The sequence below is a fragment of the Zalophus californianus genome, chromosome 1 (assembly GCF_009762305.2).
Source record: "Zalophus californianus isolate mZalCal1 chromosome 1, mZalCal1.pri.v2, whole genome shotgun sequence".
In the NCBI taxonomy this organism is placed as follows: Eukaryota; Metazoa; Chordata; class Mammalia; order Carnivora; family Otariidae; genus Zalophus; species Zalophus californianus.
This window is the reverse complement of record NC_045595.1, coordinates 148,264,522-148,326,486: the sequence shown is the minus strand read 5'-3', so window position 1 is coordinate 148,326,486 and position 61,965 is coordinate 148,264,522. Positions and strand designations below refer to the sequence as shown.

At 42.3% G+C, this 61,965-nt stretch overlaps 1 protein-coding gene across 2 annotated transcripts; it reads right to left on the bottom strand.

The window, feature by feature from the left end:
- Positions 1-7,955: 7,955 nt before the first annotated feature.
- On the bottom strand, positions 7,956-35,906 carry ROPN1 (rhophilin associated tail protein 1). 2 transcript variants are annotated; one of them, XM_027585854.2, is made up of 6 exons: positions 35,700-35,906; positions 19,826-19,953; positions 15,857-15,974; positions 14,393-14,554; positions 8,658-8,833; positions 7,956-8,176 (listed from the first exon to the last, which is right to left on the bottom strand). In XM_027585854.2, exons 2-6 carry the CDS (start codon positions 19,939-19,941, stop codon positions 8,110-8,112), a joined length of 639 nt encoding a protein of 212 aa, XP_027441655.1. In that variant the 5' UTR covers positions 19,942-19,953; positions 35,700-35,906; the 3' UTR covers positions 7,956-8,109. The 2 variants fall into 2 exon arrangements, with proteins under 2 accessions (XP_027441655.1, XP_027441656.1); XM_027585855.2 differs by lacking the exon at positions 15,857-15,974 and having other exon boundaries at positions 7,957-8,176; positions 35,700-35,904.
- Between the last annotated feature and the right edge of the window lie 26,059 nt (positions 35,907-61,965).

Sequence of the window (61,965 nt, the reverse complement as noted above, 5' to 3'; positions counted from 1 at the left end):
GTTGTTGTTGTTGTTGTTTGTTTTTTATAGTAGCCATCCTAGTGGGTGTGAGGTGGTATCTTATTGTAATTTTTATTTTCATTTCCCTAATGATTAGTAATGTTGAATATCTTTTCATGTGCTTATTGGTCATTTATGTATCTTTGGAGAAATGTCTATTCAAGACCTTTGCCCATTTTTAAATTTAAATTTTAGTTAACATACAGTCCAATATTGGTTTCTAGAGAATTCAGTGATTCATCATTTACATACAACACCCAGTGCTCATCACAACAAGTGCCTCTTTAATACCCATCACCCATCTAGCCCATCCCCCACACACTGCTCTCCATCAGTCTCAGTTTGTTGTCTATTGTTAAGAGGCTCTTATAGTTTGTTTCCCTCTCTCCTTTTCCCCCCTTCCCATATGTTCATCTGTTTTATTTCTTAAATTCCACATATGAATGAGGTCATATGGTGTTTGTCTTTCTCTGACTGACTTATTTCACTTAGCATAATACACTCGAGCTCCATCCACATCATTATAAATGGCAAGATTTCATTCTTTTTATGGCTGAGTCATATTCCATTGTGTATATATACCACATCTTCTTTATCCATTCATCAGTCGGTGGATATTGGGCTCTTTCCACAGTTTGGCTATTGCTGATAATACTGCTATAAACAACAGGGTGCAGTGGCAACTGGGTGGCTCAGTCAGTTAAGCGTCTGCTTTCTGCTCAGGTCATGATCCCAGGGTCCTGGGATCAAGCCCCACATCAGGCTCCCTGCTCAGTGGGGAGTCTGCTTCTCTCTCTCCCTCTGCCCCTCCCCATGCTTGTGCTATCTCTCTCTCTCAAATACATAAATAATCTTTAAAAAAAAGAAACAAAAAAAAAACCCACATTGGGGTGCAGGTGCCCCTTCGGACCACTATGTTTGTATCCTTTGGGTAAATACCTAGTAGTACAATTGCTGGGTTAAGGTAGTTCTATTTTCAACTTTTTGAGGAACCTCCAGAGTGGCTGCACCAGTTTGCATTCCCATCAACAGTCCTTTGCCCATTTTTTAACTGGGTTGTTTGTATTTATGTTGATGAGTTTTGGAGTTCTCTACATATTCTGGATATGAATATCTTATCAGATATGTGATTTGTAAATATTTTCTCCTATTCTGTGGGTTGCCTTTTTACTTCTTGATATTGTATTTTGATGTACAAAACCTTATTTTCATGAAGTTTTCAGTTTGTCCATTTTCTCTTATTGCCTGTGTCTTTAGTGCCATATCTAAGAAATCAATGACAAAGCCAATGTCATGAAACTTTTGCCTTAGGTTTTCTTCCAAGATTTCTATAGTTTGAAGTCTTATATTTAGATCTTTGATCTATTTTTTAGTTAATTTTTGTGTATGGTGTCAGGTAAGTATCCAACTTCTTTCTTTTGCATGTAGCTATCCAATTTTCCCAGCATTATTTGTTTGGAAAACTGTCCTTTCTCCATTGAATGGTCCCTTGTCAAAAACCATTTGACAATATACGTGAGGGTTTATTTCTGGATTATCAATTCCATTGCTCCGTATATTTGCCATTATCCCAATATGACACTATTTTTATTACAGTAGCTTTGTAATAAGTTTGAAATCAGGAAGTGTGAACCATCCAGTTTTTTGTTCTCTTTCAAGATTATATTGGTTATTCAGGGTCCCTTGAGATTCCATTTGAATTTTAGGAAGAGTTTTTCTATTTCTGCAAAAACTGTCACTGGGATTATGATAGGAATTAAGCTGTAAATCTCTTTGGGTAATACTGACATCTTAACAATATTAAGTTATTTCAATCCATGAACATGGGATGTGTTTGCATTTATTTGTCTTTAATTTCTTTTATCATTGTTTTGAAGTTTTCATTATACATCTTTCACCTCCTTGATTAAGTTAATCCTGAGTGTTTTATTCTTTTTGAAGCCTATTGTAAATGTAATTGTTTTCTTAATTTCATTTTCAGGTTGTTCCTTATTAGTTGTATAGAAATGCAACTAATTTTTGTGTGTTGACTTTGTATCCTGCTACTTTGTTGAATTCATTTATTCGTTCTAACAGTTTTTTTGGTACAGTCTTTAGGGTTTTCTACATATAAGGTCACACACTCTGTGAACAAAGATTATTTTACTTCTTCCTTTCCAATTTGAATGTGTTTTATTTCTTTTTCTTGTTTAATTGCTCTGGCTTGAACTTCTGGTACTATGTTGAAGTGGCGAACATGGGCATTGTTGCATGTTCCTGATCTTAAAGGAAAAGCTTTCAGTCTTTCACCATTGAGTATGATGTTCTCTATGGGTTTTTATATATGGCTTTTATTATGTTGAAGTAGTTTCCTTCTTTTAAGATTTTATTTATTTATTTGAGAGAGAGTGTGTGAGTGGGATGGAGAGGAAGAGAGAATCTGAAGTGGACTCCACACCAATCGCAGAGCCCAACACAGGACTTGATGCCACAACTGTGAGATCATGACCTGAGCTGAAACCAAGAGTTGGACGCTCAACCAACTGAGCCACTCAAATGCCTCAAAGTAGTCTCCTTCTATTTCTGTTTTGTTGAGTGTATTTATCATAAAAGGATGTTGAATTTTGTCAAACGCTTTTTCAGCATCAGTTGAGATGATCATGTGGGTTTTTTCCCTTCATTCTGTTAATGTGGTATATTATATTGACCATTTTTCATGTGTTGAGCCATCCTTGCATCCAGGAATAAATCCCACTTGGTCATGGTGTATAATCCTTTTAATGTAATACTGAAATCATTTTGCTTGTATTTTGTTGAGGATTTTTGCATCAATATTCACAAGGGATATTGATCTATAGTTTTCTTGTACTGTCTTTCTTTGATATCAGAATAATGCTGGTCTTATAAAATGTATTGTGAAGGGTCCTCTTCTCTTCAATTTTTTGGAAAAGTTTAAGAAGAATTAATATTAGTTCTTCTTTAAATGTTTGTAGTATTCACTAGTGAAGCCCTCAGGTCCAGTACTTAGATTTGTTAGGAGATTTTTGATTGCTCACTCAATCTCTTTATTAGATATAGGTCTATTCAGATTTACAATTTCTTCATGATTTAATCTTGGTCTTGATTTCTGGGAATTTGTCCCATTTCATGTAGGTTATCCAATATGTTCATAATACTATCTTATAAATATTTTTTTTATTTCTGTAGAATCAGTAGTAGTGTTTCCACTTTCATTACTGATTTTGGTAATTTCAGTCTTTTCTCTTTTTTTCTTAGTCCATATAGCTAAACGTTTATCAATTTTGATCTTTTGAAGAATCATTGATTTCCCTACTGTTTTTCTATTCTCTATTTCATTTATATCTGCTTTAATTATTATTCTTTCCTTCTGCTAGCTTCAGCTTCAGTTTTTTCTTCTTTCTTACTTAGTTCCTTAAATTATAAAGTTAGGTGGTTAATTTGTGATCTTTTTTTAATTTTATTTTAGAGAAAGAGAAAGAAGGCACACTTGAGCAGGGGGAGGGGTAGAGGGAGAAGGAGAGAGAGAATCTCAAGCAGACTCTGCGCTGAGCACAGAGCCCATTGCGGGGCTCGATCTCACGACACTGAGATCATGACCTGAGCCAAAATCAAGAGTCACATGCTTAACTGACTGAGTCATCCAAGTGCCCCAGATCTTTCTTGTTTTTTAATGTAAGCATTTGTAGCTATAAATTTTTCCCTGAGCACTACTTTCACTGTATCCCTTAAGTTTTGGTATGTTCTGTTTGTGTTTTCTAATTTCTCTTGTGATTTCTTTTTTGATCAATTGGTTAAGAGTATGTTGTTTAATTTCCACAAATTTGTGACCTTTCCAGTTTTATTTTTGATTCTGTATATGTGTTAGATTTACTTGGTTTATTGTGTTACTTAAGTCCTATATTTATCTTCTAATTGTTGTATCCATTATTGAAAGTGGGGTATTCATGTCTCCAACTATTATTATATGGCTGTTTATTTCTCCCTTCAGTTCTGTCAGTTTTGCTTTATATATTTTGATGGTCTGTTATTAGGATTATTCAGGACTCAGCCCTCTGAGCCTAATATGGAACTTTAGGTCTTTTGTAGTGTCATGGTTAGTGACTCTGCCTGGTCTAGGCAATGTTTTATAATTTAGAGCATTGGGCCTATGGCTTTTCCCATTGGCTCACTTCTGAAGTATGAAAGTCTTTGTTCATGTTAACCAAGCTCCAGTTTATAGAACCACCAAAGTTGCAAAGTATATGAAAATCTAAAAACCCAGTTAAGATTTATAGACAGGATAAAAGATTCAAAAAGAAAGAAGCTGTAGACTGGATTATAAAATAAATGTTGGAAGAATGAGCTCAGTTCTGCTTAGGAAGATCCAAGGCTGCCCTGTTGCTTTTCCTCAAGCCATTCAGCACCTTCTGGAATTATTAATAACCCAAGGGTTCCTAACCTTTTTTGATCATATATAATTTGGGAATTTGCTAAAAGCTTTCTATTTTTTCCCCAGAAAAATGCTAATGTGCATATTTCATATATATACATACATATATATGTATATATATATGTATATATAATTATCAGAAACATTCAGGAACCTCTCCAAGGATTTCAGGTTAAGAATCCTATTCATATACCTAATTCAAAACCAACTTTTCACATGTGATTGTCCAGCTCCTTCTGTTGCAGGGCCCTGTCGATCTTGGATGTTGGTTAACTAAGGATAGTTAGAGAAACTACCTGATTGAACAGTATCATGGAGAGAAAGGGCATGAAGCACAGAGAACATGGAATTGAGCCATAATCTTTGCATTTCCCACTGAAGCTTTAAATGTATATGCAGTCTTCACTTTAATCAAAATAGCCTAATTTAGGAAAGAAAGAGCCCACTTCTTTTTCTTTATAAAATCTTGATTTTATTGCTTCCTGAATGTTTTTCTTTTTAAAGGAGAAATATAAACCATATCTTACAGGGGTCTCAGGTTGACAGCTTAACTGAGATCATCCTAAGATTCAAATATTTCTGGTCATGAGAGGAAGGCCAATGGGATGGATCTGACAAGGGTCTATTTAGCAGCAAGGACCAAGAAAGCCCCTTTGGAATGATCTCATCATAAGGAAGAAACTGTTGGTTTGGGACAATGTGCCAGGTTTGAGGGTCAAGTGTGATTTGAACACACATGGTGTTGGTCACTTATTGCCCTGCAGCCCCTACTGACTTGTGCCTGACCCAAGGAAAGAAACAACTGTGATGAAAATGCTAAACTTTTGTTTTATTAAACTCTCTGTAAGGCATTGTAGCAGATGTTGGTGGTACCCCATGCAAATGCCTTCAAAGGCTGCTTCTTGTAAACATCCATGACTTTCTACCTGAGAGCATTTTTTCTGCAGCAAAAGGAGAAATCTCAGGCCTTAAGCCAGTCAAGCTGGAAATGCCAGTAAGTCAATGCCTCTGGAAACAATCCTTAGTCAATGACAGACAGGAAATTGGTGAGGAAGCAGCCGTAGCCGATGATGAAGAGCTTCCTCATCCCTCAGGTTGGGACAATTCTTAGGTGTGTTCTACCCTGTCTCCTGGAGTCCTCCAGCATAACTGCACTTTAGGGATTAGTGGCTTGATAACACATGGTCTATTGGCTTTCTTTCCATCATTATATTACTTTTTCCTACTCCCTTTCCACTCTTCCTGGGATTGCCTCCTAAATAAACTACTTGCACTTAAATCCTTATCTCAGAGGCTGTTTCTGGGAAGAAACTACTAAAAAGGGCATTGAGCAACCAAGGCAGCCCAAGCTTGGAGTCAGACAGACCTAGAGTCAAACTCCTTCTCACCAGCGGCAGTGAACAACTTAATTTCTCTAAGGCTGTTTCTTCATCTACAAAATGGGTAGAATAAGATTGAGTTTACAAGGTCAGGTTGTAAAGAAAATTTAGACAATGTATGTAAAACTGTGTGCATAGGGACTGCACATAGTAGGTGCTTAATACATGTTGGTGATGATCATTTATACCGTCTTTATAATACTGTGAATATAGCATGGCGCAGGTTGAGGCCAAAGCTGATCTTCACCTTTGGGATGACCTCTGAGGTAGGCTAATTTGGCAGATGTGCTATAGGGGCTGTCTCTAAAGAGCATCTGGGGCTCATTAGTCTCAGTGGCTTAGAGGAAGCGTTGCCACAGTGAGCCAGGGCAGGAGAGGAAAATGGTGGACATCACGTGGTACGTTAGAAGATGAACAGGTGGCACTCCCAGTTATGCTGAGTTTCAACTGGTGGCCACAGCGCCATCAGTGACTTCGTATCTGGGTCCACTATTCACTTTGATGACTGTGGTTGCATTAGCCTCACTCTTGAGAGATTATGCTCAGGGCTACTGAGGTTTGGTTTCTAGTTTCAATCTGTTTTCTCAAACATACAAAGGCCCCTTCTGCTTCTATTACGTTTATGACCTTAACTTGTTGTTTTAGGACCTTTCAAATGGGGGCTGTTCCCTCTGTGCCACGGCCCTTCACTCCCCACTCCCAGGCAAGATCATATTGGAATTCTTGATCACAGTGAGAGAGAAACCAAGAGACCGGGGCAGGTTGAAGGATTTCTCTCATTCTCTAGCCCCAATTAATTCCAGTGCCAGGATTTGCCTGGAGGGCTGCAGCCTTTTCCAACAGCTGAAGGTGCCCGAGTGAGGATATAAATGATAGGCTGCATTGGCTAAGATGGTAGACAGCAGGGGGAATTGGTTGTTGCCCAACCCCTGCGGGTGTAACCGGATGACTGGGGCGGGTAGAATGTGTTTCAGCTCTTTTTAGTACTTCACTCTAGGCCAAATTAAAGGACCTGTGGTGGCGTCCCTTCACAATATTCTTTTACTGAGTTAGACACTAACAGATTAATTTCTCCCCAATTCAGAAGGAAGATATGTATAAAGGAAAAAGCACCATAACATGATTCTTATACAAAAACAGCTTTCAAGAAAAAAGAGCATTATAGAGAGAAGGAATCCAGCAACCTTGGCACGCTTGGCCTTAAGAACAATAACCCCACAGCCTGTTCATCTCATCTGCTTCCTGGAAGAAAGAAAAATCTTTCAGTGACCTTGTCAGGGGTCTTCAGCTCATGCACGGCAATTCCCAAGAGGGTCCCATTACATCTGTATATGGTGTCAGAAAAATCTGCTGACATTGCCACTTTAATACTGATCTCTGTAACACGTTATGGGTACCTCTCAGAGAGATTTGCATTAAAATGATTTGAGTTCAGGGGCGCCTCGGTGGCTACATTAGTTAGGGGCAAGCTCAGGTCATGATCTCAGGGTCGTGAAGTTGAGCCCTGGGTCAGGCTCTATGCTAGGCATGGAGCCTGCTTAAGATTCTGTCTCTCCCTCTCCCTCTGCCCCCAACCCCCTGTGTGTGCTCTCTCAAAAAAAAAAAAAAAGTGATTTGAGCTCATGTCTTGTCTTCATGTTAGACAGTGAGCTCGTTGAGGGCAGAATTCAGATATGATTTATTTGTATATGCCCAGAAGCCAGCATAGTTCCTAGCTGGGGTTGCCAGGTTTAGCATGAAAACAAAAACAATACCAAAAAGCTATTTGCTTATCCAAAATTCAAACTTAACTGGGTGTCCTGTGTTTTATCTGGCATCCTATTCCTCGTATATAGCTAAACTCAACAAATATTAGTGAGCGAGTGCGTGAGTGAGTGAGTGACTAGCATCATACCAACAAATGGAGAACTAAACTGGTAAAAATGTGGATTGACTATGTAGAAGATACTTCTCTGTGCTTCATAATCACAAAACATCAAAACTGTGTCTGGTTAACATGCTACCTGTGAAAATCTGACAGCCTGGCTTTGACTTGAGACACATTTTCTATCCATGCTTGGTTAGCCACTTTTGCTCAGTGTCCATGTGGGAAGGATATGCATCTTCTGTTAATGTACTTGTTTTGTTCCAACAATTTTACACCTTAATTCCACACATTTCTGAGTTCATATGTTTGCCTAATTGTTTATTAGTGTGGACCTGTTGTACAAGAAAATTGACATTAGATGGTGCGTGGGGTTCAGTCATTCTGAAGCACAATCATCTCTGTTATCGTCCTTTAAAATGGCCAAAACTGTGTTTTTACTCCAGCCGAACCCTGGGGTTTTGGGTAAAGTCATTGACTTTGATTAAACCATCAGGACCAATTCTGTTTGGGAAAAATACATATCTGGGGTTAGTTCGTTGAACAATCAATCTTTAAAAAGACAGTATATTAACTCTCTTACTTCAGATGAATTCTGTGTGGCTCCTGCCCTCATGGCTTTCTTTTTCTCTGGCCTCTTGGCAGCCTGCTTCTCCTCCTCCACTCCTCCCCTACTAGGTGAACCTGAGCGTGAGTCAGTCACCTGAAGAGCTTGCTAAGACGCAGATAGATGCGTGGGTCCGGCCCCTGAGTTTGTGACTGGGTATTTTCAGGTGGCAGCCTGAGAAGTAGCGTTTCCAACTCATCACTGTCCTACACCGTTCTTCCCTGCCCTTTCCCCTTCTCTCTCGGGTCCTTAGTTCTTGTTCTTCACAACACTTTTCTGTCCCCAGAGCAGTATAATGTAGTAATCTCACTGTATCATGGCCTGCTAGGTTTGTTTTCCCCGTATTCTTTCCCCTCTGATGGGTAACATTTTACTTACACTTCCTGTTCAATGTAGTTCAGCATTCGACTGACATGTGAGGCAGAGATTTCCCCATCCACCTCAGCAATATATGTGTAGAGAAACTGAAAGGTGCTAAATGGGATCCGGGGAGGTCCACTGTCATGGTCAGATGATAACACTTCACACACTATCTTCAGAGTTTTGGCAATGGTCTATAAAGTTATAAGATAAAATGAGAAGGTCACTATTCCAAACTAAATTCCTAAGATCCTTTTAAAGATTTTATTTATTTATCTGAGAGAAAGAGAGAGAGCGTGCGTGCCCACACGCAGGAGTGGGGGTGGGGGCAGAGGGAGAGGGAGAAGCAGACTCCCTTCTGAGCAGGGGGCACAGGTGGGGCTCGATCCCAGGACCCCGAGATCATGACCTGAGCGGAAGGCAGAGGCTTAACAGACTGAGCCACCCAGGCGCCCCCACTAAGATCAGTTTAGGTACAAGAAAGAAAACAAAAAAATATTGCTCTCATAAAATGAAGTGGGAATGATGTAATATTCTGGAAAGCTTGAATTTTTGACACACAAACATCATTTAATTCCATCTAAAAAATATTGATGTACTGGGTGTCTCTCTTTTTTTCCTTTCCTCTCTTTGTTGGAGGGATACTCTCAAGGAATTAAGTTTATGAATTGCTGAATACTTTAAGATATTTATTACTTTCATCAGAATGACCTCGCTAAAGGAGAATTTGATTTTACATTCTAAAAAATTAAAATTATTTCTTCTTTTTATTTTTTATTGCTCTCCAATCTTACCTCTGAAGAGTTGAGGTAACTAGTATAGCTCATATGCTCCGTGGTGCTTGGAGCAATGCCACAGTAGGGGAAGGAGGGAGGAGAAGGGTCAGTCCCTGGGAAGCAGGAATCCCAGCTACAGGAAAAGTGATGCTGAACATTAAAACCAGTTCTTCTGAAACATGTAGCTCCATATAATCAGAACACCTAGTATTTTATATAACGTAACATTCACCTGGTTGTTGCTGGGGAAGAACTAGAAGACGATGGATGCCAGAAGGTTTATAGGAGCAAGTCCTCCTTACAACGAAACTTCAACATTAAAAGATCATGTTCAGAATTAGGTGTTACTCGCTTGTGTCTTTCATGCAAACCTATTCTTTATATACATTTCACAAGTGAACGAGTTGTGAAATGACGGGGGTAAAGGAAAGAAGTGATTTGAAGACAGGATTGTTTAGTTCTGAATTAGCAAACATAGGTCAGCATGTCTACCAGGGTAGCTGACCAAAACAGATGATGTGCAGATTATCCTTAAACACCTTCCAGGGATCAGTGAAAAACGAGTCCTGAGGGGTGAGCTGGGTGTGCCTGGGGGAGGGAAAAGGCAGCTGGCGGAAGGCTGACCAGCATTGTTCTTCCTCTGCAGTTGCAGTGGGCTCTTCTGTTCCCTTCCTCCCCCTGAACAGAGTGGGTGTCTACAGGATGCTTCTTTAACTGGTGTGTGTTACCCAGGGCTGTAAGTGGGGATGTATCAGCAGGTATATGAAGACGCTGAATCAACTTGGCCATCTTCCTAGAGAGATGGTTTTACCCGATGGCAAGTGATTTAAACATTGTTTGCATTAATTATTAACTTTACTTGATTTAATATTCAAATTTTGTTTCTTTACACTGATAAACATTGCTACTTTATGAGATGGAATCCTCAGTGTACGTGAATTTTAAAATGGTGAACTGCAGTATGTCAAAGCGATTTGGGGCTTGCAGCGGGCCCCTTTCATTGACCCTCGCCTGCCCTTGGGAGTCCTCACGTGTAAACTGCTGTGTAGCACTGTGCCCGTGTGCTGGGCGCTTCCAGGAGGAGGGTGAGCGGCAGGCGCCCCAGAGGCTGCCGGTGAGATGGAGGGGCACGAGTGTGACGTGGAGTCAGCATGACAGGAGGTTTGGGGAGATCTGCACTCATGTGTGCAATGAACTCTGTCATCTCCACTCATAGCTCATCCTCTCCGCTCCCTTTCTTAACAAAATCCCCTACTGCCTTTGCTCTGCTGTTCTCTTCCTGCAGGCTCATCCAGATTGGGGTGCTGTTCAGGGCTGAACTGTGTTCACCCAAAATTCATATGCCGAAGCCCTAGCCCCAGTACCTCAGAATGTGATTATATTTGGAGATAGGGCCATTGAAGAGGTAATTAAGTTTAAGTCATTAGAGTGGGCCCTAAGCCAATAAGACTGCTGTCCTTGTAAGAAGAGGAAATTAGGACATAGAGATACCAGATACATATGTCCCCAGAGGGACAGCCATGTGAAGAAACGGGGAGGGGCCCCTGGGTGGCTCAGTTGGTTAAGTGTCTGACTCCTGGTTTCTGCTCAGGTCATGATCTCAGGGTCTTCTGCTCAAGCCCCCTGTTGAGCTCAGAGCTCAGCAAGAAGTCTGCTCAAGTTTTTCTCTCTCTCTCCCTCTACCCCTCCCTGCACTCACTCACACTCTTTCTCAAATAAATAAATAATTCTTAAAAAAAAAAAAAAAGACAGAAACAAGGAGACAATGGCCATTTACAAGCCAAGGGCAATGGCCTCAGACACCTTAATCTCAGACTTCCAGCCTCCAGGACTGTGAGAAAATAAATTTCTTGTGTTTAAGCCATCCAGTTTGGGTTACTTTGTTCCGACAGCCCTACAAAGATGCTTTCTACTCTAAACAGTACCTTTTGTTAATCATTCAAACACAAACCTTTAAGTTCTATTGTCCTCATAAAATTGTAAAATATTTTAAAATATTTTATACATGGGTGAATGGATAAAGGATTCTCTGGACTAGAGCTTTTTGGAAAACTTAAATAACTCTAAAGTAAACAAAAATCTGCATTTTGTTGCACAAGACTTTTTGGTCAGATGGGGATCCACTTGATAAAGAGAGCCTGTAAGCATCTTCTGAGACTCACAAACCCAGAGGCGAAAGGCTCAGAAAGTGAATTGTTTGCTAACAAAACATGTCCTTCCTTCCAGTGAACACAATCTCCCTTTTCTATAATCAGTCCCAGAGGAACTAGGAAGGGATACAGGCTAGTCTAGAGGAAGGAGTGCTGAGAGGGAAGAGGAATCCAGGTCTGCATGCCACAGTCTTTTGAATCCTGGGTGTAAACTGGGAGAGCTCAAGAAAGTCCCTGCCATTTGACGAAAGGAGGGAACTGGTTTTTCTAAATGGCACGGAGATCATGGCTGGCTGGTGAATTGGCAAAGGAAGGAAAAATTCCTGAGCTTGCCTCTAAGGATATATGGGGTTTTTAAAAGATTTTTTTTCTTTTTTTTTTTTTAAGATTTTATTTATTTGACAGAGCTAGAGAAGGAACACAAGCAGGGGCAGTGGGAGAGGGAGAAGCAGGTTTCCCGCGGAGCAGGGAGCCCAATGCAGGGCTAGATCCCAGGACCCTGGGACCACGACCCGAGCCGAAGACAGATGCTTAACCGACTGAGGCACCCAGGCGCTCTAAGGATATGTGGTTTAACTAGACTGCAAAGCCTCCACCAGATGTTGACAGCCTCATACCTACACATTGAAGTTCCCAGCAATAGTCTAACATGAAACAGATGGGTATAATGGGCCTGGTTCCTGGATTCACAGGGCATCCTCTATTTACAGACTAGCCCTTCAGGCTGACTTCACCTCTAGGTGTTCTATGATGTCGAGATGATGAGGGGCACAGTCAGACACCTCAGGACCTCACTGTTATCTAAAGCAGACAGTGGAAGTAGAGAAGACAGAATAGAATCACAGAATGTTAGAGATGAAAGAACTTTATGAAACATCTAATCCAACCTCCTCGTTTTGGAAGGGAGGTAGAAAGATGCAATTCACCTCATGGTTTCCCCTCCCCAGTGGGGGAGGCAGACATACCAAAGTAAACCTAGCAGCTGCCCTGTGAGCTCAGCAGAGGGAGGAGTGGAATTTAGTATTCCGCAGTCACTTTTTGTTACTGTGAGGTATGTGGACAAGGAGAGGACTCACACATCTCACAAGGTGGTGAGGGTCTGTGCAGGAGACCACTGGAGCAAGGGAGCAGATGAGGGCAACCGGAAAGGGTTCAGAGAGGCCCTCAGAACCTGCCAGAATGGCGATGAGCCGGCAGCCGGGGCGGGGGTGGGGCGTGGACACCACGCTGTGAGACAGAAGAGACCCAGGACTTAGGCTGCAAGCAGCTGGAACCACACAGACAATATTTATTCCCATGGATTTCCAAGGACCAAGAGATGTGGGAAACCCTTTGCTTGGTGGCTCTGCAGTCCTGGAGTCACCATTTCCCTCTTACACACTCCACTGCCATCTTGAAGAGTGGAGTCGTGTGGAAAACTCTGAGAGACTGGGCATTTACCTCAAAGCTGTTTCCGGTACTGCATCAGACTAAAATTCCTAGATTGAACTGAATCTACTTATTTTCCTACTCAGCCCTCTGTGGGTAGGGTAGATCAATCAGGAAGGTCAGAGTTAACTACAGATAAAGTACGTTCCCGCCTCCCCACCCCAGCCATCTCTGCGTGTAGTGTGAGTAAACTTGTGACCCTATGAGAATTCAATAAAATGTGTCCAATTTTAATTTCTCCTCCTGGACTTCCCCCAATCTTTGGGGCTATTTCCACAGAAGTGTGATAGTGCTGACAGACAAAACATCTGCCCAGGCTGCATTTTCCTCTCCTCTTTGGAGGAGAGCAATTTATTCATTACATCATATTACTCTACAGGACAATGGAGACAAAAAACCATGAATGGCCTCTCCTCTCCTTGTCTCTAAAGAAATGATTATAATGAAAGTTGCAGGGGAAGCCCATAGGAAAAGTTGCACTAGGTAATATTTCTCAAAACTTTTGTCAGAAACAAAAATGTCAGATATGCATCCCACGTGTATTCAAGAAGAAAGAATAAGATGGTGTTTAGATTTGTTGACGGATTCAAACTATCTTTGTGTACCATTTGCTTTTGGCAGAGGCAATAATTTTCTCATTAACTTTCAAACTTGCACATATTCCAGGATTTTTAAAAAGCCATGTTTCTGATTCATTTTCATTTAATCTATTATAATGGTGCTTAGTAAGAGTGAGTCCATATGTAAGATGATACCTAAAGCTTTTAAATATATATATGAACTGGGTGCAGTATCTTTTCCTTTAAAACAGAAACATTCCTTTTCCAATTGTAAATCAAGTCAAATTTAGAAAAGGCATGAATTTATGTGAGCATCCTACAGCCGTGATGGTGTCGTAACTGTAAGTCTGGAAATAGCCTCATTTCTCCTCTCCTGCTCTCTCATCTCTGATTTTTGTATCCAATTATGCTTCTCAAATAGTAGTTTTCTGTAAGGCTGCCCCTCTTTTTTAAAGGCTCTGTTGGTATACCTTCTAGGTGTCTGGAACCCAAGTATAAGCAAATCTCCTGCCTCTGGCTCTTGGTTGTCTTTAGGAATATGAGTGGAGTGGTGATGGAAATAAATCTGAGGGCAATGATTGAAATTCATAAATAATCCAGAAGCCACATTCTAGTAAATTCTCCCCAGGGTCTGATGACAGTTTTCCCCTCGCTCCTCCTCCCCGCCGCTTCTGGCTGAGGAGCAGAGGAATGACCTAATTCAGAGAGGAAGGGAAGTAGACAAGACAGGCATGCTCGTCCTCAGCCCAGGAGATGGACTGTGTGTACAGAGGTACTACTCTTACAGGCCCAGACAGAGCTTTTCCCATAAGGAACAAAAAGCAGTAAAGTTCACTTACAACTCCAAGAGAACTGCAAGCAAGAGCTAAAAACTTCAGCCACTCAATCTCCTCCGTGAAGCGGCCCACATTCATCACACTATTAAACAGATCTGTTGGGAGACTCAGCACCTTCCACATCTGGGCCAGCTCATCTGCATGGATAATCAGTCTGCCAGCAACCTGCAGGCCAGGGGACAGACGACAGACAGAGAGGGAGGGACAGAATGAGAGAATGCCCCAAGAGACACTGCCCAGCAAGGCCTGCATTGACCCAGCACACAGCAAGGGGTCTGAGGGTGGAGGTGGGATTGGGGGAGGACTCTGGTGGTTCTCTCTGCAAGGGTAGAGAAATATTCAGTGTAGTGTTAAGCACGCTGAGGTATAATTCAATCATTTTAATTCTAGATGTCAAAATTATAGGGAAATGATATCTTTATATTAAATTTTAATTTTTTTTCTGCTGCTTTTATCGTCACTGTTTTATCCCTAGGTTGCTCTATAAAGTAGATAGGACAACCTGAAAATGTAACCAAGGGGCAGAGGACTTGTCTGACACCCCTAATCAGTGGTGAAATTAGAACTAGATGTTAAGTCTCTTGCTTCTAGGTTCTATGGAGTTCTTTGCACTAAATTTCACATGCACCCCTCATGCTTTGCCAAGAATAATATAGGATCTGTGGTCTGGATGCTAATATTGCTTGGTCCCAGGTATGTCAGGTCTCTGCCATATCTGTTGCATAAGGTGCTTGGTGGTTAAGAGGAGAAAGGGAACAGATGGCCAGTTGTTGGCCAACAATGTGGTAAGGCTACAGGTACCCCAATGAAGCATACACCATCCCTGGCCCTCTGATTCTAGTGAAATGCCAAGCCTCTGGGAGCAAGGTAGTTGGCTATCAGTCCTCAAACACCCCAAAGCTCTCTGTCCTGGTTTTTAAAGCAGAGTATGGTGGTCAGCTAAACCATACTTCCTGGGAACTGGCCAAACTACAGCTTTCTCAAGTCAGACCTTCCTCATCCATTCCCTGGAAAGCTCCCAGAGTGATGTGGCAGGGAAGAGAGCCAGGAGTTTCCCTAAAAGCTAGGCTATATCTGTACCTGCTTTAACTGGGGAACTAAATTACGCCCCTCTCCAAACTGTGATTGGCATCATATTATGGTCTTGATCAACAAGGGAGACATGGTCAAGGGAGTGTAGATCTGTGCTTTTCTGGGGAGAATGGATTAGTATTGAATTGATCCCCTGGACATTCTGCCAGCTTCAGGGAAATCTGGGATGACCCCACTAATGACTCAGCTTATAGCCTATTTCAGTATCATTCCTATTTCTCCAAGAGAAGATTTGCTTTCAATGCATGGTTTAGTGGATTTTATGATACCGAGTGGCCAGCTAGCTGGCCAGGGGATGTGGTGGGCTTTTGTCTGTAGCCACCTGGCCTCGGCATTGCCCCAACCTCCCCCTTGATGCTGTGGTATAGCCCTTACCCGAGAATGCAGGATCTTCAATAGCTCAGGTGTAAGCTCTGCCCAGTTAGACAAAGCCACTCGCTCAGACCACTCTCTCACTGGAGGAATCTCTCCACGGGACAAAGCCCCAAAATAACTACAAGAAAAAAAGTTAGGGAGTGGGGAGAACATCCTACACTCCAGTGGCCTCTGGCTGCTTTGAGAACCCCCTCCCCTTTTTCTTGAGGGACGGGGATGGAGGAAAGAACATTTGTTAGGAGCTTCTATATACCAGACACTTTGTTTAGTTCATTTATGTACAGGAAAAGTTTGAATGTGTTACCTGCCACTCAAGGTATAAAGAACACTTAGGGAGTAAAAAGATTTGTTTGTCTCTAAGGATGAGGAATAATCAATACAAATTTTGGTATGGAATTCCCTGAAGCATATTGAGTCTGGGATTTTTTTCCCAGCCACCGCCACCCCTAAGTGTTTTATATACACGCGTGTGTGTGTACACACACACATATACATATATACAATAGGAGATATAGAATATATATGTATTATACATTATATAGAAGATAATACATATGACATAATATATATGCACATAACACATATATAATACATAAATATAGCAGTAATTTGTGTTTCTCCTTTCAAATCTATCATATAAAATACATATCATTATATAATATATAATATGTACATACATATATGTACATATACATATACCTAGATTATATATTATATGATTATATATATATAAAATAGGAGCTAGAAAACTATCATTGTTATTTTAAATCCCCCACTCTCCTTTATGGAAGAAGAATCCTGGTACCTAGAGGAACTATTTTTCAAACATAAAATCTTTATTTTCAGTAACTTGGCTATTGACATGCTTAAAGTTGGTTATTAGGTAGTGAGTAATATGTAATATGTAATCTTGGTAGTGGGTAATCTAGATAGTGGGTAATATGTAATCTTGGTAATATGTAATATGCAATCTTGGAAAAAATTTGGAAGAGCACTAAAGTGACTTGTACAAGAAAGGGGAGGAGGGGGAGGTGCTCTTGGGGTGAGCCAGGAAAGGTTTCTAGCTGGAGGTCATGAGGCTTGGGCTTCAAGGGGGAAGAGAGAGAAGGTTGGCCGGATACTGAGGGAGGCTCAGGTGAGAAGACAAGCCACGGAAGGGTTGAAACGATCTTATGCGGGGTGTGTGAAGTAAAATTCTATCTTTCCTGAAAAATTTTAATAAAATCTGTCTGCTCACTGACACTTCGTGGAGTGGACTCTGGGTGCAACGTGGAAAAAATACCGAGTCTTGTTTCAGAATTGGTAATAGTTGAAAAGGGCTGGGGCGCCTGGGGCTCCACTGGTTAAGCATCAGACTCTTGGATTCTGCTCAAGTCCTGATCTCATGGCTCTTGGGATTGAGCCCTGTGTTGGGCTCCTCGGTCGGCAGGAGTCTGCTTGGATATCCTCTCCCTCTGCCCTTTCCCCCACCCCCCTCTCAAATAAATAAATCTTTTTTAAAAAAGATAAAAAGGGCTGCCTGTAGCAGGGAATGGACATAGGAGTTGACACATGGGTCACCAATGCTATCTGGAAGGGTTTGTCTCCGTCAAAAGCCTTGTTATTAACAGTCCCAGGATCACATGCTCTGCCCCTCTCTGCTTTAATTTTCATGAATGCATTTTTTTTTCATCATTTTTCTCCAGATCCAGGTAGTATAAAAAGAATAACAGAGGGAATTTTGTAGAAGCCCATATTGGGGTCAAACCATACGATAATGGGGATAAACCACTGCCTGTCTCTGTGCCACAGAGCAATGCAGAACTAAAGCTACAAGGACCAAAACAACGCTTTCCAGGCACCCCTTGGAGGCCAGCGGCAGGGAGGGCAGAAGAAACACAGTCTGGATACGTTTTATCATGCGCGTGCGCAATTTCCACAGACAGATCTGGGTTGGGGTAGGTGTGGGTTCAGGGTGACAACAGGGGTGGGCTATAGAAACTTGAGTGGCATAAACAGGAGGGACAGAAATACAGCACATCATTTGACAGAAGTGACTGCCCCAATAGAGAGTGATACTCAGCAGCAATGTCTTTGGACTTTTCAGCCAAGTTGGTGAGAGAATGCGGAAATGAGGTCGAAGTCATGGATTTAGCCCTCTGTGCGTTATTTAGCTTCATTTGCAATGAACAATTCCATGGTTATTCACAGATGTTACAAAACCTTGTGGTCACACATACCGCAAGACAAGTTTATGTCCTGCTGATGTCTGGGAGGTGATCTCTTCATGGACAGCACATATGCAGGGAAATTCTTGCTTGTGATGAATTAAGCACGTATTTTGTCTTGGAAATACTTTGTGGCGTTTCTAAAGTGCTAAAAGGCTTGTGAGTCTCATAAAACCATCTGATAAATGCTTTTCATGTCTGAAAAGATGGAGAGTGCTCTCAGGTCATGCTCTCCTTTTTCATTGTAGTTAAACTACAAACTGATTCTTCGCGAATACCTAAAAAATTTATAGCACATGATACAAAATGGGAGCAAGCAGGCTACAACAGTGGAATGTTTTCTCCCATAAATGTCAGGGACAATTGCAAGAAATGTCATTTTCCTTGTTATAAAACAGCAGCATAATAAAATGGGGGGTTAAACTATTGTGTAGTGTAAAACAAAGTCTGTGTGAGTATGCCAAAAGAAATTAGTCTTCTGATGCCGAAGTGCAGTCTTGGAGATAATATATAAAATTTAGAATGGAAAACTAAACAGTGTTCATTACTAGCAAAGCAACCCCATTATGTCCCTTTTTACGAGCACCACTGGCTTATTTTCCTTCCATCTGTAAAAGCTTCATCCTCAATACACCTCATGCTGAGGACATTCTCCCTTCCTCCAGCCCACCAGCTAGGCTCAACTGCATCTCTGACTCCCCTTCTCCTGCTGAAAGCTACTAAGGAGGTCATCATTAAGCAGTAAAACTGGCCTGAAATGATCCGAGAGGTATGGCTAGTTCCCAACTGCTGCCTCAAGCCCCAGATCCCCGGTTTCAATCGGGCACGTGTGCCTAAGAAGCAATTTCAGAGCTGCGAGGCTTTCCGTGCAAAAAGCTGTTTCATGCCGGGCCAGCAGCGAGCTCTCGCTGGGTAAGCTCGTTCACCGAACAGCCTCTGGAGGTCGCTCCTGAAAAGGGGCACCTGAGTTTGAGGCACAGTGTTTGCAGCCCGGCCCGCGCTCCTCCTGCCCTCAGCACTCAGTGTTGCCTCATCTCTTTCTCCAGGGTGCAGTGTGCACCGCGTGAACATCTACATGTTGAGGGAGCAAATGAGTTCAAACAAACACTAAATAACAATCTGCCCAAAGACAAGCTACAGAACGTCTCTGGTTGGGGTAAGAATGAGCTTGATCGGCAGTGGAGGAAGATGTCCCAAAAAGGCGCAACCGCAGAGGTGAGCCCGCTGGGACTGAGAGCGCACCGGCCAGCCTGCGGCCTCGGCGCCCCCTCCCCGAGGCGCGCTGCTGCCCTCTAGTGGTGAGACCGGAGACCAGGCCCCGGTTCGGACCAGGGAAGGCAGGCGGGGCTGCCGAGGGGCTCCCAGCGCTTCTCTCCGCCGGGACCGGGGAGGGGGTGCAGGGACCGCACCAGGCGCGTGTGCCGCCGGGTTGTGGGACTCTAACTCCTGCTGAGCGCCCCAGGACACTCGGCCGATTGCTCTGGCGTCCTATCACTCAGTCTGGGTCGCTTCGGGGCGGGCGACCCACCCTCACCCACCCTCACCCACCCTTACCCACCCTCACCCAGTGTGATGTATTTATGCATGGATTTTAAAGCACCAAAGCAATTCGAGAGCTGAATACAACAAAGCCGATGCTCATCAGTCCCGACTCCCAGGCTGCAGCCATGACAACCTCCTCGGTTTTCGCGAGGACCTCCCCTCCTCCACGCTCCGCCGCCACCTCCAACGGGAACCTGGGGCTGAAGTGAGGGGTACGTACTCCGCAGCCCACTGGATGAGATCCTGCGGCTGGGTCCGAATGGCGGCCTTGGTGAATTGCTTCAGCAATTCCGGCAGCTCCGGGGGGATGCATATTCGCTTATCTGTCTGAGGCATTGATTGGTCCACCTAATGGCAGGGGAAAGATAAATAAATAAATAAATTGGGAATCTCTGAATCATAAAACGACAGGAATCCTGGACCGGAGGCCACCCAGCCTCTGACACTCTCCATACCGGGCAGTTCACTACCTCACAAGGTGTACGCATTCTATTGTTAACACAATTCCAAAGTTAGAAAATGGGTTACTAATCGTTGCTTTCTGTTCTTGTAAATAATTATGCCCTTTATATAAAAACCACACAGTACTTCTTCATTTAAAAAGTAGAGATCAGCAAGAAGTAAGTAAAAATATTCCCTAATGATGTCACCCCCAAATATTGGATGTCTCCTTCCAGAATTTTTTCAGTGTAAATATATATGTGTTTGTATAAATAGAAACGGGGTCATGAATATCTTCCATGTTACACACACACACGCACACACTTCTTATGGCAGAGTAAGTTGTAGCAAAATTTACTCTGAATCCTCTATTATTTGATATTAGGTTATTTCCAAATAAAAATGATCATTAAACAGCCGTTTGGTGAATATCTCTCCTTACAACTGCATGTTTTTATCTTTTTTAATTGTAAAAGAGAAAACTTGTACATTTCACTCGAAAAGTTCCAGGACAAATTGAAAGAAAACATAAAAATCCATAGATGGTATACAAACAGCAGATTAAAAGGTTTTGTCTGCTGTTAGTAGAAAAAAAGAGACTAGATAATCCAAAAAGCCCCCCATCTTCAAAACACACCTACATGTTAGACAAATCCCTGCAAACACATCTTTTAGATTAGAATGCCTTGCCGAACTTGGAAGAAAGTGAGGGAAATCCTTAAAAATGCCAAATAAATTGAGTAAAGCAGAAACCAGACTGGTAAGCAAATGAAGAAATTAAGGGGCAAATGTAGATGCCAGGAACTTGACCCTTTCAGACAAATGATCAGGCAAGTTGCAAACAGACCAGGTCAAAGGCCCACAAAAGGTGAACAACTAAACTGCAGGACTCTCTTACTCCCACCCCCAAATCTGAGACCCTCCAAGGTTCACACACCCTCAATATAAACAGTAAAAATATCTGCCTGTGGGCAAGGGGAAATGTGTCTACATTGTTGCTTCTTCTTGGGGGCTAGATGGTCTCCCATAAGTCTTGCCGGCGAACTAGGTCTAAGTTTTAGATTTATACCACTGACCTTGTTGGGAAATCCCAAGACAAGAAACTAAAGTGGCCTGAGATCGGTGGTAAAGTGGCCTCAGGCTGGTAGTACTCCATTCTCATTTACTGAATGTACTTAGACTTTGTAAAAAGTCAAGTATGCATAGTAAAATTTCAAAAGTAATTACTATAAAAATAATATAACCAGCAAACCAGTAGAAAGGAGAAAAGGAATTAAAAACAACAACAACAAAACAACTTGATCGACCCGCAAGAAGACAAGAAAGGAGTGGGGAGAGCATAGGAAAAGTGGATGAACAACATGATAGAAAGGAATCCATGTATATTAGTAATCACAATAAAAATAAATGGTCTTAGTGTGCCCATTAAAATGTAGAAATTGTCAGACCAGATTTTTAAAAAATCCAACTATGGGCACATCTGAAAAGACCTAAGGACACAGAAAGACTGAAAGTGAAAGGATACATGGATAAATAGGCAAATAAAACCAAAAGAAAGTTGACGTAGACATGTTGATACCAGACAGGAGATTTTAAGGCAAAATGCATTATTAGGAATAAGGAGGGTCATAATGATAAAAGCTTCAATTCACTGAGAACACAACGCAGTTCTCAGTGAGACATCACTATGGGTGAATCTAGCAATGCTGGATGGAAAGGAAATATACCGTGTAGGGTTACAAATACATGTTAATTATTTATTTAGAGAGCAAGTGGGGGGAGGTGCAGAGGGAGAGGAAGAGAGAAAATCTCAAGCAGACTCCCCTAAGGACAGAGCTTGATGCAGGGCTCAATCCCATGATGCTGAGATCATGACCTGAGCCGAAATCAAGAGTCAGACACGTAACTGACTGAGCCACCCAGGTTCCCCTACGCATTTTATTTTTTAGGTATGAAATATTTCACAATTTAAAAGTTACCATTACAAATTGATTGTTTCTGGTAACTTTTCAATCCATTTTATCTAGCAAAGGGCTCATACTTTTGCTCATATTGTCTGGAAATATATATATATATAATTGTGGTTAAATGCACATGACAAAATTTACCACTGTAACCACCTTTAAGTGTATGGTTCAGAAGCATTAAATGCATTCTCATTGTTGGGGACCCATCACCACCAACTATCTCTAGGACTTTTTCATCTTCTCAAACTGAAACTCTGTACCCATTCAACAATAATTCTCCATTTCCCCCTCCCCTGAGCTCCTGGCAACCACCATTCTGCTTTCTGTATTTATGAATTTGACTACTCTAGGTACTTCATATAAGTAGAATTACACAGTATTTGCTCTTTTGTATCTGGCTTATTTCACTTAACATAATGTCCTCAAGTTTCACCCATGTTGTAGAGTGTGTCTGATTTTCTTCCCTTTTTAAAGCTGAATAATATTCCATTGTATATGTATATACCACATTCATCTTGTTGAGCATTTGGGGTTGTTTTGTTTTTGGTCTTTTGGCTATTGTGAATAATGCTGCTATGAACTGGGTATACGAATATCTTTTCAAGTCCCTGCTTTCAATTCTTTTGGGCATATACCCAGAAGTGGGTTGCTGGATCTGATGGTAATTCTATTTTTGACTTTTTGAGGCAGTGCCAGACTGTTCTTTCAAAGAAGCTGCACCTTAGACTATTTGTATATATTTTGACAGGATCTTTAGTTGTGCAATTGTTTTATTTCTATTCTAAAGGTTGAAATGGCCTTACATTGGAGAGGGCACGTTCTGCATGGAGCACTGGGTGTTGTGAACAAACAATGAATCATGGAACAGTACACCAAAACAAATGATGTAATATATGGTGATTAACATAACAATAAAAAATTAAAAAAAAAAAAACAAAGAAGCGAAGACACACACACACACAAAAAATGGCCTTACATAAATGAAAAGATGGCCCAACGCTAATTAACTAGGCTTCCGGGATAACAATAAAATGATAACCCTTGGTCAGTACAGAGCAGATTTAAGCAAAGCCTTTACCCTGTGCCTCTTCTAAGAACATTCTGTGATCTCTCTCCATTTTGGGCCAATCTCTTTTTCTCCATGATCAGTCCTTCTTTAACCTCTTGCAATTCTTTCCGCTTTCTCACCACCCCATTTTTCCGTTAAAAGTCATCAATTATATCTATTAACCTCTGGCTGTGCCAGATACTATGTTAAGTATTCTGGATACATTTTCTCACTTAATTCTCAAAATATCCCTATGAGGTAGACTTTATTATCACCATTTTAGAGATAATGAAACTGAGAGAGAGAATAAAACTTTTGAAAGGACACATAGCCCATAAGTGACAGAGGCAGGATTTGAACACACACACAGTCTGATGCGGGAGGTGCCCCGTTAAACATGAGTGTCCTTTCCTTCTTGAGGCTTTCTGTTCCTTTGATGGCAGATACCATTCTTCTTTTTCTGTTTTCCTTTGTGCGCCTCCTGTCACCGTAACTTTTTCCCTCTTTCCTCATGTTAAACATGAGTTTGCGATCTCCCCAAGAGCTCAGTCTTCAGCATTCTGAGCTTCTGTCTTTCCGTCACTGTTTTTGGAGAGCTCGCATCCTCTCCTAGCTTTGTCCGGTCCGGTGTTGATCATACTTGTTCTTCCGTCCCCTGACCCCTCCCCTGTGCTTTTTTTGTTCACTTCCTACTGCCTCCAAGACCCATCTCCACCAAAATTTATTCTCCATCTCCCAACGAAGTCCCCTTCCCACATTTGTGTCTGAACATCATGGCACTATTTTCTCAGTCATTTGGCCTCAAAGCCTGGGGCCATCCACTCTCTTCAATCTCTTGAATCTCACGAAATCCCATGGATTTTTCCTTTGCAGTGTGTCTCCAATTCATCCCTTCCTCTCTATTTCTACTCCTTTTATTCTGGTTCAGCCCCTCATCACCTACTGTGCAGGCTCCTAACCGGTATCTCTGTCTCAGGTCATTCCCTGGTCTATTCTGAGAGTGTCCAGATCTATCTTCTATGTTGCTGTTAATAGGTCAGAGAGCCCTGCTCAAAAATGGCAGTCAAGTGCATCCTGACTTTCAAGGTTCTCTACGATTTACACACAATTTCAAATTAGAAATTTTCTGCTAGTATTTACCAACACAAATTTCCAACACGTAGTCTACTCTGGCAACCTTCCAATCCTTCCAGATTACATATCTGCAGGTTGGTACTTGCTCACCCATTGTTAACAGAACTCTATCTTGCTTTTCTATTTCCCTCAGGATGTTGCTAATTCTGGCTGGTTTACTTGAAGTGCTCTCTTTTTTTCCATCTATTCAAACTCTACACACCCCTAAGGTTCATCTTGAGTCCTACTATGCCATAGGCCTTCCTAGAAGACTCGAGACTCATCAGGTATTATTTGTAATACACATTTTACCATTTCATCCCATTCTGCCTTTTACAGATCTCTACAGCTGAGCTTTCCACAAGTGGCCATGGCAAAATGGGTTACAGGTGTCTCCAGGAGAGACTGATGGCTGTAAACTTTTTATAGTGATACAAAATTTACAACCATTTTACAACCATTCACTGATTTAGAACACTTGAAATTATATTTGGAAACGGTTGGGCTCAGTCAGTAAACTTCCAGATTTCAGTAATTATTGTTTTTGTGCTTAAGGCTTTATGCATAACACCTGCCAGAGGAGATGCTTGTATACAGGGTTTTCCCCTTTATCCGTCATGTTAGAACCATCTCCATGAGTCTGCTTAATTTTGCTTAATTGTAATGTGGTTATTACCAGTGATAATCATTTGTGCATATGTTTCAAATACGTAGTTCTTCATTTAATTTGCTTATTTTTTGTATTTTCTCCCAACAAAGAAGCATAGGTGCTTCATCATTATCATCACCATTTGCTCTTTGAAACTGTGACTTGATTTATATAGTTAGTTATCCTTGGCTTTTGATGTAAAATATTCAAAACCTGATTCTTAATGAAATTTTGTAATGACATTACTTGTTTATAGAAATAAAAAAAGTTTCTAAAAACAAATAATAATGGAAAATAATTTAATTGGTTTAGTAAAGGGGTTTGAAGCTCTTTAATACCTCATGAAAAATATTTTTCAAAATATTTTCACTCCACTTGATTATAAGCAGTTGTTTATATTCTTAGAAATCTAGCACTTTGGGGCACCTGGGTGGCTCAGTTGGTTAAGCGTCTGCCTTCAGCTCAGGTTCTGATCTCGGGGTCCTGGGATTGAGCCCCATGTTGCCACACGTGGGGCTCCCTGCTTGGCGGGGAGCCTGCTTCTCCCTCTCCCTCTGCCCTTCCCCCTCCTTGTGCTCACGCTCTGGTTCGCATGCACATGCTTTCCCTCTCCCTATCTCTCAAATAAATAAATAAAATCTTTTTTAAAAAAGAAATCTAGCACTTTGATTATAAAATAATATTTTCAGAATTCCCACCTTACTTATCAAATGCTTAATTTTTCAAAATTTTATGTGATTTATTTTAAAATATTCATAAGAAAATGGACAACCTTATTTTCTTTGCAGATTGATCTGTTATGGTCAAAAAGGCCCATAGTCTCCTTAATATTTTCAATATATTATTTGCTTTCCTACCATAAAGTATAACTTAAAATTAGGTAGTAATCATTTTTATTAATATCTATTATTTTTAGGATAATTTCAAATTTAGAGTTGTTTGCTCTGATAATTTTTTTCTTTGCCTCAGTATCTTATTTCCATGGAAAAGTTATCAAATGAAGAAAATGGTGCCAGGAAAAATATGCCAGGGCTGGGCGCCTGGGTGGCTCAGTTGGTTAAGCGACTGCCTTCAGCTCAGGCTCATGATCCTGGAGTCCCGGGATCGAGTCCCACATCGGGCTCCCTGCTCAGCGGGGAGTCTGCTTCTCCCTCTGACCCTCCTCCCTCTCGTGCTATCTCTCATTCTCTCTCTCTCAAATAAGTAAATAAAATCTTAAAAAAAAATATGCCAGGGCCTTAACGGAAAATGTCTATAATACACAGAGAGTTTCTTTAAGAGGATAATTCTTAAAGTCTCTGGTCTCAGGACCCCTTAAAAGTTATTGAGGATCCCAAAGAGCTTTTGTTAATATGGGTTACATCTATCAATATTTATCATTTTAGAAATTAAAGCAAAAAATTTTAAATATTAATTTTAAAATAAAAGTAAATCCTTTACATATCAACATAAGAAACATTTCAATGAAAAATGACTATAGTTTCCAGAAACAAAAAAACCCTTAATGAGAAGAGGGGCATTGTTTTACATTTTTTGCAAATCTCTTAATGTCTGGCTTAATAGAAGACAATCAGATTCTCATATCTGTTTTGCATTCAATCTGTTATAATATCACATATCATGTAGCTTACAGAAAACTCCACTGTATACTCTTAAGGAAAAGAGTGAAGAAGGCATACCATGTCTTCATATTATTACAAAAATAGTTTTAACTTCAATGGACTCCTACTCCCTAAAGTCTCAAGTCTCCTCTGAAGTCCCCGAAACCACACTTTGAAAACCACTGTTTTAGGAAACTGTTTACAACAGTATTTACAACAGTAGTTTACATCAAATCGGATTCAAGAAGCTAATTAAAAGGTCCCATAATTAGGAACTAAAGCCAAAATGTCTCCCACAATTATAGGATAACTCATTTTACCAACCTGCCTGGGAAATGACCACACATTTGGGACCAAATGAAGCCAAGGAAATATATAAATGCCACTCTGGAATAATACTATTAGAAGATGCATTGATGACATTCTGTACAAGACTAATTAATCCAAGCATTTCCTTGCGGAGTGGTGAACCTGCGGATGTCAAGTCACTGTGTTCAGTTAATAGCACTAGTTAATATCCCTGGAGAGGAATGCTTGGAAGAATGTGGATTGTTTTGCCAAAAATTACCCAAACAAACTATTCAGGGTGATGTATGTGGAGTAGTAACTAAGTACTTTAAAACAAATCAGATGTTCTAGATTATGCAAGCACAGCAGTTCCTGCCCTGGTGGGAAATCTGTGATGACAGGAAGGTGGGAAGACTTTCCATCTTATCTGCTCTCCATGTTCTCAATGCCTGGGATGCAAGGAAGACACTGTTTTGTCCACAATGAGCTCTTGTCTGTAGTTCCCCTGTAAATGTGAATTCCACCTTAAAGGATGTTACTAATAAAATCCAAGCCGTTCTGGTTCTGTTTTCAGCTTTATGTGAAGAAACTGCTGTTTCCTACCAACATACTTATGAAAGGAAAAGCTTTTTCTCTAGAGATTAGGAGCTAAAAGAAAAATTAAAAACAAAAAGTCAATGATCTTTATTGCAGAGTTGTTGAGGAGAGTATTGTCTTCAGAAAATTGGCTTACTTGACATTTTTGAGCACCAGAATGAATTTAATCAAAATCTCAAGGAGTGTGTGAAAATAAGTATACCAACAATGCTCATGGGTTGAAAGGAAATGTGAGGTTACATGCAGTTCAGTGGGGAGTTTAACTGATACTCTAGCTTCAGTCCTAAAGAAGACTAGCAGCAAAACATCTGTTAAGTGTCACATTATTTGGAAATACATGATATGAAAAAGTTCAAGTGCATTAGAAATCTATTCATGTAATCACGAGAATTTCAATGAAAGAAGGAAGGAACTAAATGATCCAGATTCTGGTTAATAGTGAGAAAGGAGTTTCTGTCAATTGGAAAAAATCTGTAAATACCCTTCTACTATTTGCCAAGACACATCTGTGAGGCAAACTTTTCCACTGATGGTAGCTGTAAGAATTTGAAGAGAACATCACTGAAAGATTTTTGTCAGGAACCTCATGTATTCGTTTCAACAAAAAACTTTATATAAAGCAAGCTCCTGATAGGAAAGCAAGCTTGACTTCTCTTTAAAAAGCTTTAAAATGTTTATTTGCGAGTTTCATTCAAATTAAACAGTTATATCTTTACTGTTACTCTGTATTTTACTATTTATTATAATTATGTAATAGAAATATATTGAATTTTTGTATAAGCTCCATATAAACCTCCCAATACCCTGCAATTTACCCCAGTGTGTACATTACGTATATTTCTTTGTGTGCTATGACATGAAAAAGGTTGAGGAAGCTCAAGTCCTTCTGTTGAAAAACTTTTTTTAAGTTTTCTTTCAGTGTTTAAGTTGCGGTGTTTTAAGATTATGTGTTACAGAAGAAATTCTGGTGGTTATTGAGATCAATTTCTAGTAAAAGCTGAGATTTATATAATTTAAAAAGAATGTTCATTAGAAAGTAAATTGTAAAAATACTGGTTGTTAAAGGAAAAATTAGCTTCTAGTTTACATTGCTCACCTAGAATATTAGAAGCCAGCAAGAAAGTTTGAGACAAATTAGCAAAGTGAATAAATGTCTTTTTTTGCAGGGAAAAAGAATTCACAGAATATCCCACAGGCCAAAGACACCTGGTACTTTCTAAAGAAAACAGGAGCCCAGGGAAAGAAGTAGGAACATCTGACTAATCACTAGCAGAAACTTCCTTACTGAGGAAGCATTCGAAGGCAGCATAACTTTGTACTAGTTTATTAATAGGATCTGGGATTCCGTCATGAGAATTGAAATTGCTTGCTGGGTTGTTAAGCGGGGCGTTCTCTTTAAGATTTCTGACACCTATAAAACACCAAAGCATTAGCAAATTTTAAGATGGTCATGTGATTCTAAGATTGAGATCTGCTGAGTGAATTTGAAAGAACAGAAAAATTCTAATCTATTACTAATCTATTTTTATTTTAAAAACAGTAACAGTATAATAATCTTTACAATATCATCCAGGGCAGCACAATCCAACCACGCCTCTCCTCTACTCTCAAACTCCTTCACTCCTGCTTCTCCAACAACGTGATTCTATTTCTTATTTAATTTCCACTAAATGACTTTCCGCCTAAGGCTGCATCCCACCCAACTATTGTCCTCACTTTTAGAACATGAAGCCATTTTCCACCTGAGTGAGTCCAAGGATGTCAGAATGAATCCACACTGCAATCCTTTGCCTACCTTAATCTATATGCTCCATTTGCATGCCCAGTATTTTTAAATTTACATGTCAGACGTGTAAAAACTAAAGTGTGTTTGGGGTACCGAAAATTTCTAATCTGTCATGCCACTGCTCTTTGACTACCAAAAGCCCTGCCGGCTTCTCTTGCCCCCAGTATAGTTACTCTGTAAGGGTCAAGCACAATCCTCAGTCCACAGCCAGAGTTGCCAAATGGCCCGAGGGGAAAAAAATGGCTTGTGATTGTCAGCTCACCTTGGAGGGGCTCCATGCCCTCCTGGAATTTTAATCCATCTAGTCCTCATTGCTTCTAAAGCTCTCCACTCTCTCTACAATGTTTTTAAAAATGTATTTTCTAGGGGTGCCTGGGTGGCTCAGTTGTGAAATGTCTGCCTTTGGCTCAGGTCATGATCCTAGGGTCCTGGGGGGGGAGCCTATGAGCGGGGAGTGTATGTGTATATATATATATATATATATATATTTTTTTTTTTTTTTTTTTCTACCCTAGAGTTTTAAAAGTTGTTGTAGTTGGACTCCTGAGCTACTGTACCCTACTATCTTCTAGCTGGAGATAAGGCCCATTTTCTTGGCTTCAACCAGAGCTCTACTCTGATGCCTCCCAAATTTCCCATGGTAGACTCTCAACTACGCTGCAGTTGTACCCACCAGCTATACCTACTATAGAGTTCTCCTCTCCCATAAAAGCGCCCCAGACAGACTTTTACTCTCTCAATTGCCTTATCTGATGTATCATGGCCATTTTTGATCCATCTTTCTCTTCATTCCCCACTTCAGTCCCTGATGAGCTTTTTCAAGAAAACTGTCAGTTAGGAAAACAAAAAGGAACACCTTTAAAAAAAAAAAAAGAAGAAGGAGTTTGGGGTGCCTGGGTGGCTCAGACGGTTAAGCATCTGCCTTCAGCTCAGGTCATGATCCCAGGGTCCTGGGATCCAGCCCTGCCTTGGGCTCCCTGCTCTGCAGGGAGCCTGCTTCTCCCTCTTCCCCTGTTCCTGCTCTCTCTTGATACCCCTCTCTCTCTCTCTCAAATAAATAAATAAAAAATACTTAAAAAATAAAAATTAAAAAAAGGAAGGAGCTTAATTTGATTTACAATGTAGTTCAAGATCTTCAGTTTACAAACAAGAGAACTGATGTACAGAGAGGTGAAGTAATTGGCACAGGGTAACAGTTTATGTTGGAGCAGATGCAAGTATCTGGGTCTACACTATTGCTCTCTTCACACTACATCCTACTGCCTCCTTCTCTCTAAATAATGTACTGACACATTATGGATTTTTCTCTAGGACAACCCTTGTCTCAAATATTACATCCTGCTGTCTCCCTAAATCACTGAACTATCCTGGATATTCCCATTTGCATCATGAAAAGTACATTTTTAGCATGTCGAAGTGGAACAAAAATTATTTGTCAGAGTATGTCCTAATTTTTTGTCCTGGAACTATGGTAATTGTCTATATTCCATACAGTTACAGTGAATGGAAGGATGGCCAGCATAAGAAATGCCTACAAGCAGTCATTGCTCATTGATTATCTCATTTAATCTTCACAACACCCTATGGGTGGGAAGGTTCTAATATTATAATCATTTTCCCAATGCCAGGAAATTGAGGCTTAGTTTTCCCAAGTAACATGTCTTAGCCACTCACATTATCACATCACTCTCAAAAATTTTTAGCGGATCTTCTTTTCTCATCAAAATGATGTCCTGTCTGACTTCCAAGTTCTCCACAATTCATCTTATTCATATTATCTTTGCCTCTCCAACTTTATTTCACAGAAATCTGGATCATTTTCTATCCTGGGCTTAATCCACGGTCAAGCCAACCTAGCACCAGATGCCAACAGCAATATTGCTAAGAGCTGTCCTACCTGACCTTGTCCTTTTTTTTGAGCAGGAGTTTTTGGCTTTGTTATCAGCAAATTTATCAAAATTGCTTATATGTCATGCTAATACCACCTCTTGGAAGTTATGAGTTCCACATACTTATCGTTTCACAAGTGAACAGGTATCCCTTTTGATTTATCTTAACTTAGCCATGCTCATATTTTAAGTCCCTCACGTTCATATCATGGTCCACAAGCCCAGCAACACCATTTACAGAGTGCCATATGAACTGTGCTCTCTAAAGTTGTGCAACACGTCCCCTAATTTGGGGATCTGGTGTACAAACCTGGGGCCACCTTAACACTATCTTTCATTAGTTGATTAGCCTTCATTTCTTCAGAGTGAAATGTCAGAATATTTCCACATCATTTTCCTCCTTTTACTTGGCCTCCCTACTTCTGATTTCATTATAGCCTTCTTATGATTCAGAAACTCCAATATGTGAGGGCTTGGAGGGAATGCACCATAGTTTTCAATATAAGAGAGGGCTATCAGGGCACCTGCGTGGCTCAGTCTGTTAAGTGTCTGCCTTTGAATGTCCACAATAGCCAAACTGTGGAAAAAGCCAAGATGTCCATAGACAGATGAATGGATAAAGAAGATGTGGTATATATACACAATGGAATATTATGCAGCCATCAAAAGGAATGAGATCTTGCCATTTGCAACGACGTGGATGGAACTGGAGGGTGTTATGCTGAGTGAAATAAGTCAATCAGAGAAAGACATGTATCATATGACCTCACTGATATGAGGAATTCTTAATCTCAGGAAACAAACTGAGTGTTGCTGGAGTGGTGGGGGTGGGAGGGATGGGGTGGCTGGGTGATAGACATTGGGTAGGGTATGTGCTATGGGGAGCACTGTGAATTGTGCAAGACTGTTGAATCACAGATCTGTACTTCTGAAACAAATAATGCAACATATGTTAAGAAAAAAGAAAAAGAAGAAGATAGCAGGAGGGGAAGAATGAAGGGGAGTAAGTCGGAGGGGGAGACGAACCATGAGAGATGATGGACTCTGAAAAACAAACTGAGGGTTCTAGAGGGGAGGTGGGTAGGGGGATGGGTTAGCCTGGTGATGGGTATTAAAGAGGGCACATTCTGCGTGGAGCACTGGGTGTTATGCACAAACAATGAATCATGGAACACTACATGAAGAACTAATGATGTAATGTATGGCGATTAACGTAACAATAAAAAATTTTAAAAAAAGTGTCTGCCTTTGGCTAAGGTCATGATCCTGGGGTCTTGGGATCGAGCCCTGAGTCAGGCTCCCTGCTCAATGGAGGGCCTGCTTCTCCCTCTCCCTCTGCTGCTCCCTCTACTTGTGCTCTCTCTCACTCTATCTCAAAAAAATAAATAAAATCTTAAAAAAAAAAAAGACAGGGCTATGTTTTTTTCCTGTTTCCTTTGCCATTCCTGATGATGTTCAACATTATGCTTGTCTCTCCCAACACAAACTGTCCTTCATAGCTAGATGAGCTATAACACCCATACTAGTGAAGAAGCACAATTGGCTATTGGACAGGAGACCAGGATTATGGTCCTAGGCCTATCTTTGACTAATTATGTGATCCTGAGCAAGTAATTACTCCAATAAAACCTTATGTATCAGGACTAGTGCTGAATACTGGGATACAGAAATAAATGAGTCATACACCCTGCCCTCAGAGAGCATCTAGGCTAGAAGAAGAGACTGATAGAAAAATAAGTGATTAAAATAGGATAAGTGTTGGGTACCTGGGTGGCTCAGTTGGTTAAGTGACTGCCTTTGGCTCAGGTCATGATCCTGGAGTCCCAGGATTGAGTACCACATTGGGCTCCCCGCTCAGCTGGGAGTCTGCTTCTCCTTCTGACCCTCCCCCATCTCGTGCTCTGTCTCTCTCTTTCAAATAAATAAATAAAAACCTTTAAAAAAATAAAATAAAGTAGGACAAGTGTTAAAAAGTCTGCATAGATACAGGAAAACAGAATCTCCCAGATAAGACATCTAACATTGGCAGGTAGGAGAAAGTCATCAGAAAATACTTCCTGAAGAGTGATGATGTTTGAATAGAGACTTGGGGAAGCCTGGTTTGTTCATTGTTGTATTCTCAGTCCCCAGAATAGTGCCAGGTATAGAGTAGGCACTCAATAAGCATCTGTTTACTGATGAGAACGAGGAGGGAATTTTTTTGTGGCCACGACTCCTTAGACGAAAGTGTGGAGGCATCAGAGAATGTGGCGAATTCAGGGAACTGTGAGTAATTATGGAGGGCTAGGGTGGGTGGAGCTGGAGCAGTTGTGCCTTGGCCTGGAACTATAGCCCAAGTCCAGAATATAGAAGGCCTGGGATGCTGTGCTAAGGCTTGAGAACTTTATCTTGAAGGCAATAGGGAGTCACTGAGGATTTAAGCACAAGAGTCACAAATCAGATTTGGTGTTAGCTTGATATGCCAGTTATCAATTTATTGCCTCTCAGCTCCAAATATACCCTGCATTGCCTCCTCGGCAAAAATGGAATTAGGTCCTTTAAATATTTCTCCTTTGTCAGTTGGCACGTCAAACTCTGTCGGTAGGGATACTGGAGGAGGAAAGGGTTTCTCTTGTGGGATCCACATGCTCCACTTTTTAGGCATCGGGAGCAGGCAGTTTCTGCAGTGCTACAATCCTGTAGTGCACAGCTTCTCCAGCCTCTGGTTCTTGCATGTCTGACTGCTAGTTGTACATGGCAGCCAGCAGGACCCAGTGGCCACCAGCTTCCCCTGGCCCCTCTCTGGGGAAGCTGTGGAGCAGAGTGCTGCCACTAAGTTTGGGCAGAGAGCAATAATCACCCATGGTCATATTCTTTTCATAAATGGCTTCTTCAGCATTCTAGACCATGGATTTTTGCCTGCCTGACACCTCACAAACTCTGGCCACGCCCTCTTTGACAAGCTCTTGGGAAGTCAGCTCCTTCTTGGGTGATCTGTCTCCAGGGTAGTGGTTGCTCCTTATATGAGTGATTCCTGTATACTTTAGATCTCTCTTTACATCTTACTAGCTAACCTTCCATTACTCCAATCCCATTGTAGTTAAAAATTCTTTATGTTGAACTTTCTTTGTTAAGTTTGTATCTGATTTCTCTCTCTTGGACACTGAAACACACACTGATCCATCAACAGTTGTGTAGATGGGCTGAGGGGAGTGGAGTGAATCTTCAGGCAGGGAGCCTGGTTAAAAGAATATGGTGGCACTTTTGGCAACAACTCTTGAGCGCATCATTGCCTTTTAGGAGTTGCAATGGGGAAGGATAAGAGAGGCAGGAGCTATAGGACTTGGTAACCACTGTGGGAGAAGGAGTGTAGGGTGACTTCCCACTGTTCAAGCTTGGATGACTGGGTCGATGGTGGCACTGTGGTAAATGGAAAACACCGAAGGAGGGGCAGGTCACATTCTCCTCCCATGTTCCCTTTTACTCTCAGGAGTTCCATGTACTTTTGAGCCAGACTTAGAATCATAGACTCGTTAGGTTGAAGAGGCACCAGAGCCCAACTTTTCTGCCTTTGAGCAATATAGATCATTCATTCACATCAGATAGAAGTGAAGAGAGGTCCATTTTATCTTAATAGTCCATGATTCTAATGTTTTATAAAGTGCTTTTCTACTCTTAAAGCTCTCAGTAGGGTAGGCCTTCCTCATCTATTTGTTCCAGGCCCCCACAACTCTTTAAAATTCAATAGATTTCCTTTTTTTGTGAAGCCTACATGCCTCCCAATGTGGAATGGCAGGTCAACACATATGTGTTGGATGCTGAAGAATATAGGTCTTATCAAGTATGTGATATAGATGTTTCTGGAATTGCTTTTTTGGTTTTATTGGTGTAGGCTACTCAGACCTTCAGTTATAATAACGAAAGGCCGCAGTTACATGAATTAAAGCCTCCAACATCAGAATCTCAGAGGCAGTTTCTATGAACAGCTCTGGGAACCAAGGACCAGGTTATTGTATATACTTGTTTGGGCTTGGAATAGGAGACGGTGGGTTTTAGACATATGGTTACCCTTGCTTGGAATAAACCCCCCACTTTTTCGCATGTTCTTAGATCTCTCAGCTCAGCTTTCCCTGACCTGTCAGTTCCATTACACTTTCTCAGAGCACCACTTAAGGACCTCTCCTTGGCAGCACGTAGCTCAGCTCTAATTTCATAGTATTTGTGTAGTTCTGCGATTAACATCTGCCACCCCCAATAGACTAAACTTGAGGGTAGGGACAGCCAGTTTCTGCTCACGATGGAATCCGCAATGCCTAGCCTGGAACACAGTCAGTGATCAATAGATATTAGGAAAATGAAAGATTGATAGCAGTTTTAAAGTGTACTCACACCCATTAATCTTCATGACAATCCCCCCCATAAATATGGGGGGAAAAAGTGGTTTGGCTAGAGAGGGCTCTGATCCCAGATTCTGTTCTGGTTTCGAATCACTGTCCTCTGTGTAAGAAATTATAAAATAGTAGCTCTGGGAACAAAACATACATACAGTTTGGGCAGAGCGCAATAATCACCCATGATCGCATTCTCTTAAAGATCACAACCCTCTCTTGCTCTGTGACCAAGGAAGGATTCAGAATCCAGTTGGGCCCATGGGCAGGACTCTTCTCTCAGCGCCGCGCAGCCCTGGAGGCGCTCAGGGCACTTCCCTCCATCCACTTCCCCTCTAGGGTTGCTACCTGAGGCTCGCTCCCAAACGGGCTGTCTGATACGAGGCGACACCTCGCTTCTGGCCTCAGGCGGGAGGTGTGGGGACAGATCGAGTCCCACGCACCCTTGGCCGAGGGGAAAGCCGCAGAACCTGGGCGGGGAAAGACGGTACCGGCTTCGGCCTCGAGGGACTGGGGAGGTGGCGCGAGACCAACCACGCTTTGTTAGCGCTTGGCCTTCGCCTGGCAACCGCGGCTGCGGGGCCCGCGCGCGACGTCACAGAGCCGCCGCCCCGCCCCGCCCCGCCGCGCCCCGCCCCGTCCCGCCCCAGCCCTCTAGGCCTTCCGCGGGGTCTGGGTTGCGGAAGTTCGGCTCCGCAGGCCTGGGAGAGTCGGGAACTGCCGGGGCTTTGCTTGTGGTGGGAGGACCGGATGGCCTGGCTGTTTAAGGTTAGGGCTGGGGGCGTTAGGAAACCTGAGGGATTTACAATGGTCTTTGGCAAAGTGGCAATTTACAGTGGGCTTTGTATGTTAGAGAGCGGAAGTGAGGGAGCTTAAAATGATCTTTTGGCTTGTGCAAAATGGGCAGGTGAGGAGGAGCCTTTGCGAATAATAGTAGCAAGCACTTGCAGTGCTTTTGTGTGTGTGTGCCAGAATGATCCCTAAGTGCACGACACGTATTAATCTTTACAATCTCCCCATGAGGCAAGTACTATTATCATCTCGGTTTTTACAGGTGAGGAAACGGCACAGAGCGGTCAAGTAGCTTGCCCAAGATCACAGCAAGTGATAGAGTTAGGATTTGAACCTACGTTGCGTGGTTCCATATTCCTCACCCTTAATCTCTATAATGCTAAGACAGGGGGACAGAGTTAGCGTGGATATGCACAGAGCTCGAGGTGCCTGAGGCAACAGGGAAAGAAGGAAGATATTCACCAAGCAGACAAGAAAAGCCCCATCTTTCTCTGCTACACCTCTTGTCACTTAACACTCTTTCCTTCTTCTTTTTTTTTTTATTAACACTCATTTTTAAAAGTGCCCCTTGCATCATCAAGTCTTTCAGTCCTTTTACACACTAGTGTATTGCTAGTCTAAATCATTGAGTTAGTTCATCCAGGGCCTTCAAAGATTTCTCTAGTTGTGAGATGAAAGCCATTGTCTCTCAAAGCAATTTCAAGCATCAGTGAGTAAGCACGGGGGCTGGGTGTTTGGTTTATGTATGCAGAAGGCTTTTCAGAACCTGCTGTCATCCATTTGTAAAGGGCTCGGTCTGTTGGCATTTGTCAAAGTTTTGCAGGTCCTTGTATACTTGGACAGTCCTGGATGATCTGGCCACTTGCCCATAGGTGATTTGGGGATAAAAGGAACCTAACCACTGGCCATCACCTGCCTTCCTGAGCCCCCTGTGGAGGGGCCACCAGGCATGGGCACCTGCCTTAGGACTAGACGGGGAGGCTGGAGGTTTGAGTGCTATAGGTACATCTTCCAGGTGTGAGTGTTGCAGGTGTGTCTTCCAGGAGAAAAAGACCCCAGTGGGGTCTGTTCTGTGTGCTTAGGAGGGAAGAAGGTGTGCTTGTCTATTCCTGCTTTCATGTGGAGGATGTTATACAGAGAGGAATGAATAATAACGGTCTTCATGTCAAAGAAGGGGTGTTTCTGGTAAAGCAGTGGCCAGCTGGAGATGGAAGATGAAAAATAGACTTTTAGTGTAGCAGGTGAAATATAAGAGAGGAATTTTGTGATACTGACCAAAGTGGTCTGAATGTCCGTCTGCAGAAGGTAGGTTGAAGGACAGAGGTAAGGTCTTCCTTGATCTATCAGTAATAAATACAACAATATAGTGAAGAGAATATGACTTTACAGGAAATGATAACCACAGAATTCAGGGAAGTTGCTTTCTTCTGAGAGGCAGAGGGTGGGAGAGTGAGGAGCACATAAATAGAAATGATTGGTGGTGGGGCGCCTGGGTGGCTCAGTTGGTTGAGCAACTGCCTTCGGCTCAGGTCATGATCCTGGAGTCCCGGGATCGAGTCCCACATCAGGCTCCTTGCTCAGCGGGGAGTCTGCTTCTCCCTCTGACCCTCTTCCCTCTCGTGCTCTCTCTCTCTCATTCTCTCTCTCTCAAATAAATAAATAAAATCTTAAAAAAACATTAAAAAAAAAAAAGAAATGATTGGTGGTGGTCCAGCCCTTGGTGTGGTTGGTGGTTTTGTGGGTATTCATTGTGCTTCAGAATATATATGTTCTTTCTTATATGTTTCAGCTATTACGTAAAATTTAAGTAAACTCATCAAATGGGTCACACTATTTCTATTTTCTTGTGTAATTGAAAATTGACTGTACATTTTCCCTTCATTCCCATCAATGTCCAGATACACCCTAATTTCTCCCATCCATATTCCCCTGCAGCTTTGCCCCGCTGCTCTACTCCCTTTACTGCAGAGCTCATTAAAAGAGTTGTCTGTACTTGCTGCTTCTAATTTCTCTTTCCAGTCTCTCTTGAATCTACCTGATTCATCACTCCACTGAGACTATTCTTGTCAAGATCCCAAAATGACATGATGTTAAATCGAAGGTTATCTCTTAGCCTCAACTCAACCTGTCACCAACATTTGACCCTGATGGTCAGTCTCTGATCCTTGAAACTCTTTGCAGGACATCACACTCTCTTGGTTTTTCTCCTTCCTCACTGCCTCTTCCTTCTCATCTCTTTCGTTAGTTGCTGAGGACTCAATGTTTGTGCCCCCTCTCCCAATCGCATATGTTGAAGCCCTAAATCCCAATGTGATGGGATCTGGCAGTAGGACTTTTGGGAGGTAATTAGGTTTAGATGAGGTCATGAGAGTGGGTCCCTATGATGGGCTTGGTGTCCTTTTAAGAAGAGAGGGAGATTAGCTTGCTTTCTCTGACATGTGAGGTTACAGCAAGAAGGTGGCTCTCTGCAAGCCGTGATAAGGGCCCTTCCAGGAACCACTCTGCCAGCACTTTGATCTTGAACTTCCAGCCTCTAGAACTGTGAGAAATTAATGTCTGTTGTTTAAGCCCCCTAATCTGTGGTATTTTGTTACAGAAGCCTGAACTCTGACTCTGGTTCTTTCTTCCCTCTGTGATACCTTAAAGTCAGAGGGCCCCAGGATTTACCCTTGGACTTCTTCTTTATCCACATGTACTCCTTTTTTATCTCATCTGGTCTTATGTTTTAGATACGAAATTGATATCTCCAGCCCCAATTTTCCCCATGCTCCACACTAGAACATCCCACTGTCTACTTGATAGCACCACTGAGTGTCCAACAGGCTTCCCAAACTTAACATGTCCCAAACTATACCCTCTTAAAAAAAAGATTTTATTTATTTATTTGAGAGAGAGAGTGAGCACAGAGGGTGAGGCGAAGCAGACTCCCCACTGAGCAGGGAGCTGGATGCGGGGCTTGATCCCGAGACCCAGAGATCATGAGCCAAAGGCAGATGTTTAACCAACTGAGCCACCCAGGCGCCCCTCCAGACTATACTCCTGATATCCCTTTCCAAACCCTTCCCCTTCCAAATCCTCCTCTGCTTTATTATCACTCCATACTATATTTTTAAAATTTTGTTTTATTAATTGGTCTATATTCTCTCACTGGAGTGCATGGGTCTTTGTTTTATTCACTGTATGTTGCTGGGGCCTAGGATAGGGCTACACATGTAATGAGCACTATAAATATTTGTTTGCTGAATAAAATTCTTTTCTTCTTCTCTTTCCACCTTTCTTCCTTCTCCTTCCTGCTTCTAAGAGGTCCTCCTGAGAAGTGATACATCAGTGTCCATTCAGCTTTGCTAGCTCAGTCTCTGAGAGGCTAAAGTTATATTTGGCCAAGAAAGGGACAGATCTGGTGCCATGGGTAGGAATCCTTACCAGCCTTAGGGCCACGGCTATCTCAGCTCAGAAAGTAAGTTCTACCTATCCTGTGTGGCTTATGTTGTGGTTCACTTTTTCGGATCTTAAGTTGGCCATTTCACAGGAGGAAATGAGTTATGTGGCCTGCTAGGGTCATGGGGAAGCTTGGTCTAGGGAACAGCAAGGGTCACACCACAGTCGGCCTGCCCAGGCCCTGCATACTTGTGGGGCTCAGCTGTGTGGTGTGGTTGTCAGTCCCCTCATGGAGCCAGTCCACCCTGTGGACATTAGTCCCTCGTCATACATGCATTCATTTTCTTTTGCTACATAACAAATTACCACGAACATAGTAGCTAAAAACAACACAAATTTATGATCTCAGTGTCCCCAGGGCAGAACTCTCTGCTAAGGGTCTCACCAGGCTGAAATACAAGCGTTGGCTGGGGCTATGAGCTTGTATGAGGCTCGGGGTCCTTTTTCATGCTCACTGATTGTAGGCAGAATTCTGTTTCGTGTTGTTATAGGACAGAAGTCCTGTTTTCTTTTTGCTGTTGGCCAGGAATCACTTTCAGCTCCTACAAGCCTCCCTCTGGTCCCAGCAATGAGGTCTTTCATGGCAGTTCACAACATGGCGGTTTGCTTTCTCTCCATCTGTTTTAAAGGCTCAGCGGATCAGGTCAGGCTCGCCCAGGACAATATCCTTTTTGAGAAATCCAAAGTCAACTAATTAGGTACCTTAATTACATCTGAAAATTTGCTTTAGCCACATAATCTTAATCATGGGAATGATAATCCCATCATATCCACAGGTCCCACCCACACTCAAAGGGAAGGGATTATACAAGGCATGTACACCAGGGGGCTGGAATCTTAGGGGCCATCTTAGAATTCTGCCTACCACAACATGCATCTTTGGGAGAGGGAAAAAACAAGAAGGTTCACCCTCTTCAGAGAGAAGGACAGAGACAGATAAGCATGGCTACCCTTTGTTGATCTGGATCCTCAGGTCTTCCTGCTACCTCTGTGTGTAACCTTTCCTTCAGGACTCTAGGGGAACAACACTTCCTATAATTGCTCACTTATGAAGAACAAACTGTTTATTCCACATAAGTGAAAATGTCCACCTAATCAAAGTCTACTTCTTTCAGGATTTGAGTGATTTAAGAAGATAGAGGACTGTTAACTATATGGGGGTGGGGGGTGGCTAGACAAGGCTCCTCTTTTGTCTTGAGACTTGTGGCTTCTGTGGCAGCTTTGATTCTCCTCAGGACTGTTCCCACATTAGAGAAACGTGATCTCTTGTGGTAGACATAGCCCTGGGGTGGATGGGCTGGTGAGAGGGACAGGTACTGGGCTGCACTGCCTTCCGCCACAGAACACCGCCTAGTTTTCCTGCCTCTGGCGCCTGCTATTTCCATCTCACATTATTCTAAATATGCACATCACCCTGTCCCCCACCAAAAAAAAAAAAAAAGAAAACTTCAGTGGTTGGCTTCTCTACCTTCCTCCCGGAGAACTTCTATCCATAGGAGGAGAGAAGCCTGTCTCTCTGTAGATGACTCAAATTCGCACCTCTAGTCCCAGCCTCCCTCCTCAACTCAGTCCCTTGTCTAAACGCCCGGGCTTCCTTCAAACAAGTTCCCAATAGACATCATCCTTCCCCGAGGCCAGCCTCACACATTCCTAGCTCTGCCAGTAGAGGCATCATCCTCCCCGTTATCCAATCTACAAACAGGAAGTCACCCTCCACCACCCCCTCTGCCCCTCCTCATGCAGCCTGCTGTGCCTCCCAGAAGACATTTGTCGATGTCTGAAGATAGCTTCGGTTACCACACCTGGGAGTGGGTGCCAGCATCTAGTGGGTAGAGACCAGAGATGCTGCTAAACATCCTACAGTGCTCACGGCAGTCCCCAAAGACTCATCCAGCCCAAAATGTCAATAGTGCTGAGATTGAGAAATCCTGCTTTGTGTCTCTTCCTCCAAGTTTCCTGAATGTTAGAGCCTAACTCTTCTTAAGAAAATGCACTTTGTGTACATTACTTCCTGGCAGAAAAAAAGTATTTCCCATTACCTATATATATGCCTGTCTTCCTCTGCCTCAGATGCTCTCCCCCTTCATTTCTGCCAAGAAATGACCCTTTCTCTTAAAGCTTGTAGCACGGTGTCCAGCCTGTATGCTGGGTTAGTCCATTTGTCCCTCCGGGTCCACTCTCTGCTCTAATCTGTGCCCCAGGACTCTGTCTCCTAGCTCCCTTGCCCTCTAGTTCCTGGGTAGGTTTGGCCTGTGGGAGGTATCACCAGGTGACCACAGGTTGGGTCTTTACGTCCCAATCTCAGCCTGAGCTTCCTGTCCCTCGATAGCCTCAGTTCGTGTAGAGCATCCCCTCTTCCATTGCACCAGTGACCCTTCAGGCCAACGGTGGCAATGTCTTCCCAGTGTTGCTAGTCCCTGCGTTCACCACTGTGATGAGTTGGCTTATGTCTGCCTACACCTCAGTCAGTATTTCCTTAGTTAAAGTCTCTCTAGTTAAATCCTGTGAGTGTGCCATCTGCTTCCTGCTGGATCCTCAGTGCCTCGGCAGTCACTTGAGGATTCACCTTTCCCCCGGTGCCCACACAGAACTTACAGTCGGGACTGCTCCCGTGCCACCCAGGGTGTACGCCCGATACTGCTGTGATCCATTTACGTCTAGAATTTCCCGCATTTCCCAAACACATCGCAAATTCCTGTGGGTGGAGGCTATTTTAACTTACCGTGCACACCCTCTTGGCATAGAGCCATGTTTGATGAACATTTGCCAAGGAAAATCATGATAAAATATATTGAAAGATCACCTGATTTCATAAACAGAGTGTTCTTATTTTAAATTCCTTTCTTTCATACCATAGGTATTTGGGGTGATTTGAATCAACTTTTGCACAACGTTTTTAAACCAACGGAGGCCTGGGCTTTGACAAGCGAGACTGGCGGCTCGGCTGCATTGTGTGCTCACTTCCTGGTTCCTGGTGGCATTCTGTGTATTTGTGGCTGCTGAATAAGGGACTCAGAGTAAAACTGGGGGTTTCTGTACTGGCTTCCTCCCTTGAAACCAAGATTCTCTCCCTTCAGAACTCAACTGTTCTATTGCTGGTCTGCAGGGACCCAGTGTTCTACTTGCTGCAGGAGTCTAAGACTTGATGCTGCGTTGTGCCCAAACATGTGCTTCATAAATGCCATTTTGCCCCATAATTCACCTCGAGTTTTTATTTAAATATTTAATGATGCACAAATTGGTGTAAGTGCCTCCTTAGGGAATCTTGGGAAAGTACAGGGATGTAATCAAATGGTTTGCAAATTGTACTTATTTATTTATAACTCTAATTTGAAAAGAAGGACCAGAGTTATTAAAATGGATATTCACATTTCACAGACACCTTATCCTAAGGAATGAGGGGTAATCGTTCTCATGAAGAAGGGGAAATGCCAGCTCATTTCTTAGAGTTATTGCTTCTTATCCTTCCTGTGTTGTAATGGTTGTTTGTGTGGGCAATTAAAAAAGCTATTTCTTCTGCTGTCTGCTAAATATGTCTTCATCTGCCTAATTCTGCTGTGGGGGTCTCAGTCTGACCTAATGGTTAGTTATTTTCATGCCAAAAATCCACACCCAAGTTCTGTTTTTTTGTTGTTTTTTGTTTTTTGTACCAGAAAGATGAAGAAGATGAATAGAGAGGAGTGGTAGGCATTCTGGTCCACAATCCACCTTGATTTCATGGAAGGGCTTGGGAAATATGACGCTGATATGGGCTGCATAGGGCTACATTATGGTTTTCATGGACCTTAGGTACTTTTGCCTTTAGGGGCAAACAATATGAAAGCTTATATTTTACAACTGTGTTGATGGAATGACAAATACATTATCTATTAAAACATTTTCATGGACCTCTAAAAGTGTTGTGGTCCCTAGGCACCATGTCTCTTACACCTAATGAATGTTAGCCCTGTAAATGGACAATGGGAAAAGAAGGTAGCTTGACTCCCTTTTTTCAAGATCTAGAGATACCTGGATTCCAATCTGTTCTCAACAGTGCCTAAATTGGGAGCTTTTGATCACAAATAAGGTGAATGAATAATCTTCTTTTGACAGGCTTGGGGTCTTTGGAGGGGTGGGGGGCAGTGGATCATGAAGCTCGGCCACCTCCCAGAAATGGGCTGCTTCTCTCTTCGTCTTGTCTAAGAGTGATGTCACCTTCTATATAGGTTACAGATGGTATTATAGTCTCTACTGTGGGAGGGTCCAGGGTGGCTGTTCCATTTCACAGATGGGGAGCCTAAGGCATGATAAGATGAGCCTGGGTGTCTTCTTCACCGCAGCTGATTCAGATTCTAATGCCTTACTGCTTTCTTGGCAGCAGAAAGAGGAAACACTTAAAATAATTTTTTCTGACTATAAAAGTCATACTGGTTTATTATGAAATTCAGAAAATAAAAGAAATTGAGAGAAGATTAAAAAAAAAACACCAAACTCTTTTAATCCTACCTCCTAGAACCAACCACTGCTCACTGCCTCATGAAGTTGTATAAATGGGTGAACCAAACCCCAGTGGGACAGAACTACTCAAGTTCCCAGGAGCCAACGCAGCAGTGTTGGTCACTGCTGCCAATTCTGCCTGATGTCACCCTCCACTGTAAAATGCCTAGATTTTACTGCACCCTTCACCCCCCAAGGCCTATAAATTACAGTGTTAACTAAAGGAGGTAGATTACAAAATTTACATACAATATGACCTCAGCAATAGAGAACCATACATAAAAAATTGAGGCCGTCAATAGATAATTACGTCCACAGTGGTACTAGGCTACAGAAGCTCCTATATGGGTGAGGGACAGCTTTCTGGGGGGATGGTAGCTTTTCAGCACCACACAAACCCTCCCTCACAGGCAATTTCCTGTGCATTGGAAGTTTCCTATGCAATTTCCAGGCAGCTGCCTACGAATAACATGGGTGCTGTTTCTACCCCTAGAAGAGTTCACTAGGGGCGGCGAAGCCTCCACGCATAAACCCGTGACCTTTGGAGGTACTGTCCTTCCTCGTCTCCCTGTGCCCACCCATGAAGCAGCATTTTTGGCAGGCTCCTATTTGTATTCCAAGGCTGGCAATGGGTTTTCCTAGCTATCCTCTGGGGAATATGATTCTATTCTCTACATAAAAGCAAGGATACAATTAAAGCTACGCATCAGAGAGCAATCAAAGGAAGTAACAACTCCACATTCCTGTGAAGAGGATGCCACTGAATGAGGACAGCTTCTGCAGCAGCAAATGCAGGAGGTGCAGCTCCTGGTGCTTCTGCAGACCCTCAGAAACAAAGCCTACCCAGCAGGCAGGAATCCGACTCATCCCGGAGAGATGGGCATCTGCAGACAAAATCTTTTGTCTTCCTCAGTGGCCTGGTTCGATGTCTTATAAGGTTTCCCTTAGTTCTAACCTAAGCCCTGCCTGCTGAGCTTTTATCCCGTATCTGTTTTCCTTGATGAAGACAGACAGCATTGGCCCATGCATCCCCATGTGATAACCTTCTAAAGCTTGATGGTGGATTTCCTCTGAAGTGTCTCCATCAGGCCCAGAATACCATGTTAAGAAACTAAGTTGAAATGGCATATCCAATAATTTAATTAAAATTTTTTGTTTGAGCACCTACTATGTGTCAAGCAGGAAAGAACTAAGCAGGGAGACACAGACTGAGCCAGAGATCATCAGCCTCTGCTGCCTCACGTGCTGTGTTCAGAGCATCCCCTTTAGGTTTTTAAAGTGAGCTCTGAAGGCAGATAGACATGGGTAGAATCCACTTACTCTTTCCAGGGCAAGGGTGTTCACCTAACTGAGTCTCAGTTTTGTTACCTACGCATGGGGATGAAAATCCTATTTCAGAGGTTGTAGAATAAATGAAATAATCTAAGCAAAGCACAATTCCTAATAGTGGAATGTAAATGTAAATGTTGCTCCTTCCTTCAGGTTTTATAACGATTCGGTGATGGGGACACCAGAGACATTGGGTGTAATAAGAAATTGGTTTTTGTTTTAAAAATGTGAATTTTTATATGTACTGTTGACTTTGTGGATCAGCTATAATTCTCTATTGGCTTCCCACAAACTCAGTTATGACCTGTTCTTAGTATGCCAACATTCATTCACCTAACGAATATTTCGTAAGTATCTTTTATGGCATGATCAATGTATGTTAGGGGAATAACACCCACCTTTAATAGAAGCTTGGTCTAGACATAATCAGGAAGGGAAATCTGCCAGGAAGAAAATCCTATATGGAAGGAATTTCCAGAACAGTGGAAGATGGGCTCAGAGAAGCATAGTTGCCATCAGAGACATTTCTCAAATGCTGGCAGAAAAACTCCTAACCAGTGCTCTACTGCAGAAGAATCCTGGGAGCCTGGACTTGTCTCTTATTCTTGAATTGCATTTATTCTGGGAATGAAGCAGAGTGCTGTGTCAATCTGCTTAGAGGGAGGCAGAGTTATAAATAGGATATGTGCTAGAAATAGGAAATAAGAAGAAAGATGGCATTTGGGGCTTTCACGGCTCATCCCCCTACCTTAAGCAGAGGGAGAAAAGCCATCCAGTTTGGGTGGGGGCAAGAAATTCAGGAGCCATAGTTCCAAGAAAAGGGGAAGGGAGAGAGGAAGTGGGAAGTATGACGGTGGTGAAAAACGGAGCTGTGGGAGGAACTGAGTGAGATGCCAGTGGACGGGTAGGAAGGTAAGCCGGCCCCCCAGGCGGATGAGATAACATCAAAGAGAAAAACTCAGTGTCAGGACAAAGAGTGAAGATTTTACCCAGGCTGACAGAAACCTGAAATAGCAAGATAGTAATCATGCATGGGAGAGGGATTCGGTAGGAGAAGTACTAAAAGGCTTAAGCCATGAAACTGGAATTAGGTGGCAAGGCAAATAGGACTATAGCAAAGAAGACCAGGCCTGGTCAGTAGCATTCCCAGGTAGCTCCATTTACCCTCTTCCCCAGCACTCAGCTAGATAACTGCAAAGGCATTAGTGAATCCATAGTCAGGGTGGGGAAATCTACTAAGGGTAGCTAGGGTTGAGGGAGGCTGTAGTGGAAAAAAGTCTTGAAATTGGAGATAATTCTAGTCCCAGCGTTGCTATCAACTAGACATATGACCTCAAACTATTTACCTGACCTCTGTGGGCTGGTTTTGAATATAGACTCTGTTATGAACTCTCCGTTTGAGACTGAATGATTTTCTTCCCTTATCTAGACTTCCTTTTCTTTTTCCCTACAGTGATATATGTAGACTGGGTCTAAAAAGCGGCTGCTAGGTATAAAATTGGACACCTTATTACTCGGATGAATGCTTAAGGTGGGAGAGAATAGTAACCCCTAATTTAATCTGTTCTACAATAGGGAACAGCTCTCCTAGAGAACATCCAGCTTAGATGCTAGATGAATGGGATTGTCTTAAGTCCTGTTCTAGCCAGAGTATGCTCCCTTTCAGTATTGCAGAGTCATGCCTTTTACCAGCTTTCTATAGCACAGGTGCCAAGTTTGGATCTGTGCTGTTTGCATCAGGGAGGTCCAGCAGTGTTAGGCCATACTGGAGAGTTTTTAGGAACTACCCACCCAAGATAAGGTAGGAAGGAGGCCTATAGATAACATGAAATGGAGGGTCCTCAAAGAGGCCTTGAGGGAAACAGTATAAAATCACTCTGCCAAAAAGATGGGATATACCTAGTTATCTTGCAATAGAAGGTAGGGAACCATAGGTGTGGTTCTGCTTCATTTCCCCAAGTGATCTCTTTCTGAGACTGAAACAAGGACTGGGAAAGTTGTAAGTCAGAGTACACTCAAATACATTAATGATCAGAGGTGTACTATGAAGGAATTTTGCCTAAACTCATTAATCAAGAACTGCCATATATAGGAACTTACTTCCTTTTACTTTACAATTACATGATCAATTCACTTCAGGCCATGATGTGTCCTCCCATTGGTCGATGCATTTTACTAAGGTTTCACCAGCCCTGTAAGATTCTCTAAGTTACCTGTAGAGATTCTGTTGCTTCTACTCTGCCCTCCTGCCCATGTCACCCCTTCACTCCCCAAAGGAGCTAGTACGTAAAACTGAATCCCCATTAGAGAGATAAGGTGGAATCTTATCAGCCTTTTTTACCTTGTCTGGTAGGACAATCCTCAAAGAATTCAAACCTTACACATTTTCAACAGTCGGTATGAATCTGGGTACGGGGTCACTCAGTCACTGCCTGGGGGTAGGGGGCGTAAGCCTTGGATGTTGGCCCAGGAGTCCTGGAGACTCGTTATTATATTAAGGATTGCAACATGTGTCCCCCTCCCCCATCGGGATGAATGTGAGTCTTGGTCAGAAACCATCCTTGTGGGAAACTATTACCAGAAGGCAGAGTGTCCCCTCTGCTACAGGTGTTTTTGGTCATAGTGACAAAGTGTGGTGCTGTGGTTGACTTATTGACTACCATTACCTCTTAGGAGGCAAGGCTTCATCAGAATGCATTGGTGGCAGGGTCAGACTGAATATCACTTAAGAGTAGAGCTTTATTCGAGGTAAGGACTATTCCTCCACCTGCAGTATCACCTGGGAGCTTGTCTGAAAAGCAGAGGCTCAGGCCCCATGCCAGGCCTACTGGATCGAAATTGCATGGGGCAAGATTCCCACATGATTTGTAGGCCCATGAAAGTTTGAGAAGCCCTGGGTTAGGGTGCTCCTTTACAGAGAATATAAATGTCTCTTCTAGAGGGTTACTATAGGCCAGTCATTTAATGTAATGAGGACAGCTTAATCAGATTACTTCTCATTTATTCCTTAGCTAAAATAAGCCAGGATGGGAATTTTGTTGGAAAGAGAAGGAAAAATTACCAAACTCCCAATCTCTGACCCATACTGTAACCTCAGCTCTCACCACAGAGATCTGGCACATAGTAGGACTCAAGAGATTCTTTGTTATTTGGCTGAATAACCAAGTCACAATAAGAAAGAGTATGTGGTTTTGTGGTTTTGCTCTTTGCCCTATGTAAAGGTGTGGTAGGCAGAATAATGGATCTCAAAATGTCAATGTCCTCATCCCTGGAACCTATGAATCTATTACCTTATGTGGCAAAGGGAAATTAATCAGCTGATTTTCAGATAGGAAGATTATCCTGGATTATCCAGGTAAGCCCGATGTAATTACAGTGGTTCTGAAAAGTGGAAGAGGGAGGTCAGAGTCAGGGAAGGAATGTGAGAAGAACCAGACTTGCCTTTGCTGGCTTTGAAGCCAGAGAAAGGGAGCCCTGAGTCAAGGAATGTGGGGCATCTCTAGAAGCCGGAAAAGGCAAGGAAGCAGATTCTCCCCTAGAGCCCCCAGAAAGCCCTTCCCACACTTTGCTTTTGTGCCCAGTGACATCTGTGTTGGACTTCCTACCAACACAGAACTATCTGACACTGAAGTTATACTGTTTTAAGCCACTAAATTTGTAGCACTTTGCTGCAACATCAGTAGGAAAGTAATATACTACACCAGTAGTATAGTTAGTTTGTTCATTTTGAATATGGAAACAAACACAGAAACAGCATGTGTGTTTGTGTGTGCGTGTATGTGTGTGTATGTCGTGTGTGTGTGTGTGTGTGTGTGTGTGTATGTGTGTATGTGGGTACTGATCATCTGTTTATATCTATCTTTTTTCTTCTTTATATCTTCTGGAATTCAGGTGCACATGCTTGCATTAATCCCATTCTCGGTTCACAGAATATCATCTATCCATAGAAGGACTCTCTTTTTTTTTTTTTAAGAAAAATATGTTTATTTTCTTGTTTTTTTCCCTTCGTCCACCATTCCCAATCCCACTGCCCTCCTCCCATAGGCATCCATTCAAATTTATTTAATATAGTCTTTCCAATCCATCTGACAGATGTTTATTTAGCTATATGAGCACCCTTACAAAAATACACAAGGCTGTTTTATGTGGGTGTGTAATATATAAATGGAATCATGTTATAAATCTCAATCTGTTTTTACTTTTTCCTCTCAACCCTGTTCTTGAGATCAATCCAGATTGCCGTGTGGAGATCTAGTTCATTATCCTGGTGTATTCATATACCACGTTTTACTTGTACTTTCCTTAGAGATGGACACCTAGCTTACCCCCGACGGTGTGGCAGTGAACTTCCTTAAATACATCTCTTTGTGTTTCCACGAAGAACTTCCCCAGGGGTATCCCCAGGGGTCAGCTTGCTGGATTTTAAGGTCTTCGATTGCCCTTCAGAATGGCTATGCCAGAGTGAATGAGGGGCTTGTTTCTCCACCTCCTTGCCGACTGTTGGCAATTTCTAACCCCCAGAGCAAATATAGCTGGGGCAACCAGCAGATGTGAAAGGAAGGATGGATGGCTTAGTGGAGATCATGCTGTGGCTGCACAATGGGCAGGGATAAATTGAAAATAGTTTTTGAAGAAGAGAGTATTATAAGAAGTGACAGTTGCGGTGGGGAAAGGGAAAGCCTTTCAGGCAGGGAGGATGTGTGCTCACTGGGGCTCCGACTAACCACCAGTGAGTGGTCCTTAAGGGCAGAAGAGAGCTCCCTTCTTCTGACTGCAGCTAGCTGACACTCAGTCCATTCTGCAGCCTCCTACCCAACCTCCCACCCAACAAAGAGGTCTTCTCTGAACTTCCCTGAGGACATGAGGGGGCTCCTGGCTTCCAACTCCTTCTCTTCTCTAACTCTCTTTGCTATGTTGTAAATTTATACAGTTTGACAAAATGTATACAATTGATGCGTTTTGACAGATGCATACCCCTGGGAAATCACCAGCACAGTCAACACATAGAACATTTCCGTCATCCCCCAAATTCCCATTTCCTTGTCCATGTTTGCAGTCCACCTTTCTCTCTGCCCCTAGCCCCACGGATCCACGGATCTGCTTTTGGTTACTATAGGAAAGTTGGCATTTTCCAGAATTCTGTTTAAATAGGATTTTTAAAAAGATTTTATTTATTTACTTGAGAGAGAGGGAGAGAGAGAGAGAGAGCAAGAGCAAGCACGCAGGCAGGGGGAGAGGCAGGGGGAGAAGGAGAGAGGGAATCTCAAGCAGACTCCACGCTGAGTGCAGATCCTTTTGCAGAACTTGATCTCACAACGCTGAGATCATGACCTGAGCCTAAATCAAGAGTCTGACACTTACCCAACAGGGCCACCAGGATGCCCCATTTATAAATAGGATTTTACAGTATGCATTCTTCTGTGTCTGGATTTTTTTTTCCACTCAATATAATTATTTTGAGATTCATTCATCGTACTGACATATCAATAATTTATTCCTTTTTATTGCTGGATAGTATTTCACTGTATGACTACATGACATTTTCATTATTCAACTGTTGAGAAACATTTAACTTATTTTCTGTTTGGGTCTATTATGATTAAAGCTGCTGTGAAAATTCACATGCAAATTTTTACGTTTGCTTCAGTTCTTTTGGATAAATAGGAGTTCAATGACTGGATCAAATGACAGGCTTAACATTTTAAAAAACTGATACACTCTTTTTCAAAGTGGTTGTACAATTTTACACTTTTTAAAAAAAATTATTTATTTATTTATTTGTGAGAGAGAGAGAGAGCAAGAGAGCACAAGCAGGGGGAGCAGGAGAGGGAGAAGTAGGCTCCCCGCTGAGCAAGGAGCATTATGTGGGACTTGATCCCAGGAGCCTTGGATCATGACCTGAGCCGAAGGTAGACGTTGAACTGACTGAACCACCCACGCGTCCCTATAATTTTACATTTTTAACAGCATTGTTAAGAGAGTTCCAGCTCATCCACATTCTTGCCAACAGTTGGTATGGTCAGATTTTTTTAATATTTTGCCATGTGAATGGGTGTGTAATGGTATTTCATCGTGGTTTTAATTATTATAATGACTAATACGCAATACCAACTAATGATGTTGAGCTTTCCTTATTGTTTATTGGCCATTCATATATCTTCCTTGGTGAACTATTGCTTCAGATTTTTTGCCCATATTAAGATTGTTTTGTTTGTATTTATATCATTGAGTTGTAAGAGTTCTTTATTTACTCTGGATATAAGTCCCTTGCCAGATTTGTGCATTGCAAATAATTTCTCCCATTCTGTGGTATAACTTTTCATTTTTTAAACAGCGTCTTTCGAAGAGCAATGTTTAAAAGTTTTGGTTTATGGGGTGCCTGGGTGGCTCAGTCGTTAAGCATCTGCCCCGCATCGGTCTCCCTGCTCTGCGGGAAGCCTGCTTCTCCCTCTCCCACTCTCCCTGCTTGTGTTCCCTCTCTCGCCGTCTCTCTCTCTGTGTCAAATAAATAAATAAAATCTTTTTAAAAAATAAAAATTTTGGTTTAGGTCCAGTTTATCAACTCTCTCTTTAAAAAAATTGTTCATGTTTTCTGTATACTAAGAAACCTTTGTCTACCCCAAAGTTGCAAAGATTTTTCTCCTGTTTTGTTCTAGAAATTGTATAGCTTTAGATTTTATACCACTTGCACATAATCTTAACTTCCTCCTTTGATCTCTGAGATTCTTGGATCCATGGGTTTTTCCTAGAAGGGTCAGTATCTCTTTTTACCTATAATGGGAAAAAACTTTAAGACCTAGCTGGAGTCCCATGAATACATCATCAGCTATTTGGGCTCACAGGTGCACCAACATAGAGAAAAAGAATTTTTAAATCCCACTGAGTGGTTCTCCCCTAGTAGAAGATATAGAAGATGACTAGCTATCTGATCTGGAACCTAAAGGAGATTCGTATCTCTCCAAAGAAAAGTGGGCAGGTGTGCCAGGGGCTGATTTGCCTAAAGGAAGAGGGAAGGTATTCTGTTCAAGTTCCTGGGGAGAAAAAAGGAAGCAGGAGGGGACATGGTATCTCTCCTGGGTATTTATGATGAGCCAAGTTCTAGCGACTCAACAGGATCTGAAGAATACGATGTCACAACTGATGTTGTGAGCAGAGGAACATAAACAGAGGTGCTACCTTGGTAGCAGTGGGGGAAAGTGTTCTACACAAGTAAAGTGTCCCCACTTCACAGAGACTCAGTAAGACTTTAACCAGGGAGGACTCTGGGGAGTAGAGAACCACTGATTCCTTGAGGTTTGTAGCTCTAGGAGCTCCTACAGCCACTAGCCTTGGCACAGACATCAGTGTGGTCACAGAAAAAATAAGTGAGGACAGAGATGAAAAACAAAAGAAAAGCTCTTGAGTGCATAAAAGACTTCCTTTGGGAACTTGAAAAAATGTAGGAGTAGAGGGCTCTTGCTAGTAACAAGACAGATTCTCATGTACCACCTCTGGGGGAATGTGGCTTCCTCCTACCTTCGGCTTTTGAGAATCACTGCTTGTAATGAGAAATACTAGTGATGTGGAGCCAGAAAAAGTCTGAGAGACACTGCATCAAGGGAAAGAAGAGGCACTGGTCACCTGTGTTCTTGGCTCAGTCATCTTCTTGGTCTGGGACTATGGACTCAAGTGCACATTTAGCATGGCATTGTACCTCAAAATTACCTGGAAAAGTTGCTCGGGGGGGTAAAGGTACACTGAACTTCCAACTTGATTTTCTGGAAATATGGAGCAAGTATAAGAGACACAGAAGCAGACCCATATCACTCAGGCCTTACCATTTCAGTGTGCTCCGGACATCTTCCCACTGCCAGTATCTGCATCTTGGTGCTTGAGGACTTCATCTGGAAACCTGGAAGGTCACTAGGCCTGAGGTCCATGGCAGTTCAGACATCCTGGAAGATTAAATGTCCCCCATCCTCCAGAGCATCTTTCAACCAATAAGTGATGGGAGATGATGTATAAATATCCCAGCAACCTCATCCTTTGGGTGGGATAATTCTGAGGTGTGTGTTTTATACCGTTCCCCAGCAAAATTAAGCAATAGTTGTCCACTGTGTGGTTGGCTTCATAATTCACTTTTTATTGGCTGTCTTCCCCTCCCTGACTCATTTCCTCACTCTCTTGCTGGTATTTCCTTGGATTAAATCCCAAATAAACTACTTGCTCTCAAATCCTTTTTTCAAGGTCAGCTTCTAGAGGACCCCAAACTAAGACAATTCTCCAGGATAAGTTAGCATCACTACGCACACATTGCCGGAGAGCTGCTAAAGAGAACCACCCTTCCTCTTATTCCTCTGTCTTCTCATCTAAGGCAGTGGGGCCTGCACCCAGAGATCTGGGGGCATGCTGTGTATACTGTCCTCTGGGCAGGCCTGGTATTGTGCAAGCATGTTCACAGGTATTGGGGAATCTCCTCATTGTGATATGATGTGAAATTTAAATGAAAAAAGGAAAGAGTTGACTGAGATGCTGTACTGATGGGGGCAGGGTGAGCCATCTTTATGGAGAGTGGCATCTCCTAAACTATGTTCCGTGATGTTCTGGGAGATGCTTGAGATGGAAACCCAAAACTCAAGTTCCTATGGCCACGCGTTTAGGAATTGCTGGGTAAAGCAGAGACTATTTTATGGCAGGATTTCTCAGGACCTTTAATACAACAAGGTGCATTGTGATCTCTGAGAGATGGTGTTTTCCAAATCTCTTTGACCATAGACCTTTTGAGAAAACATTAATACCCCACTGAAAACATTCTGGGAAATGATGGTAGAGAGACATATATTTTCCCTCTTCCAAATGCATGTCTTTCAATCATGAGTGTTTCGAAGTGAGTTCTGGCTTTCATCCCAGTGGTTCAAATGTCTTCTCTCTTCCCTGTGAAGCTAGACTTTAGTGAGGCTGTTACTCCTTCTTGTATTTAAAGTACCATGATCATCATAAGACCCAGCAATTGCCTGGCCTTTGTGGTCTCCAGACCATGTTCCCATACTTTAATGCTCCCAACAACCCAGAAGGTAGGTCTTCTAGGTCCTTATTTAATAGGTGAGGAGACTAGAGTTCAGAGCTTTTCCCAGGATCACTTGGTAGTACATCAGTGCAGGAAAATTGGGATTTGAAGAAGCAACACAAGTGGGGGAACTCAGATTTTCTCTACATGGTCTGAACTTTGAGTAAAGATTCAGTTAACAGAGCAGACTTTTCTAAGACTTTGGGGTTTGAAAAGGTCATTGGACCAGGTCCAGAAAGAGATGAAAGCACATCCGTTCTCAGAGTATGATATTTGGGATTCACCCAGGTGGTCTGTGGGCTGCATCCATTACACCACAGAAGGGAGGTGGCATTGGAGATAAGATCAGGGCTTCCAAAGCAAAACTTGGGTTTGAATTTTTGCTCCATCATTTACCAGCAGTGTGGCTTTTGGCAAGGTACTTAAACAATCTGAACCTCAGTTTCCTCATCTAAAGTGGAGAGAATAATATTTCTCATGGGGTTGCTGTGAGGATGAAGTTAGAGAGTATACCCCGCTCTCTTCACCCAGGAGGTGCCTGGCATATAGTAGGAATGAAAAAGAAAAACTAGCAATTACTAGTAGAATCGTAGCCACAATTTTTACTTTCTGGCATGAATTAAACATTTAACAAAACCCAGACATCATTTTTGTTGCTGCCTTACTAGAAATAGTGCTGTTTGCTAATGACTTCTGGCAGTAAAAATTGTTGTTGTTTGTTTTGGGTTTTATTTTGTGTAAAAATAGGACTAAATGAGATAGGTCTTTACAACTTTTTTTTTTCTCTCTCCAGCTACACAGCTCATCAACACTCCCTCACACTCCACTGCACCCCCTGAAAAGAAGGAAAAAGAACAAATTGAGAACGTATGGAACCACAACTCAGAAACCTGAGCGTTTTCCATTTCAGCTTTTCTTGGAATAATTTGATGAAAAGCCTGTGCTGTGGTTTTAAATGGCATTAGAGTGCCCATCTTCTGTCCTTACCCCTAAGCTCCTGAACATGATTTATATTTCCCTATTTTAAGCTGGTGCCGATTTATGAGACTTTAAACACCATAGTTGAAGTTACTGGAGGTTTAAAGGGATTAAGCCGGTCCAGCAATACCTGGGGCGGGGGCAGGGGGGTGCTGTATAGGTTGTTTAAAAGATTTATCAGCATTTCCATGTTAAAATCCACTTTTCAAGGATTCTCATAGCCTGGGTCTGAATCTTTTTATTTTAGGCAGAGGGGTGAATTTTTAGGATTTCTCTTAGATGGAAAAAAAAAAATTGCTTCCTGCTTTGTTTTTCCGGGTTGTGCCTCCACCCTTCACCTCTTCACCTTCCATGTCTAGCTTGCTCTGTCTTCTCTGGGGTTTCCTTTCTTCTGTTCTGTCTTCTCTCAAGCAGTGAATCTCTTGGTATTCCTCTATGTTCCCGTATTCACAAGCTCAGCCTCTGATCCAGGGACCTAACAGCAGCTGGAGGGAGTCTGACACTTCCCTGCTCTTGGATTCTTGCTTCAAGGGGCCAGGGGAACCTAAGGGCTGGGGCGGTGGGTGCTGCAGTGGGCGATAGATGGCGCGCGGAGGTGGGAATGCCTCAGGCCACAGGGGTGAGAGATCCCCGGGGTTTACACCAGAGGGTGCAATGACTCCGTGGCTGAGAGGGTCTGGCTGGAGTCTGGAGTTCCCAAATAAAGTGCCCATTCAAGGCAAAGAGCACAAAATTCCTAGGCAGTTAGGTGTAGGAGAAGCTGTATTGAGTGACATTGAAAATAGGTTCAGGGCACAAAGTGGGCACACACTCTTTGTCATATTCTACCAATGCTGTGAAGAGCCGACATTCTTCTCATTGCCAATTATATTCTCATCAGCCTCTGCTTCTTACCTCTCAGATTTCTTCCAAGTCCTAGCTCTGCCCACCTTGTCAAATCACTGTGGGTGTAGGGAACATGAACTCATTTTAATATCAGCCTGAACCGGACATCACTGGGAAGAAAATCGGAGAAGCGATTCCCAAGTCAAGTAAAAATAACTTTGGTGGGTGCATACTCTATGATTCCATTTATATGAAAACCCTAGAAAAGACAAATCTAGTCTATAGTGACAAGAAAGCAGATTGTTGGTTGCCTGGGGCCAAGGTAGGGCAAGATTAACTGAGATGGGGGACAAGAGAATGTTTTGGGATGCTGGAAATGTGCTTTGTCTCAATTATGGTGATGGTTGCACAGGTATATGTATGATACCTTACAACTCATTAAAATGTACAGTTAGAACAGGTATAAATTGTACCTTGATTTTTAAAAATGTATCTTCTGTGCATCCACACTCCTCACCCTTCTATTATCACTGACAGTGGAGAGCTGAGTACCAATCTTAGGAGTTTCCCTAATCTGTGGATGGTTGTTCGACCAGCCTATACTGTGTATCTATATAGGGCATGGAGATAATCCAGAGCAGTAGATAAACACCCAACCAGTTATAATTGACTTTGAAATGCTTTCTATGCCTTTACATTCCCTGAGTACAACCTGACTGACGGGGCAGGAGGGAGCAGGCAGCCAAGAAATGTGGTGGGGAAGCCAGATTAAACAATTACCAGGGAGAGACAACAACAGGGGGAATGACCACATAGATGATAACGAACTGTTGACTTTGTAACATGAACTGTGCATTGTATGAGAGTGGAAAGAGACTGGTGAGGGGGAGCAGATGCTCATTAGAAATCAAACCAACCACACCGAATGGTCCTGGCACCAGGATAACAGGAGGTCGTCACCACTTCCATCTTTTCCTCATCTCTAATTAAATTTTTGATATTGCTTAAGTCAGGCACAGTGCCCTATTCATTTCGACATCCAAATATCCACTTTAAAGTTGGCCGGGCTCAGCTAGAGGATGATGTAAGTAGATCAAGGATGGAGTTAAGATTTAGGACATTGGAGTTTTGTCCCTGCTGTGTGACCTTCTGAAAAAGTACTTAGTTTATTTATTTGTTCATTTATTCCATAAAATTATAGAACACCTACTGTGAATCAGGTGGTTTGCAGGACGCTAGGGATACATGACTCTAGGCATCACTTTCCTCCTTTGTAAATGCTCTTTCTGGGATCCCTGCCCCATCCCACCGCTGCATTGATGGGTAGTAAGGGCAGTGATGTAGTCAGGCTCTGAGGCCCTCAGGGTTGTGCCTCAATGATAAAGCTGACTGGGAGGACTCCCTCCCTTCTCTGATCTGTATCTTTCCAAAGGGTAATTCTAGGCTACTTAGAGCATCTTTGCCATAAAAAGTTCCAGGGAAATGAAATTAAGCATTTTAGTTTTGTTTGTTGGGAAAAAATATCCTTAAAAAAACCTTCTTAAGCAGTTTTTAAATTAATTCCTCATTGCTTCAAAGCACAAACTTGTATATAGTTACAAACTAAGTTTACATTTGACCTAATGCAGAGTAGTAGACCAGGGCTTTTGCCCAGCCTTCCTCCCTGATTTGCAGCGTTCTCTGTCCTACGTGCATTTAAATTGACCCCTAATATACACTTGGGAAGGAAGGGGCAAGCAAGATTTGGAAATCAGCAGACACAAAATTGCTTTTCTTCCTGAAGCCCTTCTCACACTTACCTTCAAGCATACAAGATGTGTTCCTTTTCAGGTCATCAAACCAACTCTCAGAAGAGTCTGACAGACTAGGATTCAAATTCTACTCTGTCCCTTTATAATATGTGACCCAGGGAAAGTTGCCTAAGCTTTCTGGGCCTCATCTGGAAGTGGGAATAACAACGTCTACTCTGAGTTGTTGTGCAGCTTAAATAAGGTAATGGATATAAACATACCTAGCATGGTGTCTAGCCAATTGTAGAAAACCAATTGGTGGTTGTTATTAAAGTCAAGCAGAAATGAAGTCTGGGGACTGAAGGGGAAAAGTCCCCAAAAGAGTCAGAACTATTCCACTGATTTTTGGAGTGGAGGAACCAGGACCTTCAACCTTGTTGAGTGGGTGGTGACTATGGGGGATAGGACCATCAGATTGTTAAACTCATACTCCCAATCTAGAAGAAGGGTTGACCTTCTACAAGGTAAACTCAGTCATCCATAGGCCCTTGACCCAAGAGTGGAAGAGCTTTTTCTTTTTAATCCAGCATCCAGTTGTAGGAGGAATGCATATGGAACGATGATGGAAAAAAAGTGATGCCCCAGCTAGCTGTGATGGCCACATCAGCAGAAGCCACAGTCAGATTACTTCCACATTCCCCCAGAAAGGTTCAGATCTCCTGGCCCTTTCCAAAGAAGGCACTGTTCCACCCAACAGGTCAAAATTAGTGTCGCAAAGAGGGTTGAGAACCTGAAGATAGAGTATTCCTGCTGATCCAAGAACAACAGACAACTGGCTCAGGCTGTGATTAAAGTTGGTTGGAATTCACAGCTGGCAGAACAATGACCACATTCATGAACTGAACTTCTGCTTACTCTCCTATTCCAAAGTCCTTCATCTTCCTTTCACATGGACAGCCAGCTGTGCGGAGAGATTTGTGTGTTAGCACCTGGGAAGTGTTGGATGGACTTGATTACTGTGTAATAGAATCTAACATGAATGACTTGAAAGTATAGTTAAAGGGTGCAAACCTCTTTGTAATTACTGGGACCCCTTCAGCCCCCAAAGAAAAGCCCACTAGATTGTAGAGATCCCTATGGCAGGGACCATATCTGTTTTTTTTTTTTACTGTTTTCTATTCAACATCAAACACAGATCTTTTTGGTAAACCAACTCTTTTGGTTTGCCCGGGACTCTGGTTTTAGCACTAAAAAGTCCTGCATCTCAGGAAGCCCCTCTGTCATCGGCAAACTGGGATGATTGGTCACTCTAGGCTTCACACATAGTAGATGCTCAAGAAATTCTTGTCAAACAACATAAATTAAATAAATTAAATAAATGGTAGTGGTAGAAGTGTAATTGGAATCATAATGCAATACATTAGATTAACTTCTTTTTTTTTATTTTATTTATTTATTTGAGAGAGAGAGAATGAGAGAGAGAGAGCATGAGAGGGAAGAGGTTCAGAAGGAGAAGCAGACTCCCTGCTCAGCAGGGAGCCCGACGTGGGACTCGATCCCGGGACTCCAGGATCATGACCCAAGCCGAAGGCAGTCGCTCAAACAACTGAGCCACCCAGGTGCCCTAGATTAACTTCTGTGGATAGGAATCTACCTTCAGGAGATACAGATTTGAAGTTGAGTTTGGTGAAACCAGCATGCTATTTTGATGGTATATATAGGTTCAGGCTTGCTTTAAATTTCGTTTCATTTCTGTTCCTTCTTTTGAACTTAGTTTATACGTCTGGGCTGTCAGTCAGCAATAAGCTGCACAGTTTCAAAACTGTCAAAGCATGGTGAAAATATGACGAGGATTTCTAAAGTCTTTTCCCATTTGGTAACTTTCTCACCCTATCTACATAGAAGTCGGGTGTTTTAAATTGACCCCTAATATACACTTGGGAAGGAAGGGGCATTTCTCCAATCAAAGTAAACAATCCTTCACTGAGTGACAGCTCTGGGCAATGTGCTGCGTGCTGCAGGGCATTCCAAAATAAGTGAAATAGGATCCTTGCCTTTAGCAGCTCTCAACCTAGCAGTGGTGTTTGTGAATAAGCATACATAAATATTTGTGACATGAAGCAGGCTTGATACATGCGTGCTATTTTAATGATTTCAGTTGTGCCCTATGTGACTATGAGGGAGATGTCATAGAATGCCTTCCAAAAGGAGGTGGGATTTAAGGTGGGCTTTGAAGAACACATAGGACATCAAAAACTGCCTATGTGGTGAGGAGAAAGCAACTTTCCAGGTAGAAGGAAGAGCATGGGTATGACAAATAGTTGCATTAGGCTACTCATCACATAAACCTGACTACAGAACTTTAACTAAATGGAGGCATATTATTCTCACAAAGCAAGAAGTCCAATAACTCCAAGGTGGCATCAGTGTCCCTGGTTCCTCTTCTCCTTTCATCCTTAGCTTATGGCTTTGTTGCCTCCTGGCCTCAAGACGGCTGCTTTACCTCCTGCCTTCTTTTTGTGGACCAGGTAGGAGGAAGAAGGAAGGAAGGTAGAAAGGAAGGAAGGAAGGAAGGAAGGAAGGAAGGAAGGAAGGAAGGAAGGAAGGAAGGAAGGAAGGAAGGAAGGAAGGAAGGAAAGGAAAACAGAAAAAGGAGAAAGATATGTGGGAGAGAAAGGGAGGGTCGTATAAGAGGGCAAACATTTTCCCCAACTCCCAAGCTGACTCTCTCTGAGTCGTGTCTCATGACAAGAGATGGGTTACATGGCAACCCCTCCTACAAAGGAGCTGGGGCAGGTGAGCATTTGAGCTGGGCACATTGCTCTTCTGAATAATATGGCCGTTCTCTTAGTGAGGAGGCATGGATTTGGGGTGGGTAACCAGCGGGGTCTATGCCTTTGAGCAGAAAGTTAGGGATGGGGACAGGGCAGGGATTGCTGGATAAATGAGAATGAAAAGTATAATCTTGTGTATGAGATGAAGCATGAGTGTGTGTGTAGACTGGACAAGATAGACTGGGATGGCTTTGGAGGGTATGGAAAGGAGTAATCTGAAGAAGATAAGATTGGAAAAACATGAGCCAAATGCAGGAGACATGGGGTTTTTATCTGGCTCTTTAATTTCTCTGCAGAAGGTCCAGAACGGTCTAGATGACCCTGTCTCACATTCTGTGAGGTGGCATTCATCCTTTACTCCCAGCCTTTGTCCTCCTCAGTCTCATGTTATCGAGCACGTTGGATAGAGATATAAAAAAACAGCACTTTCAAACTTGTACCCTCATGTCATGTAAGAAGATGATAATGGAAACGCTTAAACTATTTTCTTTCCCTAAATTCACCTGTTATCCGTATTTTAATTTTATATTATTATTCACATATTCTACTGATCAACTCCTTTCATTCCCTTGGGCACCATACTAATCAACCCTTTTCACCACAAAACAGTTGGAAATTGTGTACTGCTAAATACTAGTCAGAAAAAAATGTCTATCAGAAATGTAATACTCAGAAATACACACACATATTTCTGTATATAGATTTATGATTAGTATTTAGCAATGCTAAAATTGTATTTTACACATACATATTTGCCATCCATAACCGTCTTTGAGAGTCAGATTTGTTCTTCAGCTTTGCGATTTCTTTTGTAGCTTGGTGCAATTTGCTTTGGTCATTCTCTAAGCTACAGCTCTGAATAATTTTCCCATCACTTGGCTCCAGCCTTCGTTTTTTTCAGCATAATAGTTTTTCGAAGGTAACTTTAAGCATTAAGAACAGTTGAAGAACCGTGAAGAGTTTACCAGTATTAGAGGAAATCATGACATTATTTATTACTCTAAGTCAGGAGTCAGCAAAACTTTTTTTTGTAAAGGACCAGATAATAAATGTTCCCAACTTTGCAGGCCATATGGTCTCTGTCACAACTCGTCAACTCTGCTGTTATAGCACAAAAGCAGCCATAGACACTAATTAAATGAATGGGTGTGGCTGTGTTTGAATAA

Excerpts from the sequence above, each read along its gene's own strand:
- ROPN1 (XM_027585854.2), bottom strand. The coding sequence starts at position 19,941 with ATGCCTCAGACAGATAAGCGAATATGCATCCCCCCGGAGCTGCCGGAA. Across the intron at positions 14,555-15,856 it reads TGAAGATCCTGCATTCTCGG|GTTGCTGGCAGACTGATTAT; the intron begins GTAAGGGCTATA and ends CCTGGCCTGCAG. Across the intron at positions 8,834-14,392 it reads CTTGCAGTTCTCTTGGAGTT|ACCATTGCCAAAACTCTGAA; the intron begins GTAAGTGAACTT and ends ATAACTTTATAG.